The 71,900-nt window shown below is 49.3% G+C and overlaps 2 protein-coding genes across 2 annotated transcripts; one reads left to right on the forward strand and one right to left on the reverse strand.

The window, feature by feature from the left end:
- Positions 1–25,397: 25,397 nt before the first annotated feature.
- Positions 25,398–26,938, forward strand: LOC123190830 (DIBOA-glucoside dioxygenase BX6). The gene has a single exon (XM_044603564.1). The coding sequence runs from the start codon at positions 25,521–25,523 to the stop codon at positions 26,616–26,618; it is 1,098 nt and encodes a 365-aa protein (XP_044459499.1). The 5' UTR covers positions 25,398–25,520; the 3' UTR covers positions 26,619–26,938.
- Positions 26,939–27,345: 407 nt separating this feature from the next.
- On the reverse strand, positions 27,346–31,378 carry LOC123190821 (F-box/LRR-repeat protein At3g59190). Its single transcript, XM_044603554.1, has 3 exons — positions 30,159–31,378; positions 29,949–30,083; positions 27,346–27,986 (listed from the first exon to the last, which is right to left on the reverse strand). Exons 1-3 carry the CDS (start codon positions 31,236–31,238, stop codon positions 27,573–27,575), a joined length of 1,629 nt encoding a protein of 542 aa, XP_044459489.1. The 5' UTR covers positions 31,239–31,378; the 3' UTR covers positions 27,346–27,572.
- Positions 31,379–71,900: the final 40,522 nt, after the last annotated feature.

The following is a 71,900-nucleotide window of genomic DNA, read 5'->3' on the forward strand; positions in this document are numbered from 1 at the left end:
GGCCCCGTAGGCAGCTCAGTTCGGACCAACACTCAGAGGAGCACTGGCCCGGGGGGGGTTAAAATAAAGATGACCCTCGGGCTGGCCGACCCAAGGGAAAGAAAAGGCTAGGTGGCGAATGGTAAAACCAATGTTGGGCATTGCTGGAAGAGCTTTACTTAAGGCGAACTGTCAAGGGGTTCCCATTATAGCCCAACCGCGTAAGGGACGCAAAATCCGGGAACATAACACCGATATGACGGAAACTAGGGCGGCAAGAGTGGAACAAAACACCAGACATAAGGCCGAGCCTTCCACCCTTTACCAAGTATATAGATGCATTAATTAAGTAAGATATATTGTGATATCCCAACAAGTAAATAAATGTCCCGACAAGGAACGGCCTCCAATCTTCACCTGCAACTAACAACGCTATAAGAGGGGCTGAGCAAAGCGGGAACATAGCCAATCAACGGTTTGCTAGGACATGGTGGGTTAGAGGTTTGACATGGCATTTTGGGAGGCTGACAAGCAAATGTAGGCATCGTAGCATTGGCATGGCAAAAGAGCGAGCAAACTAGCATAGCAAAGATAGTAGTGATTTCGAGGGTATGATCATCTTGCCTAAAATCCCGCAAGGAAGAGGAACGAGTCCATGAAGAAGACAAACGGACGTAGACGAACGAATCCTCACAACACGACGTTATCGGAACCAACCCGAAGAAGCAACACCGGAAAAGAGCAAACAACATAGTAAACAACCACCACAAAATCATGGCATGATGCACAATCAAGTATGATGCATGTCCGGTTTAAGTATGCATGGCATGGCAAGGCACAAGCAATCCTACAAATTAAATGGAGCTCAATATGCAACTTCGTTGCATATTGACGAAACACCACATTCAAGTTATTTAGTTCGATCTCATTTATGTACCCAACAATATTAAATGTTGATTAACATGGCAAGAGGGTGAAGCAAAGTAAAACTAGCTACCTAGTCAAGGTTAAATGAGGCCGGAAGCAACGAACAACAATTCCGGAAACTCCCCATATGCATATTTTAGATTAGGTCCTGTTCTGCCCTAAACACAATTTTAGAGTTTTTTAATATGCAAATAAAGGTCACCATGATAAACTAGGCAAAATTCTACCCCATTTACATATAAAGTTTATTAAAATTGGAGTTACGGTTATTTAGTTATGAAATAAAGCATTTTAGCATGGCATATTAGCAAATTTAAATAAACAGCAAGTTAAACATTTTAAACATAGATGAAAGTTGGATATTATTAATCTACACAAAATTCTGAGCAAGTTTCATATATAAAACATTTTAATCCGATGCACGGTTAGTGAGTTATTAAATGCATGAACTAGGGGGACTAAACTGCAAAACTGTTGCTCTCTGGAATAATAGACAAATCGCCGATCTGAAAAAAAAAACGACGCGGGCCGAATCTGGGGCAAGCCCATCAGCAGGGAAGGAAAAAAAAACAGGGGGGCGCTGGGGGGGGGGCTCACCCATGGGCCGTGGCCCATCTGCAGAGGAGCCGGCTTGGGGCACCGGGGCCGGGGAAGCTGGGCCGGCCCACGAAGGAGGAGGAGGCAGGCCGAACGAGGCCGGCTGGAGCTGGGCCGAAGGCAGGGCCCGCGAAGGGTCAACGGAGCCAGGGAGGGAGTGGCTGGATCGGGCTCCTCCCGATCCGTGGCGGCGGCGGCGCTGGGGAACTCCGGCGAGAGGGCTGGATGGCGCGGGGACGCCGGGACGGCCGAGAACGGACGGATCCGGGCACGGGGACCCCGGATCTGGCCGCGGTGGTTGACGACCGCGCTCCTGGAGGTGGGTTCCGGCGTGGTGGAGCTCTCATGGCGGCGTATCTCGACGGGGCTCGGCAGGGAGCAAGGTGGTGCGGCGGGGAGGCCAGCGCGGTGCGGCGGTGCCTCTCCGGCGAAGTCCGGTAGGGGAGGCAGTGGCCGGCGGAACTCCGGCGAAAGGCGACGAGGCTGCGGCGCGGGCACGTGCCCGTGGGCGGCGGCGGCGGCAACCGGGCCCGTGCGGGCCCGCGATGGGCTCTGCGGGCCGACGCGGTGGGAGGCGGCGCGCTGGACAGGTGGCACGCCGTGGGTGGAGGAGAGCGGCGGCGGGGCGACGTGGCGGCTTCTGATTGGGTGGAGTGAGGTGGAGGCTGGACGCGTCCGGCGGGCGCGGACATGTCCGGCGGCGGAGTGGGAAGAAGCTAGGGTTAGATCTGCGCGAGGATTTCGGAGGGAGACACATATTTATAGGTAGAGGGAGCTAGGAGAGTCCAAATGAGGTGTGGTTATCAGCCACGCGATCGTGATCGAACGACCGAGATGATGGAGAGGGTTTAGGTGGGTTTTGGGCCAAATTGGAGGGGTGTTGGGCTGCAACACACACGAGGCCTTCTCGGTCCCTCGGTTAACCGTTGGAGTATCAAACGAAGTCCAAATGGTACGAAACTTGACAGGCGGTCTACCGGTAGTAAACCAAGGCCGCTTGACAAGTCTCGGCCCAATCCGGAAATGTTTAATCCCCACACAAGAAAGAAAGGTAGAAATGATCACCGGAGGAGAACGAAGCGCCGGAATGCAAAACGGACAACGGGGAAAATGCTCGGATGCATGAGACGAACACGTATGCAAATGAAATACACATGATGACATGATATGCAATGCATGACACGCAAGCAATGACAAGGCAACACCAGCGAATAACTGCACGACACCTGGCACATCGGTCTCGGGGCGTTACACAAGGCAAGGAAAGCAATTCATCACAAGATGTACCAATATTGTGAGTAGATGAATTACAAGGACTAGCACATGGCAACATAGCATTTTGACTAGAAGTAGTGCTAGTATCCACATGAGGCTCACTAGATGTTACCTTAGCAATCATGGCCTCATGAGCTATCTTTAGCACATTATGGGATACTAGAAGATCATCATGAGAGATTGAGAGCTTTTCATGACTTTCTTCCAATTTTCCATAATTACGAGATAGCAACTCAAGTTGAGCCCGTAGCTCAACATTGTCCTTCAAAATGGATGCTTCATAAGTAATAGAGTTAGTAGTACAAGCATCATCATTAACAACAAGAGGAGAGGACAACTTGGAAAGCTCTTTTAAATAAGAAGCTTCAAGTTGAGCATGAGACTCAGTGAGTTTGATGAGCTCACCCTTAATGACCCTTGAGCCATTTTCAAGGTGCTCAAAATCCTCAAGGAGTCTAGCATGAGCAACTTCAAGCTTAGCATTTTTAGTTTCAAAATCATTGGCCACCACAAGAGCTCTATCACGAGATTCCCTCACTCTAGATAATTCTAGAGCAAAAGTCTCCTCAAGAGATTCCTTGGTGGTTTGTTCAAGTTCAAGAGCTTGAGAAAGGTCCGCAATCTCATTAGCGTAATCACGCTCATGACCTTCCATTTTATCAATGGTGACCTCATGATCCTCAAGACGAGATTCCAACTCATTAATGTATTTCTTGCCCTCAGTAGTAATAGACATGATTTCCATGAAGTTGGAACGAGCAATTTTATTCTTAAGAAGAGATTTAAAAATCATTTCCCCCTTAATTTTTAAGGAGGCAACATCATCATTCTCTTCATCATAATCAACATCATCATCACTCTTGCCATCATCAATATCATCACAAGATATATTGGGATTCAAAGTGGGAGATACCTTTGAAGCCTTGGCCATAAGGCAAAATGCAATAGATGATGATTTAGGATCCCTTGAAGCACCATCCAAGACCACATCTTGTTCCATGGAGTGTTGGGTTTCCTCTACATTGTTAGCACAACAACTCGAGGAAATACATGCATTTTCATCATGGCAACAAGATATAGCAAGCATATCATCATGAGATTTAGTCAAGCAATTTCTACATGATATGCAAGGACTATCAACAAAAGCATGTGAAACATTTGGAGTGCTCGAAGTGCTAAAGTTCAAAGATGAAGCATTGCAATAAGAAAGTGATGAAGGATTATCAACAATGAGCCCACTATCATCATTGCAATGAACACCACTACTCACCATGTCATTACCTTGTGGCAAACCACACGTAGGTGAAGTAGAAGAAGTTGAGAACACAACATGGCCGGAGGTGGAGGGAGAACAATCATCCCCACAAAACTTGGACACGCCATATTTATCTTGAAGCTTTGTCCACAATTCATGAGCATCCCGGAACGGCATGAGTTGAAATATAACTACATTGCTCAAAGCATCGAAAAGCACATTAGAAGCTTGAGCATCCTCTAAAGATAATCTTAGGGGATCCTTTGGAGGAGAAAAACCCATATCTACAATTCGCAATAATTTTGGGTCCATAACCCTAAAGAGATTAATCTTAGAGGTAGCGGTACTACTGCTAAGGGTAGCGGTACTACTGCTTGCGAGCGGTACTAAAAAATACTTCCATACCTACCTTCGGAGGACTTGGGACGAGTTTTTTGGTCCGGAGCGGTACTACCGCTGTAGGAGCCGCGGTAGTACCGCTTTGGAGCGGTAGTAAAAAATTACATCCGCTCCAATTCGCGGTAGTACCACTGCAGCCTTTCCGGAACACCAAAATTGCCACAACTTTTGCAAACGGACTCCGAATTCGATGAAACCAAGTTTGTTGGAAAGCTAGCGACAAGGGCTAAAACAATCTTGATAGAAATACCAATAATAAGCAAATGAGAAAAGGCCCAAAAGAAAAAGGTGAGGACCCTTTCTTGGATAAGACCGGTAAAACCTCCAACACCGAAAACATCATAGAAGACGCATGCGAACTGCGTTTTCGATGAACTCAAGCTAGTCATCAAGATGACCATAAGCTCTAAGACTCACAAAGAGAACCAAACAAGAACAAAGAAACATGATGCAAGGATGCAATGGTTTGAGCTCTCTACCAACGATACGATCAAGCTACCAACTTGAGAGCTCCCCTTGATAGTACAGCAAACGATCCTATAACCCGGTCTCCCAACTACCACCACGAGACCGGTAAAATAGAAAACCTATCAAGGGCAAACCTTTGCCTTGCACATGGTCCACTTGAGCTAGATGATGATGATCTTGACTCCCTCAAGTTGGACCACCTTTCTTGATTAAGACTAGTGATTGCTCCCCCATACTCCACTATGGGTGAGTCACTCTTCCACACATCTTCACAAGTCCATTGTCACCACAAAGGACGGAAAGCTTCAAGCATTTGATCTCTTCGTGATGCTCCACTTGAACTTACACACCGCAACCTTTCTTGATTGTGTTGACTCGATGAAGACTAGTTGATTGCTCCCACATACTCCACTATGGGTGAGCCACTCTTCCGCACATCTTCACAAGTCCATTGTCACCACAAAGGACGGCAAGCTTCAAGCATTTGATCTCTTTGTGATGCTCCACTTGAACTTGCACACCGCAACCTAACCCCACAAAGAACCCTCACGAAGACCATGGGTTAGTACACAAAGCGTAATTGACAATGCTTACCATACCATGGGATCACTTGATCCCTCTCGGTACATCTTCTACGCTTTGTGGGTTGATCAACTTGATTCTCTCTTTGACTTAGTCTTGATCAACCTCTCACAAGACCAATCTTTAGGTAATTCCTTGAATAGCACCTTGGTCGACACAAACTCTCCTTGAAACCAACACATGTACTCCAAGAAAAGCCTATGGACAAAACCTTCAAATATAACTCAAGGAAACCATTAGTCCATAGAGATTGTCATCAATTACCAAAACCAAACATGGGGGCACCGCATGTTCTTTCAATGGTCTATGCCAACCCGACGTCTTGCTCATCCGGTGTGCCCTGAGAACGAGATACGTGCGACTCCTATCAGGATTTGTCGGCACATCGGGCGGCTTTGCTGGTCTTATTTTACCATTGTCGAAATGTCTTGTAACCGGGATTCCGAGTCTGATTGGGTCTTCTGGGAGAAGGAATATCCTTCATTGACCGTGAGAGCTTGTGATGGGCTAAGTTGGGACACCCCTGCAGGGTTTTGAACTTTCGAAAGCCGTGCCCACGGTTATGGGCAGATGGGAATTTGTTAATATCCGGTTGTAGAGAACTTGACACTTAACTTAATTAAAATGCATCAACCGCGTGTGTAGCCGTGATGGTCTCTTTCCGGCGGAGTCCGGGAAGTGAACACGGTTCCTGTGTTATGCTTGAACGTAAGTAGTTTCGGGATCACTTCTTGATCACTCCTAGTTCGCGACCGTGCTTTGCTCCTCTTCTCGCTCTCATTTGCGTAAGTTAGCCACCATATATGCTTGGTGCTTGCTGCAGCTCCACCTCACTACCCCTTTCCTACCCATAAGCTTAAATAGTCTTGATCTCGCGGGTGTGAGATTGCTGAGTCCCCGTGACTCACAGATACTTCCAAACAGTTGCAGGTGCCGATGATACCAGTGTAGATGACGCAGCTGAGCTCAAGTGGGAGCTCGATGAAGATCGTGTTCGTTGGGTTGTTTCGTTTCCTTTCGATCACTAGTGGAGCCCAGTCAGGGCGATCGGGGATCTATGCACTAGAGGTGGTCTTCTTTTATTTTGGTTCCGTAGTCTGACCTTGTTTGTATTCTGGATGTTGTAATGCTATATTTATGTATTGCGTGAAGTGGCGATTGTAAGCCAACTCTGTATCTCTATCTTATTCAGTACATGGGATGTGTAAAGATTACCCCTCTTGCAACATGCCTACTATGCGGTTATGCCTTTAAGTCGTGCTCCGACACGTGGGAGATATAGCCGCATCGTGGGTGTTACATAGGCATCCAAGAATAGTAAAAACTTTCATATAGAGTATTGAATACTAAGAGAAGTTTGATGCTTGATGATTGTTTTGATATATGGAGGTAATAATATCAAAGTCGTGCTAGTTGAGTAGTTGTGAATTTGAGAAATGCTTGTGTTGAAGTTTGCAAGTCTCGTAGCATGCACGTATGGTAAACGTTGTGTAACAAATTTGAAACATGAGGTGTTATTTGATTGTCTTCCTTATGAATGGCGGTCGGGGACGAGCGATGGTCTTTTCCTACCAATCTATCCCCCTAGGAGCATGCGCGTAGTGCCGAGGTTTTCGATGACTTGTAGATTTTTGCAATAAGTATGTGAGTTCTTTATGACTAATGTTGAGTCCATGGATTATACGCACTCTCACCCTTCCATCATTGCTAGCCTCTTCGGTACCGTGCATTGCCCTTTCTCACATTGATAGTTGGTGCAAACTTCGCCGGTGCATCCAAACCCCGTGATATGATACACTCTATCACACATAAACCTCCTTATATCTTCCTCAAAACAGCCACCATACCTACCTATTATGGCATTTTCATAGCCATTCCGAGATATATTGCCATGCAACTTTCCACCGTTCCGTTTATTATGACACGCATCATCATTGTCATATTGCTTTGCATGATCATGTAGTTGACATCGTATTTGTGGCAAAGCCACCGTTCATAATTTTTCATACATGTCGCTCTTGATTCATCGCAATCCCGGTACACCGCCGGAGGCATTCATATAGAGTCATCTTTTGTTCTAGTATCGAGTTGTAATCATTGAGTTGTAAATAAACAGAAGTGTGTTGATCGTCATTTTCTAGAGCATTGTCCCAAGTGAGGAATAAAAAAGAATAAGAAAAGGAGAGAAGCCCCCCCCCAAAAGGACATATAAAAAAGGAAGGCCCAAAAAATGAGAGAAAAAGAGAGAAGGGACAATGCTACTATCCTTTGCCACACTTGTGCTTCAAAGTAGCACCATAATCCTCATGATAGAGAGTCTCTTGTTTTGTCACTGTCATATACTAGTGGGAAATTTTCATTATAGAACTTGGCTTGTATATTCCAACAATGGGCCTCCTCAAGTGCCCTAGGTCTTGGTGAGCAAGCAAGTTGGATGCACACCCACTTAGTTTCTTTTGTTGAGCTTTCATACATTTATAGCTCTAGTGCATCCGTTGCATGGCAATCCCTACTCCTTGCATTAACATCAATTGGTGGGCATCTCCATAGCTCATTGATTAGCCTCGTTGATGTGAGACTTTCTCCTTTTTGTCTTCTCCACATAACCCCATCATCATATTCTATTCCACCCATAGTGCTATGTCCATGGCTCGCGCTCATATATTGCGTGAAAGTTTATAGGTTTGAGATTACTAAAGTATGAAACAATTGCTTGGCTTGTCATCGGGGTTGTGCATGATGAGAGCATTCTTGTGTGACGAAAATGGAGCATGACCAAACTATATGATTTTGTAGGGATGAACTTTCTTTGGCTATGTTATTTTGAGAAGACATAATTGCTTAGTTAGTATGCTTGAAGTATTATTGTTTCTATGCCAATATTAAACTTTTGTCTTGAATCTTATGGATCTGAATATTCATGCCACAATTAAGAAGAATTACATTGAAATTATGCCAAGTAGCACTCCGCATCAAAAATTCTGTTTTTATCATTTACCTACTCGAGGACGAGCAGGAATTAAGCTTGGGGATGCTGATACGTCTCCAACGTATCTATAATTTTTTATTGCTCCATGCTATATTATATACTCTTTTGAATGTTTATGGGCTTTATTATACACTTATATATTATTTTTGGGACTAACCTGTTAACCCAGAGCCCAGTGCCAGTTTCTGTTTTTACCTTGTTTTAGAATATCTCAGAAAAGGAAAACCAAACGGAGTCCAATTGACCTGAAACTTCACGGAACTTATTTTTGGATCAGAAGAAGCCCAAAAGACTTGGAGTGCACGTCAGGGGTTCTACGAGGAAGCCATGAGGCAGGGGACACACCCTCCACCCTCATGGGCCCCTCATGGCCCCCCTGACGTACTTCTTCCCCCTATATATATCCATATACCCTAAAAACATCAGGGAGCACAATAGATTGGGAGTTCCGATGCCAGAAGCCTCCGTAGCCATCGAAAACCAATCTAGACCCGTTCCGGCACCCTGCCGGAGGGGGAATCCTTCTCCGGTGGCCATCTTCATCATCCTGGTGCTCTCCATGACGAGGAGGGAGTATTTCTCCCTCGGGGCTGAGGGTATGTACCACTAGCTATGTGTTTGATCTCTCTCTCATGTGTTCTTGAGGTGATACGATCTTGATGTATCACGAGCTTTGCTACTATAGTTGGATCCTATGATGTTTTCTCCCCCCTCTACTCTCTTGTAATGGATTGAGTTTCCCCTTTGAAGTTATCTTATCGGATTGAGTCTTTAAAGATTTGAGGACACTTGATGCATGTCTTGCCGTGCGTATCTGTGGTGACAATGGGATATCATGTGATTCACTTGATGTATGTTTTGGTGATCAACTTGCAGGTTCCGCCCATGAACCTATGCATAGGAGTTGGCACACATTTTTGTCGTGATTCTCCGGTAGAAACTTTGGGGCACTCTTTGAGGTTCTATGTGTTGGTTGAATAGATGAATATGAGATTGTTTGATGCATATCGTATAATCATACCCACGGATACTTGAGGTGACATTGGAGTATCTAGGTGACATTAGGGTTTTGGTTGATTTGTATCTTAAGGTATTATTCTAGTACGAACTCTAGGGCTGTTTGTGACACCTATAGGAATAGCCCAATGGATTGATTGGAAAGAATAACTTTGAGGTGGTTTCGTACCCTACCATAATCTCTTCGTTTGTTCTCCGCTATTGGTGACTTTGGAGTGACTCTTTGTTGCATGTTGAGGGATAGTTCTGTGATCCAATTATGCTATTATTGTTGAGAGGACTTGCACTAGTGAAAGTATGAACCTTAGGCCTTGTTTCCTAGCATTGCAATACCGTTTGTGCTCACTTTTATCATTAGTTACCTTGCTGTTTTTATATTTTCAGATTACAAAAACCTTTGTCTACTATCCATATACCACTTGTATCACCATCTCTTCGCCAAACTAGTGCACCTATACAATTTACCATTGTATTGGGTGTGTTGGGGACACAAGAGACTCTTTGTTATTTGGTTGCAGGGTTGCTTGAGAGAGACCATCTTCATCCTACGCCTCCTACGGATTGATAAACCTTAGGTCGTCCACTTGAGGGAAATTTGCTACTGTCCTACAAACCTCTGCACTTGGAGGCCCAACAACATCTACAAGAAGAAGGTTGTGTAGTAGACATCAGCCACCAACCGGCACTAAAGGTGGTGGCCTTTAGTACGGGTTGGTGGCTCCAACCGGTACTAAAGACCCTCCTTTAGTACCGGTTGGAGCCACCAACCATTACTAAAGGTGGTGCGCTGCCACCCATAGTGCACAATGTTTAGTCCCACCTCGCTAGTTGAGAGGTGCTCGCACCGGTTTATAAGCCCTGTCGCAGCTACCGTGTCGAGCTCCTCTCTAAGAAGGCCTTTGTGGGCCTATTGCAAGTCTTCTGCCCTGTGGGGCCTACTGGGCCATACGGGCCTGCGTCCTGGCCCAATTAGAGGTTGGGTTTCTAGTCGTATGCAGGCTGTGCCGGCCTAGTAGGCGGACTATTTTTGCTTTATTTCAAAAAAATTAAAAAAAAATTCCTTCAGTTGGTGTTACCTACCGGGACTAAAGGTCCCCCAGACCACGATGCGCCTCATGCCACGTGGTGGGCCTTTGGTCCTGGTTCGTGCTGAACCGGGACTAAAGGGGGGGACCTTTAGTCCTCACCCTTTAGTGCCGGTTCCAGAACCGGTACTAAAGGTCCTTATGAACCGGTACTAAAAGTCGTTTTTCTACTAGTGCGTCCCCATCTCGCCACCCCTCTGCTTCCCCGTTGGCGGCAACCCTAGCCAGCAAGAATGGGTTTCTTCTCTGGCAAAGGCAAAGGCAAGGCCCTCGCCACCCCTCTCCCCCGCCTCCCCCCACCTCCGCCAGCGGGATGCGCGAACATCCCAGTGCACTAGGTGAAGTGGCACTGGGAGAACCATGTCCCTCTCCCCTACCCCGACGTCACCTTGCCACACGACCGGCACTTGGATCCAGAGAGGATCCCAGTGCCGGCAGTGCCACGGTCGGCGAGGGCGCACGCGGAGGAGGTGTGACGACGGTGGGCGTTGCTGACGCCGGAGCAGCGCTGTGACTCCACCTACGACATTGAGTCTGCCCGCTTGGGGCGTTGGTTCGCCTTCGAGCATGAGGAGGCCAGGCGGCGTGGCGTCCACGACGTCTCGCATGTCTCCCTGCTGCCGCCCCTCGTCGTTCGCGATGAGGACCGGACAGTGCAGGCCGCTTACCAGGCGGCCCTGGCGGCAGTCCTTCGGGAGAGCGAGGAGGAGGAGCGATGCAGGAAGGAGGAGGAGGCGGCTTATGAGGTGCACATGGTGGAGGCTTGACGCTGTCCGCGGCTGGCGACTGCATAGTGCCTTCGCTGGCCCCGCTGTCTCCAGCCAAGGCCGAGCAGGAGCTGACCCCATCATGCGCTACTCCTGAACGAGGGTGGTGCGCGAGTGGGACAGAGCATCATCGATATGGATGGGGGCGACGGAGGCGCAGGAGCGCGCCTACCTCGAGCAATGGCGCCAGCGAAGGCTGGCCGAGCGCGAGGCCGAGTACCTCGAGCAGCTAGAGCATGATACGTCTCCAACGTATCTGTAATTTTGATTGTTCCATGCTAATATATTATCTATCTTAGATGTTTTATATGCATTTATATGCTATTTTATATGAGTTTTGGGACTAACCTATTAACCTAGAGCCCAGTGCCAGTTTCTATTTTTCCTTGTTTTTGAGTTTCACAGAAAAGGAATATCCAACAGAATCCAAATGAGCTCAGAATTTACGGTGATTTTTTATGGACCAGAAGAAGTCCCGGAAGCAAAAGGGTTGGGCCAGAAGAGCCACGAGGCCTCCACAAGGGTGGAGGGCGCCCCTACCATCTGGGGGCGCCCTCCGGTCTTGTGGGCTCCTCGTGGACCCCCTAACTTGTTCTTGACGCCAAAAATTCCTATAAATATAGAAACCCCCAGAAATAAATCTAGATCGGGAGTTCTGCCACCGCAAGCCTCTGTAGCCACGAAAAACCAATCAGGAGCCCGTTCCGGCACCCTGCCGGAGGGGGAAACCATTACCGGTGGCCATCTTCATCATCCCGACACTCTGCATGACAAGGAGGGAGTAGTTCACCCTCGGGGCTGAGGGTATGTACCAGTAGCTATGTGTTTGATCTCTCTCTCTCTCTCTCTCTCTCTCTCTCTCTCTCGTGTTCTAGATTTGGCACAATCTTGCTGTATCACGAGCTTTGCTATTATAGTTGGATCTTATGATGTTTCTCCCTCTCTACCTTCTTGTAATGGATTGAGTTTTACCTTTGAGGTTTCACTATTATCAGGTTGAATACTATTATGAATTTGAGAACACTTGATGTATGTCTTGCGTGGGATACCTGGGTGACAATGGGGTATTCTATTGATTCACTTGATGTATGTTTTTGGCACTCAACTCGCGGATTTCCGAGGTGACATTGGGGTAATCTATGCATAGGGGTTGATGCACATTTTCGTCCTTATTTCTCTGGTAGAAATCTTGGGGCACTCTTTGAGGTTCTTTATGTTGGATTGGATATTATGAATCTGAAGTTGTTTAATGCATATCGTATAATTGACCCACGGATACTTGTGATGACATTGGAGTATCTAGGTGATATTAGGATTGATTGATGTGTGTCATATGGTGTTGTTTTACTACGAACTCTAGGGCTGTTTGTGACACTTATAGGAATAGCTCAATGGATTGATCGAAAAGAATAACTTTAAGGTGGTTTCATACCCTACAAGCTATTTCATCTTATGTTCTCCGTGATAGAAACTTTGGTGTGACTTTTGTCGCATGTTGAGGGATTGCCATATGATTTATTTATGTTATCATTGTTGAAAGAACTTGCACTAGTCAAAGTATGAACCCTAGGCCTTCTTTTCAAGCATTGCAATACCGTTTTCGCTCACTTTTACCACTTGCTATCTTGCTGTTTTTAAATTTTTTCAGATTACAAAAACCTATATCTATCATCCATATTGCACTTGTATCACCATCTCTTCGCCGAACTAGTGCATCTATACAATTTACCATTGTATTGGGTGTGTTGGGGACACAAGAGACTCTTTGTTATTTGGTTACAGGGTTGTTTGAGAAAGACCATCTTCATCCTACACCTCTCACGGATTGATAAATTTTAGGTCATCCACTTGAGGGAAATTTGCTACTGTACTACAAAACTCTGCGCTTGGAGGCCCAACACGAGTCTACAAGTAGAAGGTTGAGTAGTAGACATCAGAGTGCGACGCCGAGGAGGAGCACCGCTGAAAGATCGTGGATGTCGCCTAGAGGGGGTGAATAGGCATTTTAAAATATTTACGGTTGAGGATTGAACAAATGCGGAATAAACCTAGCGGTTAATTTGTCAAGCACAAAACCTACAACAACTAGGCTCACCTATGTGCACCAAAAACTTATGCTAAGCAAGATAAACTACTAAATGATAGCAAGATATATGATAAGAAACAGTATGTCTATCACAAAGTAAAGTGCATAAGTAAAGGGCTCGGGTAAGAGATAACCGAGGCACGCATAGACGCCGATGTATCCCAAAGTTCACACCCTTGCAGATGCTAATCTCCGTTTGGAGCAGTGTGGAGGCACAATGCTCCCCAAGAAGCCACTAGGGCCACCGTAATCTCCTCACGCCCTCGCACAATGCAAAATGCCATGATTCCACCAAGGGACCCTTGAGGGCGGTCACCGAACCCGCTGCCGACCACGATACTACCGCAGGGAGAAAACCAAAACTGCCATAACTTCTTCATAGGAGCTCCGAATTGAGCAAACTCAAGCTTGTTGGATACAAGACGACGAGTAGTATCAAAACAACAACTGGTTATAGTAAGAAGAGGCAGGGGAGGTATGCCTAACAAATAGAGGAGTGAAACCTTCAGCCGAGAAGAACCGGCAAAACCTCCAACATCGAAAACATCATAGAAGATGCATGTGAACTCCGTTTTCGATGAACTCGAGCTTGTCATTAAGATGACCAAAAGCTCCAAAACTCACAAAGAGAAGAACCAAACAAGAACCAATAAAGAAGATGCCAGGATGCAATGGTTTGAGCTCTCTATGAACGATACGATCAAGCTACTCATCGAGAGCCCCCTTGATAGTATGACAATCGATCCTATACCCCGGTCTCCCAACTACCACTATGAGACCGATATACTAGATAACCTATCAAGGGCAAACCTTTGTCTTGCACATAGTCCACTTGATCTAGATGGCGACGATCTTGACTTCCTCAAGTTGGACCACCTTTCTTGATTGCGTTGGCTTGGTGAAGACTAGTAGATTGCTCTCTCATACTCCACTATGGGTGAGCAACTCTTCCGCACATCTTCAGAAGTCCATTGTCACCACAATGGACGGCAAGTTTCAAGCACTTGATCTCTTCGTGATGCATCACTTGAATTTACACACAGCAACCTAACCCCACACAAAACTCTCAGGAAGACCATGGGTTTGTACACAAAGCGTAATTGACAATGATTATCATACCATGGGATCACTTGATCCCTCTCGGTACATCTTCTGCCGCTTTGTGAGTTGATCAACTTGATTCACTCTTGACTTAGTCTTGATCAACCTTGAACCTTTCCAATTCTCTTCATTTGGATGATGTCTTGAAGGTAGACATGAATGATCACACAATCTTCTTCTTCAAGACATGCTTGCAATAAGCTCAACACTCACATGACCGATCTTTAGATAATTCCTTAAATAGCACCTTGGTCGACACAAACTCTCCTTGAAACCAACACATGTACTCCAAAAAAAGCCTATGGAAAAAACCTTTAATATAACCCAAGGCAACCATTAGTCCATAGAAATTGTCATCAATTATCAAAACCAAACATGAAGGCACCGCATGTTCTTTGAGCCACGAGGCCGAGGAGGGGGCGCGTCATGCCCAGCCGGTGGCGATACAACCCGCGGTGAACGATGTCACCACGACCTGGAATACAGCATTATCCTGGGCCGGGCCGGCGCCAACGCTGATCGACCTCACTGGCCCTGACGACGATGAGGAGGACGCCTAGGGCAGCGCGCCTCATCATAGTTTGGGTTTATTTAATGTTTTATATAATGTAAATGTTGACGCGGTTTAATTAATGTTTTTCTATTTTCAAAATATTTTGTGTTTTTTTTTTGCACGACCTAAAAAATTGGTCGGGCCAGGGTTGGACGCATGTGCCGACCCAAATACGAAAATGGACATGGGTGTCCGTTGGGCCGACCCAAACAGATAAAATCGCCGTCTGTCTGGATCGGCGCATTGGAGTTTTTTTTTTTTTGAGACAACGTCGTGAAGCTTTATTAATTCGTCACAATATTTACAGGGACGGATGGTAAATTTCCGGGATGCCCTAACCAAACATGGCGGCCATCACCGAGAGAGAGCAGGCGCATTGGAGTTGGTCTAACCTGTTCTGCTTACTAGCGCCCACAGGCGATGTTACTGGGCCGGCCCATCAAAAATTCAATAGATCGCACCCGAAGTTCGCTCGCTCGTGGGTAGTGTGAAAAATCCCCCCAAAAATGGCTCTCCTCGTGGATCGAACACGCGTCGTGACATTTCAGATGGCTAACCACCTAACCTAAGTAGTACGTGCTAGTAACCAAGTCTAGGGCGAATTATTTAAGAACATTTATAGCCGCGCAATTTATTGCACATCTACCATTTACTGTAGCATTTGATTTTTCAACTAGTTGGAAACATTTCAGAAAAAGTTCATGAATTACAAAAAAAATGATTATGAAAAGAGTTCATGATTTTGAGAAAAGGTTCATCGAATTTGAAAAAGTTCGCCCATTTCAAAAAAGAGTTCACAAATATTGAGAATAAAGTTCATAGATTTAAAAAAAGTTCATCAAATTTTGAAAAAGCTTCACCGATTTGAAAAAAAGTTCATCAAATTTTGAAAAAGCTTCAACAATTTTGTAAAAGCTTCACTGATTTTGAAAAAAGTTATGATTTTTGAAAAAAAGTTCATCAAATTTGAAAACAAGTTCACTAAATCCAAAAAAAGTTCATCGATTTTGAAAAAGAATTATCATATTTAGAAAAAGTTTATCAAATTTAAAAAAAATTATCAATTTTAAAGGAAAATTCATCGCACGGCTGTGGCTCCACGCACGCCCTGCTCCAGAATTTCTATGAAAAAAATAAAATACACATCCTAATACATATTCCCTTCTGTAATATTCTCATCATTAAAACAGAACGCAAAACTGGAGGGAATAATCAAGTCTCACACCGTCCCACAAATAGATCCACAACATATACAAAAGTGCGCAAAAATGTAAATCTATTGCTCATAGGAGACAGGAGCGACCTACAGTCTTGAGGGCGCACAACAATCAATAGCGGCTTCTATTGAATTGAGCAGCAAAGTAATCCACGTCCTGATGGCATCTCCAAGTCTGGCATCCCCCATGGCTTCTCCGAGGAGTGGTCCGGGGAACAAGGAGGGTGACGATCAATCTCACACCCCAAAAGTAAGAAACCTGACTCAGTTCTTATTGGTGAATCTTTCCATTAACTGTGACACGATCCCGAGTGTTGGACACAAAAAGCAGCATGATGCACCCTTGTAGATATTCTACAGAAACTGTGATCATAATCTGCAGATGCCAAACAGCGATGGAAAGTTAGTTCTTTTCCATTTAGAAAAACAAAGCAGTACCATGTACAGTACCCCCATTTCAAATTTAATTGCATGTGCGGACGTTCTTGTAGGATCCTCTAATTTCAGTTCCTGGAAAGCATCTAGCATAGTTTTTTCTATTCCTTTTACAATGCATATAGTTCCTGGAATGTTATAACTAAATCAAATCCTAATTGATATAGGATCAGCAAGAAACTGAAGTAGATCACAACGTGAAAGGGTACCAAAGCTTGGCATGAAATTTTTATCTCAAAAGGAGGCCTATTTATTTTATAACAACTAGTTTTAGCATCAGAAGAAGCAGTGGGCATAAAGTGACAGACTCTTCTACAATTCAGCAACGGGCATTTACATGCTATCGTCAAGGTATGGATTATTCTTTATTTGTTTTGAGGCTGATCACTTCTTTATGCTCTAAGACAATTACTAAGATAATTATAGGCCATCACCGGGAAGATAAAAAGAGGAGATATTCAGTTACAGTAGGCCTAAATCATGATGTGGCTGTGATGCCCGTATGAAGATTAGCCTTAGAAATGGATTTTATTATGTGTATGAATTCGAGGCATCACAGAACCACACTCTTGCTCATGGAATCATGACCCAATACTTGAGATCCCAGAGAAAGGTGATAGAAGCACATATAGCAAATGCAGAGGTTGCAAAGTCTGTTGGCATTTCAAATAAAGCAACAATCGATTTGATGGCCAAAGAAGCAGGTGGAAGTGAAAACCTTGGCTTTACACCTCAATATATGAAAAATTGTTTGTACTCCAAGAGAACAATAAAAGCGAAGGTAGGTGACACAGGGGGGAGTATTAGAATACATGGAGAAAAAGGTCTCAGCAGATGTCAACTTTTATTATTCAATTCAAGTGGATGAGGATGAGTTGATAACTAATATTTTTTGGGCTGACTCCAAAATGGTTTCAACTATGCAAGTTTCGGCGATGTTATATGCTTTGACACCACATATAGAAAACTAGATGATGGACGTCCATTTGGTTTGATTGTAGGGATGAATAATCACCAGAAAACTATTGTCTTTGGTGCTGCACTTCTCTATGATGAAACCGCTACTAGTTTTGGTTGGCTTTTCAGAACTTTCCTAAAAGTTATGTTAGGAAAACATCCACGTAAAATTCTCACAGATGAAGATGCGGCAATGGCAAAGGCAATTCGTGAAGTCTCCCCTCAGTCTCACCATAGACTTGTGTGTGGCATATGAAAAAAAAATGCTTGCAAGCACCTTGCCGGAGTTGTTGATGAATATAAGAAGTTCAATGTTGATTTTCAGCACTGTATTTATGATATAAACACTAGTACGTGTCGGTGCTATACAAACTGTTTTTAACCCCTTTCTGCGACGGCATTTAGAACCGTCGCCAAGTGAGTGTGGGCGATAGGGGGGTCCTTCCCACACGACCCGGAAATCGTCGGGGATAGGCCCTACTGGGACACAGGCTGGGGCCGTGTGCGATCGGGCGAGGCATCGAAACCCAATCATTTCCATAGGTATGTACATCCCACACGGTGAATCCCAGAAAAACATTTCCGTAGGTATGTACATCCCACACGGTGAATCCCAGAAAAACATTTCCATACGTATGTATATTACACACAGTCAATCCAAGGAATATGTTTCCGTTCTTATGTACATCTCACACAGTTAATCCAGAGAAAACGTTTCGTTTGTATGTACACCCCATATAGTTTTATGTATACGCTTGTGTGTGAAAGGTGTAATGTAATGCCCAAGATGCGGCTATATCTCCCACGTGTCGAGGCACACAAAGGTTTGCTAAATATTTGTGTATTTATCAAACATATTCCTTTTTGCTTGAAGGAATAATAAAACAAGATGATCCATTAATGGAAGCAAAAAGACAAAGATAAATCGGAAGGCGGTTTATCGTCTTCATTAGTCCGGGCCTGACGGCGGCTCTCATGTTGTTGCTTTTTCAAAAGAAAATGAGGGTCCAGATAAGCCAAAGGGTGCGAAAACCTTACTTTCTGGGTTACCAGTCGAAGTTTCTGTCTTGGCAAAGGGGTTGAGTCGGAGGAAATAGTTACCTCTTCTTCCACAGCCTGGCTGGCCCTCGTGTCGTCCTGGCAATAGTCAGTGCAAATAAGGTAGTTAAAAAACTAGCCAAGTGAGTCAAGGGCTACCTCCGACTCAGAAGCATCATCTTGGCAATAGTCGAAGTTTCTGTCTTGGCAAAGGGGTTGAGTCGGAGGAAATAGTTACCTCTTCTTTCACGGCCTGGCTGGCCCCCGTGTCGTCCTAGCAATAGTCAGTGCAAATAAGGTAGTTAAAAAACTAGCCAAGGGAGTCAAGGGCTACCTCCGACTCAGAAGCATCATCTAGGTAGAATAAGTCAGATGCAGTCTTCTTCTTCTTGGGCTTTCGGGTCGTTCTCCTGGCGGCTATGGTAGCGGCTCTAGCCTTCTTGGCAGCTTCATGATCATACTTGGCCTTCCAGAAGTCAGATTTGGCCTGTAAACAAATAAATAGGTTAAAAAGTCATGCAAGTATTTAAACTACTGAGGAAAACACAAAAAGAGAAAGAGGTCAGGGGGTTTTTCACCTCTGGTGCCGGGTTAAGTTTGCAGAAGGGGTTTAATCCAACCTTACTGCAGTCCTCGTATTTGCCATTTACGAGGATGGTTGACATCGCAACAATGTCTTCTTCAGTTAGTCGTACAGAGCTGTGACGCAGAGAACCATCTGGGCCTCCGCCATATTCATACATCAATTTGGATCGGCGGCTTAGAGGGATGACCCGCCATGCGACCCAGCAACGGATCAGGTCAACTCCAGTTAAGTCGTTTCCCAATAAAGCTTGAATCTTTTTGATAGATGGGATAAGCTTCTTGCGTTCAACAGGAGTAAGCTTGTCGGGGAGCACAAACTTGGAATCAAGACGATCCGTGTGATAAGCCGGCAGTGGTTTTTCATCGACTGGTGATATGTCTTGGCAGTAGAACCATGTTTGATTCCAATCTTTGGGATGGCTTGGTAAGACCACTAAAGGAAAGACAACACCTTGTCGGCGTTGAATCGAGATTCGACCGAGTTCCAAGCTAGGGCCGTTGGTACACTCATTCTGGCAGTTCAAATAAAAGTACTCTCTGAAGAGTTCCACAGTCGGCTCCTCTTGAAGATACACCTCACAGAGAACTTGAAAATTGCAGATGTTGGATATGGAATTGGGTCCAAGATCTTGAGGGTGAAGTTTGAAAAAAATGAAGAACATATTTGAAGAACTTTGAGCCGGGTGGTGAAAAACCCCAATTCATGTGGTCAGTGAAGACAATAACTTCACCGTCTTTGGGATTAAGCGTTCCTCGTTTGGGTCAGGAGCACGATAAGACATAATGTTTTTCTCTGGCAAAAATCCAATGGTGACAAACTCTTTCAAGTTATCTTCAGTTACTGTGGAGGGGACCCAGTTGTAGACTGTTGGTGCTTTTGACGGCATGATGAAAAAAGGGAAGCTGAAAAGAAAGTAATTTGCCAGTTCAATTTATTGATGAAGTTACAGGTTCATGATCATGATACAGATGAATAATGGCAGCTTAAATAAGGGCTAATGACATATAAAGGAAAAATAAGCCGGAGTCATAAGCCGCCATGACTAAAAAGTATTCGAAGGTTGCCAGAATTAAAATTGGCTAAGTGTTGAGACAAACAGGTTTCCCGAGCTGTGGCTATTATTATGGATCAAAATGGTTCAGAAAAGAAAAATAAAGTTAGACCTAAAAAACGGGCACAGCGGAGTTCGTTAGTTCTAAAGAGGCATTTATACAAGAGAAGGGGATCTGCTAGCGTCTAAAATGGATGAGAGACAGCTACTGTGTAAGTTCTGCACTACTTTTAGATCGAAAGAGGGTGCGGTAAGAGAGGTTGCAACGAATCTACGACGAACAGCGAAGAACATAAGAAGAAAACCTCCTGAACCCTAATGCAGATCTATAGGGGTGAGAAGGTGATAGCTTACGGGTACGGAGTTGCTGCGGAGGGTCACCGCCGTTCTCTGGACAGAATCAGGGTGATGCAGCGGCCGGAGTTGAGGACGACGGTGCGCTGCGGCAGCGGCGGGGCTCGAGCGGCAGAGAAGGTGCGAGAGGAAGAAGAAGAAATAGGAAGGAATGGCCAAGCCTATTTATAAGGGGATACGTGAACATGCAGGCGCAAAAATCGAGGGAGACCAAAGTAATGATTATCCAGCTAAATGGACGCCTTGATTCTCGGAAGACATTTAAGGATAAGGATCCGTTGAAGATGACATCATGGCAGATTTTCATATTTTCTGAAGATGACATCATGGCGGGTTACAAGAGCTTTTACAAACAGAAGAGAATGGATTTCGTTTAAGGTGTTAGAGATTGACAAGAACAAGGTTCAAATCAACCTGGGGCCTAATGTTGGGGATATAACTACCAGGCATGACCCGCCCAGAAGGGGTCAGGTCAATCCTAATGGCGGGTTACTAAAAGTTCAGTGAATATACAAGGCGATGGTTTAGTATAAGACTTGTAGTAGGCCCAAGCCCAGAGGCGGCTTGAGGCCCATGATTGTAAACCGCCATGAGTAAGAAAGGCATGTAAAAAAAGTCATCGAGCCGGACACGTTTTATGAGCCGGCCGGGACTCTGTAGGCCGCCAGGCGTCAACCCGTGTATATAAGGGGACGATCCGGCGGCGGCTTAGGACAAGAGACAACAGATCGATAGCCAAGCTAGCAGATTCACTCCTTGGTGATCGAAACCTAGCAATACAACATCAACTGGACTAGGCCTTACCTTCACTGTAAGGGGCCGAACCAGTATAAACCTCTCATGTCCTTTGTCTCCATTAACCCCTTTAAGCTTCCTAGTTGCGATGGCCCTATGACTAAGTCCTTTCACTAGGACACCTGTCGTGACAATTCCACAACAGGTTCTATCACCTTCACCTTCTTGTTGGGCTTTGCTTGACCGCTAAAAAGAATTTGGACAAGTCAGCATAATGGTGAAGATATAAACATACAGAAGAAAGTTAATTATTCTGACCCAAGGGCAGTCTTGAAAGCCGGCAGCTGAGTCTGAGATGAATCGCTAGAGGAAGAACGGGAAATCTCCTACAAAATTGAATCAAAGGAATTGAGTGGTTAAAGAAAGAAACCCGCCAGTAAATAAAAGAGTTAAGGCTAAAAAGAACCTCATTTCGGCGTTTTCGAGGAGTGTTTGGTAAACCAGATAATAATTCTTCACCTCCACCGGTTCGGGTCTGGCGGCGGCTATCGTGTTGCTGTCGTTTCAAAAGAAAGTGAGGATCTAAATAAGCCAAGGGGTGTGAAAAACCTTACTTTTCGGGTTACTCGCCGAAGTTTCTGCCTTGGCAAAGGTTCTGAGTCGGAGGAAATAATAGTTACCTCTTCTTCAACTGCTTGGCTGGCTCCCGTGTCATCCTGGTAATAGTCAGTGTCAATAAGATGGTTGAAAAACAAACCAAGAGAGTCAACGGCTACCTCTGACTCAGAGGCGTCATCCAGCTTAAGCAGGTCAGAGGCGCTTGACTTCTTCCTAGGCTTCTTGCTGGTCTTTTTGGCGGCTTTCATGGCAGCCCTAGCCCTTTTGGCAGCCTCGTGGTCATATTTTGCCTTCCAGAAGTCAGGTTTAGCCTTCCAGAAGTCAAATTTAGCCTGCGGAAGAGTAACATACTTGAGTTCATGTAATGTTTGGGTGATGAAGTAAAATAAGGAAAATCGAGAGACTTACGTCTCGCGGCGGGTTAAGCTTGCAGAAAGAATTCATACCCACTTTGCTGCAGTCTTTGAATTTGCTATTTACAAGTGTTGTTGCCATTTCAATAATTCCCTCTTCAGTCAAACGCAGAGAGTTATGGCGTAATGGTTCGTCTGTTCCTCCGGTATAAGTACACATCAAGCCAGATTGGCGGCTTAAGGGTATGATCCACCATGCGACCCAACAGCGGATTAAATCAACTTCGGTTAAACCGTTTCCTAGCAGGGCTTGAACTTTTCTGATTGTAGGGGCGAGTTTCTTACGTTCGGCGGCGGTAAGTTTCTTGGGGAGTTGATGTTTTGAATCAAGACGTTCAGCACGGTAACCCGGCAATGGATTTTCATCAACCGGCGAGATATCTTTACAATAGAACCACGTCTGGTTCCAGTCCTTGGGGTGACTCGGTAGAGCTGCTTGAGGGAAGATGGCGTCTCTTCTGCGTTGAATTGAGATTCCACCAAGTTCTAAGCTGGGCCCGTTTCTGAATTCATTTTGGCTGTTCAGACAGAAGAATTCCCTGAAAAGCTCGACGTTAGGCTCTTCTTGAAGGTATACTTCACAAAAAACTTGAAAGTTACAGATGTTTGACACGGAGTTAGGTCCAATGTCTTGAGGATGGAGTTTGAAGAAGTGCGGAACATCTCTGAAGAACTTAGAGCCGGGTAACGAGAAGCCCCGGTTCATATGATTAGTGAATACAATGACTTCACCATCCTTTGGCTGAGGTCTCGCTTCGCCCGGGTCAGGAGCGTGGTAATGCATGACACTTTTCTCTGGCAAATATCCAACTGTGACAAAATATTTTAAAGTACCCTCAGTGACGATGGAGGGAACCCACTTACATGTAGTAACTGTCTTTGGCGGCATGATGAAAGGACAACCTAAAGGAAGGGAATAATTTGCCGGCTCAAGTTAGTTGGTGAAATCACAAGTTAACAGTTGCAGTGTATGTTCAGAATGGTGACTTAAGCGAGGGCTAATGATATATGAAGTAATGATAAGCCGTCAAAGTAAGCCGCCATGACTAAGATATTCAAGGTCTACCAAGAGCAAAATTTGCTAAGTGTTGGGACAAACATGTTCCACAGGTTAAAGCTATAAATCCGGATCTACGGCTTTTCAGAAAACGGAAATAAATTCCAAACCTACAGAGGCGGCAGCAGAAAAGTGGAGGTGCCCCAGAAGAGATCTAATGCAATGAGGATATATTCTAATGTCAAAAGCGGGTGCTAAAACTGCTACCGCACATGACCTATATTATTTTCAGATCAAAACTACGCGATCTAGCAAGAAGAAGGAGGAGGAGCGATGAGCATCGACGAACACTGAAACCCTAAAGAACATATCCATGAAAAGTAAAAGGGGAGACTTACTGATGCTAGCTGACAGCGAAGGAGTGTCGCGGTGTTTCTGGACCGTTCAGGGCGATGCAGCGGCCGTAGTTGATGAAGGGGACGGAGGTCGACGATGGCGGAGCTTGTGAGGGCTGGTGCGTCGCGAGGAAGAAGAATACGAGAAGGAGAAGAGAGGAGAATGAGAAAGGGGTGGTTTCACCCTATTTATAAGGAAAGGGGCAACATGCAGGCGCGAAAAATGAGGAGGCCAAATGATGATTATCCAACTAATTGGACGCCTCAATTTTCGAAAGGACAGTAAAGATAAAGATCTGTTAAAATGACGTCGTGGCGGGTTTTCAAAATTCTTGGAGATGACGTCATGGCGGGTTACAAGGTTTTCACACCATATGTAGAAGGATTTTTCTAAGTGTTGAAGATTGACATGAACAAGTTCAAATCAATCTGGGGCCTAATGTTGGGGATATGACTATCAGATATAACCTGCCCAGGAGGGGTCGGGTCAGCCACAATGGCGGTTCATCTATGTGAAGTCCAAGAATATACAAGATGGCGGTTCGCAGTTAGGCTTGTAAGAGGCCCAAGCCCAGAGGCGGCTTAAGGCCCGTAAGTATAAACCGTCATGTACGTATAGACTTGTAATGTAAGGTATGTAAGATACGTCACCGAGCCGGACACGTTATATGAGCCGGCCGGAACTCTGTAGGCGCAGGGCGTCAACCCGTGTATATAAGGGGACGACCCGGCAGCGGCTTAGGGCAAGAAACATCAAGTCGAGAGCAAGGCAAAGCAGATTTGCTCCATGGTAATCGAAACTCTAGCAATACCACCTCAACTGGAGTTGGCCTTTACCTTCACCGCAAGGGGCCGAACCAGTATAAATCCTCGTGTCCTTTGTCTCGTTTTAACCCCTTTAAGCTAACCTCGTCGCAATGGTTTCGCAACTAAGTCCTTCTACGAGGACATCCATCGTGACACTTCCACGACACAGATCATGGCGGAGCTGTAACGATCGTCGGGATCGCTACGACCATGTCTGGCGACGCCACGATGACCACCCGACATGCACCAGAGATGTTACGACGGGCACCATGGGATGTTGCAACCAGCAACACAGTTTGCTACGACCATGCTCGGCAACGCTACGACGGGCCACCCAGATTGCTAGGATGGCAGCGACATCGTATTGCACGCGCGCATTGCTGCGGCGGCAATAGCCTCACGACCGCGACAAACGACGACCTGCTGATGCACGTCGCCGTGACCAAGCGCTGCATCGTTGGGTGAGGCGAGGGAGAGCGAGAGTACTGTAGCGGTTGGTGCGAGGTGAGAGGATAGGAATGATTGGACGAGAAAGGAGAGAGTGACATGTTCGTGGGAAGAGGAATCAGACGGTCTTCATTACCTCAATCGGACGACTGAGTGGCAACCGGCCAGACTCTCGCGCCGGTCGGCCGGCGCATAGGATCGTCCAGACGTGATATTGCTGTGCTACTATAGATGACAGTCGACGTACACGCGCGTGGGAGGCGTGCTCTCATATCCGACAACACATCACCGATTGATCGAAGCACAGCAGCAATCAAAGCAACCTACGAACTCTCACGCGGGCCAATACTCCTGATTCCCCAATCCCCCACAGAGTACCGCTGCCGGCGCCATGTCCACCGCCACTAAAGGTACAGCTGGCTACGACCGCCGCCGGGAGCTTCAGGCGTTCGACGACACCAAGGCCGGCGTCAAGGGCCTTGTCGACGCCGGGGTCACCACCATCCTGCCCATCTTCCACCACCCTCCCGACTCCCTCGCCACTTCCTCCACCGCCACCATCCCGGTCATCGACCTCTCGGGCCGCCGATCCGAAGTGGTCGGCGAGGTGCGGGCGGCGACCGAGACGGTGGGCTTCTTCCAGGTGGTCAACCACGACGTGCCGGCTGACCTCCTTGCTGAGATGGTCGCGTCCGTGCGGCGGTTCCACGAGTCGCCGGCCGAGGCCAAGACGCCGCACTACACCCGGGACCTCGCCAAGAAGGTCCGGTTCAACTCCAACTTCGACCTGTTCCAGTCGCCGGCGGCCAACTGGCGCGACACCCTGTTCTGCCAGGCGTTCCCGGACCCGCCGGAGCCGGAGGAGCTCCCCGCCTCCATGCGGGGCGTCTTGCTCGAGTACGGCGACGCGGTGCGGCGGCTCGCCGTGCGGGTGCTGGAGCTGGTGTCGGAGGCCATGGGGCTGGCGCCGGATCGGCTGGAGAAGATGGGGTGCGTAGATGGCCTGAGCGTGGTGAGCAACTACTACCCGCCGTGCCCGCAGCCGCACCTCACCCTCGGCACCAGCCGGCACTCCGACCCGGCGTTCCTCACCGTGCTCCTCCAGGACGACATGTCCGGCCTCCAGGTGCTCGTCGACGGTGGCAGCGGCGGCGAGAAGCGGTCGGTGTGGGTGGACGTCCCTCCGGTGCCTGGCGCTCTGGTGATCAACGTCGGCGACCTGCTCCAGCTGGTGAGCAACGGGAGGCTGAAGAGCGTGGAGCACCGGGTGGTAGCCAACAGGAGCAGGGACAGGGCAAGGATCTCGGTGGCGGCGTTCTTCAATGCCGACCTGAGGACGACGACGGCGGTGTACGGCCCCATCGAGGAACAGGTGTCCTCGTCGGCGCCGCCGTTGTACAGGAGCATCACGGTGGGGGAGTTCCTCTCTCACTACGACGGCAAAGGCCTCGACGGACGCCCGGCGCTGGACCACTTCCTTCTTCCTTAATCAGTGGTCGGTTTGAAACAATGCTGGGAATTTCTAGCTGAACTTGTTTTCTGAAATCAGATGCTGTCAAATGTTTCTAAAACAGCGTAATGCAAAATGCTAGACTGGCTGCATAAGGAAATCAAGTTCACAGAGGATGTGTTTCCTACATTTTAGTATGCCAACTCATACAACACCAGATTTGCCTAAATATAATCTACATTTGCAACATCTTACTAGCATCACCTTGAATATGTACAAAGCAATGATTTCAGTATCTGGAGATGTCTGCATATTATTCACCATAAACTTTACTGAATAAGATGGAGGAAAATATTTCACATGGACCATGAATCTTGATTCTTGTCCTTATTACCTGTGGAAGTTGGGGAACCAAATATGCAGCCCTGCTTAAGAAAATTGCTATGTGTCTCAATGATTCCAGTATCTGGAGATGAGGACTTTGCATATTATTCGCCCTAAACCTCACTGAATGAAGAGAAAAAGAAATCACATGGACAATGAATATTGCCACTATTGTTATCTGTTAAATGTGTGGAACTAAATATGCATCTCTGCAACCACTTTATTCTCGCTTTAAGCACATCGAACTGAAAGGGAACCAAAAAGTCAGTAGCAAGTCGAACTTTTGCTTGTGTGAAAAAGAGCTACTGAGAGGTTTCATGAGTTTCTGATTTCGAGTGGTGCAACATCTGACCACCAAGAATGCATTGCTGACAGAAACGGAGAAACCTGAGTAGTCCTTTCTCAGACAAAAGACATGTTAAGAGAGGAGTTTGATCCTGAGTTTACTAGCTCACAGTTACAACTTTTGAGAGTGAACTAGTTCCATGACATACCATCCTGGGAATTACAAAGGAACATCAAACTACAAACAGAGAACAAGCATTGAACTGAAGCAACATAATATTCAGGCATCGGCACCATAAAAACGAGCAAAAGACAACACGGTCTTCAGGTGCTATCCTCGTCAGAACTGGAAGAACATGATATCACTGGAAGGGCATCATCTTCAGCTAGAAAAGAGTTGTTGAAGGGATCGGCAATTGACAAGTCATGGGTATCTGAATGGCGAAAATAGTATGAACAATGTTTAAACTCAAGGTCTGGAGAAGCTTCACTTTCCACTCCTAGCAGCCTGTGTTGATCAGCCACCCATTTCTCGTTGAACTTCTCACTCACGCCAAATTTGATCTCATTTAGCACTTTCCCATTCAGAACAAAGAACTTGGCAAAGCTAACATCTTGCTTGTCGCCTTTGTAATTCTTCAAGACTAGTGTTTTGAGATGGGTCTCAAGGCATTTGATTGGATCTTGTGGGTCATAATGACGCACATTGTTCATCTCTGTGTTTAAGTATTTGTTCCACTGGAAAGGAAATAAGACTTATAAGATACATATTTTAAAACTTTAAAGTAATTGCCAACTAGACTAGATTATACATGTCAATCAATTGTTTTTGGAGTACCAAATACACATTAAGCCAAGTAGGCTAAGCCGAGTGTAACACTTGGCTTACACGTCGCCGAGGTTAAAACGGTGTTCGCCGAGTATGTTTCATACTCGGCTTCATTTATTTTTCCTATAGTGTCTGTCTCTAAGTATTCATTCCACTGTAAAAGGAAAGAAGACTTAAAAGATGATGTTAAAGTAATTGCGGAAAATTCGTTTCTGAGCCCGGGCTCAGATGATCCCGTAATCTACACCAACGATTCTCATGCGGATTCATGCCATCCAGTGTATTCTGCAGTCATATATTTCCTTTTCGCAATGAACGGTAGGACGCATTCATTGCAACGGCGCGTCACGGCTGCGATGCGGAACAAGCAGAAGCCCGATGGCTCGGCAACATATCTGAGCCATGCTGACCCAGTCCAGCAGACGGACTGCAAACGGCAACTAGGAAGGCTGGCTTTAAATGCACCTACCCACCGCCCACCGGACTCGTCTTCCACATCCAGCCGCACCCAACCAAAAAAATCCCCATTTCATCTCGTCCTCTACATCGAGTGCCCACTCCGGCCGCCATGTCTGACACGTCTTCTTCATTTCTTCCTGTGCCGCCAGAGGCCAGACCATCTTCTTCCTCTCATCCCATGTCCTTTTTGCGGGGCGGAGATTAACACCAAGGTCGCAGGGACGGGAAAATGGGCCGGGCATCGCTTCTACAAGTGCTTCCGCTATGACGTAAGTAAATCTGTCCCATGCAATCATTATACTTTCTGATCTCATCTGCCCCTCTTAGATGTCGAGCTGACCTTGTCGATCTGATTTTTCGGGCACGCGAGTGTCGGTTCTTCGAATTCCAGCACAAGTACGTCAGAAGAACGACCACGCTCAAGATTGCTCATGTCCAGCTAAAGCCGCCTGGTACCCAAACGCCCAGCTGTGTGTCCCCATGGCGGGACATGGACACCAGAGCAACCCTGTGGTGCACATAGCTCATCCTCATAACCAGAACCAGCAAGCCACGCGGGCGCAACCCGTCACGGTGAATCAAGTCCTCAGGCCGGTCTCCGCCATCACAGCTGTTTCTGTATCCCAGGGGCTTGCAGCCATCAACATCATGCTTACCGTTCTACTTCTGTATGTCGTCGCTATGTTCTTTCGCAGTGCCAATTAGTCCCTTCCGGTGTTCTTTAGGGCCGACATGAAGGAAGGGTGAGGGACTCTTAAGCGTGTTTCCCAACTACAGTATTAGATATGTTGTACTAGGATTAATGTAATGTCTAGTTGGATGTGGAACAAAGCTCTTTGGCGGCCAAACTGAATTAATGTTAATGTTTTGTGTGTTTCAGTTTATGTTTTGTTCCGACTGTGATTTTTCCAAAAATAGGCAAAAACGCTCTTTTTGCTGTAATACAGCTCTAAGGAGGGTCGGTCGGCACCGGTCGAAGACACGTGCCCGCAAGGGTTTCCAGACTGACCCACATCATGCTTGTTTGGAACGGCGCTGTTGTGCGACGGCTCAGCTTTCCCATGCTTATTTGATCCATGTGTTGGGAAAACCACCGACGTCCTGGTCCACAGACCAGACGGCACGCACGTTTCCGTCAGCCCACCCACGTCCCTCGGCCCCACGTACGCAGCACTGTTCCGTCCATATTCGTCGGCTATCCACATTTTCTAAACTCCAACGGCAGACGTGTCAGGGCTATTTTCCCGGATCCCGAGTCCAGAATGTAATGCAATGATATCGGGATCAGCTGGGCTCGGGCACCAATTCCCCTCGTCCCTAACTAGATTATAAATTACGTGTCAATCAGTTCTTTTTCAAGTATCAGTTTTCATTTTGACATTTAAAGCAAGCAAATAAGTATAAAAACTCACCATAACATAAAGCTTTTCCAAGCAGGGGAAGAACCTGAGGACGTCAAGAACCGCATTCAAATCAGCGCAAGAAAACTCGAGAGCCAGAACCTTCACTGTGCATATCAAATTGTTGAAGCTGGTTGGAACCAACCCCTGTAAAACAAGAATGAGCATAAAACTAATATATGAAGGAATGCCAAGTGCAAGAGTTGAGTAGGATACTTCTACCTGAAAGACTAGGTTTGCAATCTGAATATTGGAGATGCAAGGTGACAAAGGGCCCAATATGTCCAGTTTAGGTGCCCTGCTTACCCGGATAGCCTCGCCGTCCAACCATGGACAAAGCAGCCTTTCAAGGTGAGGGGTGTCCTCAATAACCAATTCGCTTTTACCCATATGACAATTACTGAAGCAGATGCTCCTAAGAGTTCGCGAGCTAATGTGGAGGGAGCCATTATAAGAATTTCCATCCAGAGATAGGGTCTCCAACACATGGCAGGCGGAAAGAACACCATGGAATGAACCCACGGAGATGTTAACGTAACGCAGAGTGAGATGCTTGAGGATGGGGAAATTCAATGAAGGAGCGATCTCATCTGAGACATCGCAGTAGCCAACAGTGGCCACGACAAGAGTTGATGTGAAGCGGAGCACAGATGAGAGCAGGGGGTTCGGACCTACTAGTCGCAAGATTGGGAAGTGGATATGGAGCTCCTCAAGGTTGTCGAGGCTCCGAGACTGGAACCAGCTCGCGATCTGAGCAACACTCTTGGCGTACTCTCTTTTTGTTGGGGAGATGCAGGGTAATCGGATGTCGAAGCGACGGGCAGGGCCAGGATGGTCGGCGAGGATCCTGGAGATGATGGATTCCGTCGACGGTCGACGCCCTTGGCGGCGGCGCGGCTGCTTGAAATCATTGGTGCTGAGGTTCTTGGCGTCGAGGTTGAGAGGCGCGGAGCGCCAGAGGGGGCGCCATCGGCGGGCGATGGCCTGCGTGCGAGCGCCGTCCTTGGTGGGGAGGAGGGAGATGATGGTGCAGAGGACGGCGTCCGGAAGGTTGCTGATGAGATCGCCGTCGCCGTTGTCATCCCGTGCCCGTTTCCGTGGCCTGCACCCGGCCGTTCCACCGGATGCGCGCTTCTTGGCCGCCGCCGCCGCCTTCTTCTTGGCCGCGGGTACGGCCGCTGCCGCTTTCTTCTTGGCCGCCAGGGGCTTCTTCTTAGCAGCCGCGGGCACCGCTGCCGCCGATTTCGTCTTGGCAGCCGCGGGTACAGGCGCCGGCGCCGCCGCCGCCTTCTTCTTCCTCATATGTGGAGATTGGTTAGGCGGAGAGTGCTGGGCATCTGGGATGGGGAATTTCGAATGCAGCAAATGGGGATGGAACTGATGGGGATGGAACTGGGAGTCTGGGACCGAAGAGTGGGGAGCCGGAACGGGCAGCGTCGAAGGCTAGTCAGGTTGCTGGGCCACGCCGGGCTGGGATGTAGAGGCTGGGTCCCGGGTGTTTCCCCAAAATTGACATTTGGATTTCACTCAAGTCCGACCAGTTTTGAATAAAATGTGGATTGCCCTAAAAAGGAACAAAATGTGAGTGATGCTCAAATTTTGCATGTGACCCAAAGGCAGTACTAAAGAAGGACGGATGGAGAAACCCACCTAATGGCTTTGTTAAGCTGAACGTAGATGCTGCCTTCGACTATGACGCGCTACATGGAGCTATGGAAGAAGTCATACGAGATGACAGAGGTCACTTTATTGTTTCTGGGAACAAACTAATAAAGTCATGTTATGATCCTCTTTCCGCAGAGGCATTGCCTCTTAAATTTGGTTTACAACTCTCTTCTTCGGCAGGGTGTAACAGGCTTGTTGTTAATTTCGACAGCTCAGAACTAATAGAGATTATGACCAAAGACGATCAGTATGCGGGCAATGCAGCAGCCATCATTACTGATTGTTACCACTTGGCATGTGAGTTTAGTTCAATTCGGTTTGAATTCTGTCCTAGAGAAGCAAACGTTGTTGCTCATGAATTAGCTAGTGTAGTTAGATCTAAATTCTGCAGTGAGTGGATTGAAATGGCTCCTAATGAGCTTCTTCTTTTTTTACTTAAAGATGTAAGTGTTATCACCAATGAATAAAGAAGGAACTTTAGTTGTCAAAAATGAATTCAGACAACACCGGCTTTTGTATAAAATAAAAATATTTTTCTACCAACTTAGATGACGAAAATACTCAACTTGCAAGAACGATAGTGCTTGTCCTGCTCCCTATGCCGCTGCATGTCCATAGGAAAATATCAGGAGAGAGCTCCTCGACCGCTGAATCATGAATCTGATGGTGAGCATTGAAGCCCTAGACACGGGCAAAATTTCAGGACTCTTTCAAGGAGTTTTATGCACAAAATTTAAAGCCCAAAGCTCCACCTACCACGGGTGCATGGGAGGGCCGAGAGCATTCGCTATTTCCTCCAATGTTCAATAGGTGAGCTTTCGTGTCTCTCTATGTTGGATGTGCCGGTTGAGCAAGTAATCGCATGGTGTATCGCTATTTGTTGATGGTACATATTGATTCGCTCCTCCAGGTGCGGCATGCCTCTCCATGATTTATTCGCTCCTACAAAAGTCAAGATCATGTGGATTCTTCCACAGGGTAAGACTAGGCGGGAACGTATCTGGTGCATCAAAGTAATTGGTGCTACCGATGCACTGGACCCCGTTGCACATTCAAAAAATTCTGGAAAAAAAATTAGTGTATCGACACAACATCAATGTATGTTGTCATGATAATTCAAATCAAAATTCAAAACAATGCTCAAGATAAAAAAATGACAAATTTGACATCAGTGTGCTAATGGGCCAAAACTGAAGCCCAACTCATGTTATGTACTATTCAGTCTCAAATTTATTATTTTTGTATCTCGACCAATGTTTCAGATATTGATTTAAATTTTTGTGACAACATGCGTTGATATTGTGTCAATGCACTAGATTTTTTTCCAGGATTTTTTTGAATATTTTTGAATGTGCAATGGGCGACCGGTGCACCGGTAGCACAAATTGCCCCGGTGCACCAGATACATCCCCAAGACTAGGCTTGTGCCTTCTGTAACAACATCACCTTCCTCGACTTCGCCAACTGCCATTTATTCACTATCACCAGCTAACACAGTTTGACAACTTCTTTTTTTGTCCTCCTCCTTTGAGTTGTTTGGTTTCTAGTCCTCGGCAATCAACATTTTGTGTTGCAATGCCCGTCGAAGACATTTGGCTTGCACTCTCCTCCTATCACCAAATATGGAACATAGCGTGGCTTGCGATCTCCTCCTATCACCAAATATGGAGCATTGTGCTCCGTAGCACAATCATGTTCATGACACTTCAACGCACATGGAGAAATTGGCACGTGGCCTTCACCCGCATGCACTCTACAAAATGCTAACCTGTAGCAGATGATGAACAACAAACTTCGGTTGTGGATGGTTAGATCTCCTCGTGATATTAACCTCTCACATCTTGTCCTCTATTGTGAATCCCTAATATGTACATGCTCAAATTTTGAGCCCCCGTCGCTGTAAAAGATTGTAACCACGAATTTTGAGTATATTAAGTTTAGGTAGGCAATTGGTGTTTTCCTATTTGGCACTTGGTGCACTGGTTAACGCAGTAACCATACCCAACACCTACACATCATGAACATTTTAAAAATTCATGCACCTTTTCAAATTCACAATTTTGGAAACCTTCTAGATGGTTCCACAATCTAGAAGATTTTCAAATGTACATGAATTTGACAAAGGAATTCCTGCACTTTTTTCAAATTCATTTATCACCGATTTTGGAAACCTTCTAGATGGTTGCACTCGTTTTTACCTATGGCGGGTTTTCTCTAGTTTTTCCATGATTGAGTTTATTTGGTTTTTCTTTTTTGTCCAATACACAAAAAATCCCAAATTCATGAACTTTTCTCAGATTCATGAGTGAAGTGCACTGTAGGTCCTTGAACTATTCCAGGGATGTCACGTAGGTCCTCGAACTATGAAAATCGTCATCTAGGTCCTCAAAATGCAGTAAGTGTGTCATTCAGGTCCAAAATCTCCCTGACAGGCTCTAACTGGCCAGCTGGCACATAAACAGTAACCGTAACAGTACGCGGCAAATCGTCCTGAATTCCTATGCGTGATGAACAGTACACGACAAAGAATAAATATAAAAAAGTATCAAAAAACTGAGATCCTCTGTCATCGAAGAGACACGGCGCGTGAACAGTAAAAATGTCATTAATTCAAAAAAAGTTCGCGAACGATGAATTTGGAAAAATATTTGTGACTTTAATAAAATGTTCGCAAACGATGACTTTGGAAAAAAATATTCGCGACTTCAAAAAAATATTCGTGAATTTAAAAAAAGTTCGCGAACGATGAATTTGGAAAAAATATTCACGACTTTAAAAAAATGTTCGCGAACGATGAATTTGGGAAAAATATTTGCGAGTTTAAAAAAAGTTTGCGAACGATGAATTTGGAAAAAATATTCATGACTTTAAAAAATGTTCACGAACGATGAATTTGGAAAAAATATTCGTGACTTTAATAAAATGTTCGCGAACGATGAATTCAGAAAAAATATTTGCGACTTTAATAAAAAGTTCACTAACATTTTTTAAAGTCAGGAATTTTTGTGGTTCACGAACATTTTTTTCCATACCCACGAACAATATTTGTGGTTCGCGAACATATTTTCAAATTTATTGTTTGTGAACTTTTTTAAAGTCGCGAATATTTTTCCCATATTCGCGAACATTTTTTTGAATTAATGAACATTTTTACTATTCACGCACCAGGGGTATCTTTGATGCCAAAGATTTTCAGATTTTTTGTTCATATTTTTTATTTTTTGCACTGTTCACCATGCCAGCTGGCCATTTAGAGGGGTTAGTGAGATTTTGGACCTGGATGACACACTTACTGTACTTCGAGGACCTAAATGACGATTTTCATAGTTCGAGGACCTATGTGACACCCATGAAATAGTTTAAGGACCTACAATGCACTTCACTCCAGATTCATGGACCGTTTTTCAAATTCATGAAATTTTTCTAAATTCTTGCACTTTTTCAAATTTAGGAACAATTTTTAGATTCATAAACTTTTCTCCAATTTGTTATTTTTTTCAAATCCATAGACTTTTTTCTAATTCAAACTTTTTAAAATCATGAACATTTTTCAAATTGGTGAGCCTTTTCAAATTCACAAACATTTTTTTAAATCTACGAGCATGTTTCCAAATCCATGAATTTTTTTTAAATTCGACTTTTTTTTCAAATTTGTGATATCTTTTTTATTTTCCTGACCTTTTTTCAAACTCATGAATTTTTTCCAAATTAGTGATTTTTAAAATTCTGAATATTTATATATTCCTAAATATTTTCAAATTGTGTACTCCTTTCCAAATTCATGATTTTTTCAAATTCATGATTTTTTCAAATTCATGATTTTTTCAGATTCATGAACATTTTTCAAATTAATGAACCTTTTTTCAAATCCATGATATTTTTTCAAAAGTCAACGGTCGACCAGTCAGCTATCAACCAAGTGAGCGATGGGGTGATGACCGAGCATGCGAGCAGCTCGCGTTTTTGGGCTGGCCCACGTGAGATGGGAGCGTGAGCTTTACGTCACTATGTGGCGCAAAGAGCACTAAGGAGGAGGTATCAGGCAATTACCCCTTCGTTGCAGCGGAGTTGAAGAATCCTAAGTCCAATTTCGTTTTTGGATAAAGTAGTCCATTATCAGGGTGTGTTTTTCTTGACTAGCTAATAGTTATCTTGATGTTGTGACGACTGAATGCTACATCTAGTGGTCCATTTGAAAAGTAGGGAATAACTAGTATAGAATGACCAAAAGTGTTAGCTCAACTCCAACGCGGATCACCAAACATCCCGCCAATGTTTGGACCGGGCCGTATGAATACTTTTAGCCATCTAAGGATACTTGTTGAAATTGTCCAGACCGGTCCGCACGTCTGAAACCCTGCAGATCGGCACCAAATCAGTTTGTGGGAGTCCAAATGTCCGCAATGTTGGACTCCAACATCATGGACCCACCCAAAACCGAATCGGAGCCTGCACATTGTCACAATCCTGCCCGTCCTCCCAAGCGACAACCCACCCCTCTTGATGCCTCTGCCACAAGTGCTGTCGCCCTCCCCTGTTTTGTCATCTGCCACCGCTATGGAGACGTTAGAGGAGTCGAAGATGATGTTCATCATCCCGCAGGACCCGGACCAAATGGAGGTCACGACTGCGCTACGCCAAGGCTAACACATCAAGGCAAGAGAAGAAGGCAGACAAAACGGTGGAAGAGGGTCAGGCTGTAGCTCATCCTTGAAAGCGGAAGAAGGTGGTGGAGAAGCCAATGCCGCCTAGTCAATCGCAGCTCTGAGCCGCCCAGTTGAAGCCACCCAACACCTCGGTACGTCCTACATCCATAAATCACTGCAGCAGTCCATGACCTCTTTTACCTCTGGCCATTGAGCGTCGTTTTCTGTCGATCTAAAAAATGACTACTTCATGGAGCAATCAGCCACGGAAATCAATTATGGATCTCTCATCTATCAGTCTTCGCTCACTGTTTGGCAGAATGACTCAACCAAGTGCAGCAGCGGCAAATGATGAGGGATGATGAACATTATCCATGACAGAAGTGGCTATGATGACAAGTGGATAACTCCCAGCCGAAACAATAGACGTAGTCGAACACCCAGTAGGTGTGCACCAAGCAACTCTACTTTGAACCGAACGACTACTAGCCGCTGGGCGCAGACCCAAAGAAGAAGAGCATGGATCCACATACTCCTACAAGGAGGATGAGTTGATATGTGACGTGTGGTTTACCACTAGTGTGGACCTGTTCCTGACATATATAGGGCGAAAGCGCATGACATTTTGGCGAAGTGTGCTTGATTGGTTTCATGAGAAGAAAAATATATAATCCAATTCAAACGTAACTGATACATGATTGCAATCTGAAGTTGCTAGGCCATCAATGGCACATTATTCAAGAGGTTGTCAACAAGTTTTGCGAATTCTTCAAATGAGTGATAACCGGCATCTTAGTGGGGTGGCACATCAAGACTCATAATTTATGTGGCTTGTTGCTCTATGTGGTGGTCATTTGACTAATTTTCTCATTTTTGTAAGTTATTGACCATGCTATCGTATTCCTTGGATAACCCGGTGTGTGCATGTTGAACCACAAGAACGGAGAACAAGCACTTCATATTTATGCATTGTTGGATGAATAAATGCAAACTCGATCAAGACCACCACGGGCGCGCAAGACAAATGAGAAAATCAAGTGGCTTGCATTTATTGCTATTCCGTCAAGACCACCATGGCAAATTAAGATGAAGATGATGATCCAAAAAATAAGCGGTTGCTCTAGTCAAAAGGCCTAGGAACCAGGGAGGAAGTGGGGGTGGAGAAAGAGAAGCGAGAAGGGGCGATGACCAAGATAATGGAGAAGTTTGATGAAGTCATGGTCAAGAAGGAGGAGGCATATGTCAAACTCTATGAGGTCAAGGAGGAGTAGAAGATGGAGAGGTTTGGCTTCTTCATGGACATGCAAAACAAGAAGTTCAAACTTGAGGAGAATAAGCCTATGATGAAAGCCACATTTGTGTCCAAACTTGGATCCAGATGCGGCGAAGTTTGCACAAGACTACCATGCTACCATGTTGAAGTGCCATGCAAAAATGGTGGGTGAAAATGAGGTCGAAAATTGGGACCTTTGGCATGGGCAACCGGACCAGAGCTTTAGGGAACGATGGATGTAAATACTTGTTGAACATCCAATGCTTTTGGTTGTGATTGCATAGGTTTGCAACTATTTAAATGTATGGTTTGTTCACTATTGAGCTAGATATCCATGTCAAAGGAAGGAGGCCAAACAAGGGACAAACATTTTTCCCTCCGGTTGGATAGCTTTCACCTCGCCCACTATTCGTTTTTATTTTATGCCCTTCATTTGATGATCCACACTGGAGCTGCCCTGAGGTTTCTCTCTGTGATCAAGTTAGCGAGTGGTATTTAGAAAGAAATCATTTTATTATTTGCCTTTGTTGAACTCTTCTTCTTTTGCACATGTGCCTTTGTTGAACTCTAGTGAAGCATATATTATATATGCTTGATTCCTTACCCATTAATTAACTTCTCATGATTATGCATCCGGGCTGGAAGCATCATCCACAGAGTACTGCATGCGCTTCACGTCTTGCATAATTTATGAAGTATTCATGATTATGCATCCGAGCTGGAAGCATTATCTCCAACGTATCTATAATTTATGAAGTATTCATGCTATTATATTATCATTCTTGCATGTTTTACAGTCATTTTATAGCAACTTTATATCATTTTTGGGACTAACCTATTGACATAGTGCCCAGTACCAGTTGCTGTTTTTTGCTTATTTTTTACATCGCAGAAAATCAATACCAAACGGAGTCCAAACGCAGCGAAACTTTTTGGGGATTTTTTATGGACCAGAAGACACAACTTGGTCCAAAGAAGTACCAGAGGGGTTTCCCAAGGGGGCACAACCCACCTGGGTGCGCCTGGGGGCCCAGCCGCACCCTGGTGGGTTGTGCCCACCTCGGTGGCCTCCCGCACCGCCTCTTCGCCCTATAAGTTTCCAAATATTCCAAAAACCCTAGGAAAGTCGGGAGATCAGAAGTTTTGCCGCCACAAGCCTCTGTAGCCACAAAAAACCAATCTAGACCCCATTCCGACACCCTGTCGGAGGGGGAAATAATCACCGGTGGCCATCTTCATCATCTCGACGGCCACCATGATGAGGAGGTAGTAGTCTACCCTCGGGGCTGAGGGTTTGTACCAGTAGCTATGTGTTTAATCTCTCTCTCTCTCTCTCTCGTGTTCTTGAGATGTCACGATCTTGATGTATCACGGGCTTTGTTAATATAGTTGGATCATATGGTGTTTTCCCCTCTCTATCTTGCTGTGAATTAAGTTTTCCCTTTGAGATTTCATTTTATCAGATTGAATAATTTTATGGATTTGAGAGCACTTGATGTATGTCTTGCTATGAATACCCGTGGTGACAATGGGGTATCATATTTATTCACCTTATATGTGTTTTGGCACTCAACTTGTGGATTCCCGAGGTGACATTGGGGTAATCTATGCATAGGGGTTGATGCATATTCTCGTCTTTTGTTTCTCCGGTAGAAATCTTGGGGCACTCTTTGAGGTTCTTTGTGTTGGATTGAGTATTGTGAATCTGAATTTGCTTTGGTGTTATTTTAGTACGAACTCTTGATAGATTGATCAGAAAGAATAATTTGGTGTTATTTTAGTATGAACTTTTTGATAGATCGATCAGAAAGAATAGCTACAAACAATTTCTTCTTATGTTCTCCACTAGATAGGAAATTTGGAGGGATTCTTCATCGCACGTTGAGGGATGGTTATATGATCCAATTATATTAGAATTATTGAGAGATTGCATTAGTGAAAGTACGGACCCTAGGCCTCATTTTCAAGCATTGCAATACCATTTGTGCTCCTTTTATCAATTGCTACCTTGCTGTTTTTTATTGTTCCTATTACAAAAATCAATATCTATTACCATCACTACGCTTGTATCACCATCTCTTCGTTTAACTAGTACACATATAAAAATTATCATTGTATTTGGTGTGTTGGGGACACAAGAGACTTTTTATTATTTGGTTCCAGGGTTGTTTGAGAGAGACCATCTTCATCTTACGCCTCCCATGGGTTGATAAACCTTAGGTCATCCAGTTGAGGGAAAAATGCTACCGTCCTACAAGGTGTGTTGGGGACACAAGAGACTTTTTATTATTTGGTTCCAGGGTTGTTTGAGAGAGACCATCTTCATCTTACGCCTCCCATGGGTTGATAAACCTTAGGTCATCCAGTTGAGGGAAAAATGCTACCGTCCTACAAAACTCTGCGCTTGGAGGCCCATCATGAGTCTACAAGAATAAAGTTCTGTAGTAGACATCACACTACTGGAATCAGCTTCTTTGCCGTCTTCCATGGCGGACGGCAAAGGCATGCTGATGTCTACTACACAACTTTCTTCTTGTAGACGTTGTTGGGCCTCCAAGTGCAGAGGTTTGTAGGACAGTAGAAAATTTCCCTCAAGTGGATGACCTAATGTTTATCAATCCATGGGAGGCGTAGGATGAAGATGGTCTCTCAAGCAACCCTGCAACCAAATAACAAAAAGTCTCTTGTGTCCCCAACACACCCAATACAATGGTAAATTGTATAGGTGCACTAGTTCGGCGAAGAGATGGTGATACAAGTGCAATATGGATGGTAGATATAGGTTTTTGTAATCTGAAAATATAAAAACAGCAAGGTAACTAATGATAAAAGTAAGAGAAAACGGTATTGCAATCCGTTGAAACAAGGCCTAGGGTTCATACTTTCACTAGTGCAAGTTCTCTCAACAATAATAACATAATTGGATCATATAACAGTCCCTCAACATGCAACAAAGAGTCACTCCAAAGTCACTAATAGCGGAGAACAAACGAAGAGATTATTGTAGGGTATGAAACCACCTCAAAGTTATACTTTATGATCAATCTATTCAAGAGTCCGTAGTAAAATAACACGAAGCTATTCTTTCCGTTCAATCTATCCTAGAGTTCGTACTAGAATAACACCTTAAGAAACAAATCAACCAAAACCCTAATGTCACCTAGATACTCCAATGACACCTCAAGTATCCGTGGGTATGATTATATGATATGCATCACACAATCTCAGATTCATCTATTCAACCAACACAAAGAACTTCAAAGAGTTCCCCAAAGTTTCTACCGGAGAGTCAAGACAAAAACGTGTGCCAAACCCTATGCATAAGTTCACGAGGTCACGAAACTCGCAAGTTGATCACCAAAACATACATCAAGTGGATCACGTAATATCCCATTGTCACCATAGATTAGCACATGCAAGACATACATCAAGTGTTCTCAAATCCTTAAAGACTCAATCCGATAAGATAACTTCAAAGGGAAAACTCAATTCATCACAAGGAGATAGAGGGGGAGAAACATCATAAGATCCAACTATGATAGCAAAGCTCGCGATACATCAAGATCGTGTGAATCAAGAATACGGGAGAGAGAGAGAGATCAAACACATAGCTACTGGTACATACCCTCGGCCCTGAGGATAAACTACTCCCTCCTCGTCATGGAGAGTGTCGAGATGATGAAGATGGCCACCGAAGAGGGATTCCCCCTCCGACAGGGTGCCGGAACGGGTCTAGATTGGTTTTCGGTGGCTACAGAGGCTTTCGACGGCGGAACTCCCGATCTAGGTTATGTTCTGGAAGTTTGGGTATATATAAGAGGTTTTGGCGTCGGGAACAAGTCAGGGGGGTCTCCGAGGCGGCCACGAGGTAGGGGGCGCGCCCTGTGGGGTAGGGCGCGCCCCCACCCTCATGGGGTGCCTCGGGACTCTTCTGGCCCATCTCTGATACTCCGTGGGCTTCTTCTGGTCCAAAAATAATCTCCGTGAAATTTCAGGTCAATTGGACTCCGTTTGGTTTTCCTTTTCTGCGATACTCAAAAACAAGGAAAAACAGAAACTCACACTGGGCTCTAGGTTAATAGGTTAGTCCCAAAAATCATATAAAATAGCATATAAATGCATATAAAACATCCTAGATGGATAATATAGTAGCATGGAACAATCAAAAGTTATAGATACGTTGGAGACGTATCAAGCATCCCCAAGCTTAATTCCTGCTCGTCCTCGAGTAGGTAAATGATAAAAACATAATTTTTGATGTGGAATGCTACCTAACATATTTATCAATGTAATCTTCTTTATTGCGGCAAGAATATTCAGATCCATAAGATTCAAGACAAAAGTTTAATATTGACATAAAAACAATAATACTTCAATCATACTAACCAAGTAATTATGTCTTCTCAAAATAACATAGCCAAAGAAAGCTCATCCCTACAAAATCATATAGTTTGGCTATGCTTCATCTTCGTCACACAAAAATGCTCTCATCATGCACAACCCCGATGAGAAGCCAAGCAATTGTTTCATACTTTAGTAATCTCAAACTTTTTTCAACTTTCACGCAATACATGAGCGTGAGCCATGGACATAGCATTATGGGTGGAATAGAATATAATGATGGGGGTTGTGTGGAGAAGACAAAAAAGGAGAAAGTCTCACATTGATGCGGCTAATCAACGGGCTATGGAGATGCCCATCAATTGATGTCAATGCGAGGAGTAGGGATTGCCATGCAACGGATGCACTAGAGCTATAAATGTATGAAAGCTCATCAAAAGAAACTAAGTGGGTGTGCAACCAACTTGCTTGCACACAAAGACCTAGGGCATTTGAGGAAGCCCAGGTAACACCCCAGTGTAATGATGCTACAGTAATCCCTGAGATCAAGCTAATCATCTTGCTATGACAGTGCTTAGTCACTTTGATCAATATTCCATGAAAAAAATCCAGTTGAATTCAATTTCAAATTATGTGTGAAATTCAAAAATGCTCAAACATGAAAACTAAAATGTTCATCATGTGGAAAGTATTCTTCTGGTAATATTGGTGGTGAACCAACATTTTTGCAAAGTGTCTAAATGGCCTAAAATAGCTAAAATAGAAAGTTGTTAAAAAGAAAAAGCAAAACTTAAAAAAAAGAAAAAGAAAAGGGAGAGGAAAGAGGAACCCCCTCCCTGGACCGAACCCACCTGGGCCAGCCCACCTAACCCACCCGAGCCGGCCCACTCCCCCCTGTCGTCTTCCCCCTCCCCACAACGCGAGCGACCGCGCGCGCGCGTCTTCACCGGACCCCTTGCCAGCTCCGACGAGGGGATAGGGCAGCCAACGCCCCCTTGATCCCCTCTCCCACTCACCTCACCACTTGCCCCGCTCCGCCTCTCCCTCTCCCCATCAGATTCCCCCTCGCCCCTCTCTGCTTTGATTTGGGCGAATGCCCGAGCGCCACCATCGTCGCCATTAGTTGTAGCCGCGGCCACCGTCACCCATACGCCGCTCCGTCAAGTCCAGGAGCTCCGGCGTGGTCCTCCTCTTCTTCCTCGACAACGGATCGGGACCGGGAGGGACCTCCGCCGTCGCAGTCCTCCTCTTCCTCCTCTACAACCACCGCACGACCTCGCCGTCAATCTGCAACACCGATCCTCCCCGAGCTCACTACCTAGTCCCCACGCTCCCGCGGTGAGCTCCTGCACCGAACGTGCCCTTCCCAACCCCCCTCTAGTCGTCCGTAGTCGCCGCTCCGCTAGCACCTGCACGCACCGCCGCCGACGTGCTCGCCGTCTTGGCCTTCGCCACTGTAACACGTGGCTGAGCCTCGCATCGAGCTCCGGGAGCTCGTGCGAGTCCAACGCCACCACTAGCATGCCTCCCCGTTCCTCCTAGCCCCGTTTCCACTAGAGCCCAAACTCCTGCGCCGCCTTAGCTCGTCGCCGGCGCAGTTCCGGTCACCCCTGAGTCTAATCGACCACACCGCGCGATGCGGCATCGAGCCCGCGTTCGAACGCGACCAACCGTGGTCGTTTTGGAGCCCCGTAGTGCGATCCCTGTCCACGCCCGAACTGCCGTCCGCTGCGCTCGTCGCCGGTGATGTTCCGGCCATTCCCAGGCCCAAACGTTGGTAGCATTCGACGCGCGAGATCGTCAGCTTCCGAACGCGCCCGACCATGGCTCAAATGATGCGCCGGCGATTCCGGCCGTCTCCAGCGTTCGGCCGCCGCAGATGGTCTCGCCGGCGTTGCTCCGATGCCAGCGGGGCCCACCTTTGGGTCGCTGCCCATGGGCCCCCTGGACCCAGTTGACCATGTTGACTGTGGTCAACTATGCTGACTGGGCACTCAGTGCCACTGACACACGGGCCCCACCGCTTAATCCTCTAACTAAAACATTTTTATAAATAAAAATAATTAGTTAACCTAACCAGTCACTGAAATGTGGGGCCCTACTGCTAATTAACTCTGTCTAATTAAAATAAACCCCTGTTAGCCCCACTCTCTATGACAGGTGGGACCCACAAGTCAGGTTTGACCTGGTCAGCGAGTCTGTTGGCTGCTGACATCATCAACATGTCATGCTGACGTCATATTTCTTTTCTGTTAATTTAATTAATTCCAGTAAATGTTTAAAACTTTGAAAATTCATAGAAAATAAACCGTAACTCCGATGAAAATGTTCTCTACATGAAAGTTGCTCAGAAAAATCCAACGAATCTGAGTGCGCGGTCCATTCACCTGTCACATGCCCCTAGCATGCTTAACATGGAACCGTCCTCTCTCTTCCACCTGTTCGGAATTCGTCTAACGCCGGTAATTCATCCTCGGATGTTTATCCCCTCCGTCTGCAACATGTAGTACTACATTAGGACAACCCTAGCTCTGCCTATTGTCATGTAATGTTTAGTGATGCATCTTCTTGCTCTGTATTTACTGTTTCTTCCCCCTCTTCTCTCCGGTAGACCCCGAGGCCGATGCCGCCCCTGTGATCGACTACGTCTCCGACGAGCCTTCTTCCTTTTTAACATAGCTTCCAGGCAAGCAAACCCCCTTGAGCATTTCGATATCGCCCATTTCTTTCCCTCTTATGCTTGCATTAGAACTGCTACTGCTATCTGTATGATCCTACTCTGATGCATAGCCTGTTTTTGTTACCTGCTTATTGTTACCTTACCTGCTTATTCCAAACTTCTTAGTATAGGTTGGTTAGTGATCCATCAGTGACCCCCACCTTGTCCCAGTTGCCCCACTTTATGTTCGATGACTCGATCAACGTGATCGACGTCCAGGCCCCGACACCGCACATCACCCCCCTAGTTGAACGAATTTGCAGAGTTACCATCGAGTGCCGAGGGTGGAACCTCTTACATCACTCCTGATGAGACCTCTGTAGTGTAGCTATTCGGTGGTGGTCATTGTCGGTTTCAAAACCGGCGGATCTCGGGTAGGGGGTCCCGAACTGTGCGTCTAAGGCTGATGGTAACCGGACTCGGGGGACACAATGTTTACCCAGGTTAGGGCCCTCTCGATGGAGGTAATACCCTACTTCATGCTTGATTGATCTTGATGATATGAGTATTACAAGAGTTGATCTACCACGAGATCGTAGAGGCTAAACCCTAGAAGCTAGCCTATGATTATGATTGTTGTTCTGTCCTACAGACTAAACCCTTCGGTTTATATAGACACCGGAGGGGGCTAGGGTTACATAGATTCGATTACAAGGGAGGAGATCTACATATCCGAATTGCCAAGCTTGCCTTCCACGCAAAGGATTGTCCCACCCGGACACGGGACGAAGTCTTCAATCTTGTATCTTCATAGTCCAACAGTCCGGCCAAAGTATATAGTACGGCTGTCCGAGGACCCCCTAATCGAGGACTCCCTCAGTAGCCCCTGAACCAAGCTTCAATGACGATGAGTCCGGCGCGCAGATTTTCTTCGGCATTGCAAGGCGGGTTCCTTCTCCGAATACTCCATAGAAGATTTTGAACACAAGGATCGTGTCCGGCTCTGCAAAATAAATTCCACATACCACCGTAGAGAGTATATTATTCCACAAATCTAATCTGCTGACAACTTTTTATAACATGACGTCCTGCCATGTCCCGGTCATTACGAACCGTTTCTCCCTGCCTGCCACTGCACATGTTGCGAGGCGGTTTTATTGGCACGTCTTGTCGAAGCAGAGATCGTGTTCCCCTTATCACGGGATTCTCATCAATACGGATATGGGTAACCCAACCGTGCCATCAATCACGGCGCTTGGGGAATAAGCGATTTTATGGGGCAAGTAGGGAGGCGCACAGTTTCTACCGCCTTTATAAAGGGACAAGGATTCCTCTTTTTCACCCACGCCTTCTTCTTCCCCTGCCCATCCATTCTCGCACACTCGGGCTCTAGCGCCCAAGTTCTCATTTTCTCCGCAAAGCCATTCCAAACATGTCCGGAGTGCGAGGCAAGTGGATGGTCTCCTTCGTTACGGAGGAGAACATTACGAAGCTCCGGGAAGCCGGATACTTGGCCACAGACATCGCGCACCGGCTCCCAGATGTGGGGCAGATCGTCCCTACTCCAGAACCCCATGAGAGGGTTGTATTCCTCACCCACTTCGTCCGCGGACTGGGATTTCCCCTCCACCCATTTGTCCGCGGGCTCATGTTCTACTACGGGCTGGACTTCCATGATCTGGCCACCAATTTCATCCTCAACATCTTGGTGTTTATCATCGTGTGTGAGGCCTTCCTCCACATCAAGCCCCACTTCGGCCTATGGCTGAAGACCTTCAACGTGAAACCGAAGGTGGTGGTAGGCCAGCAAGCAGAGTGTAGAGGCGCCATGGTGGGCAAAATTCCCAACGTCACCTGGCTCGAAGGCTCCTAGGTGGAGACCGTGAAAGGGTGGCAATCGGGGTGGTTCTACATCACCGAGCCGCGCGACACCAACTGGGTGGCGGCCCCCAAATTCCGATCCGGCATCCCCACGCGGCTCACCTCCTGGAAAGAGAAGGGCCTATCATGGGGTTCATTGGTAGAGCTGATCGGACTCCAAAACTGTGTTAAAAACATGATAAGCAAGAAAATCAAGCTTGTCAATGTGGTCCAGGTCATGCTCTTCCACCGGATCCTTCCATGTCAAATACGGGCATTCAATATGTGGGAGTTCGACCCAGCCAAGCACCAGACGCTGCAAGAGCTTTCCGACACGATGCAGAAAGACGTCTGGAAGGTGCTGTTCAAGGCCGCCGAGGTACCTCCTTCCCTTACCGAGGACCCCAGACTCAGCGCAAAGCGCCCTGCCAATCCGGTAAGCTCTTTATATCTCATAAGATATTCCTTTCCCTAGTATAATCATGTGAGGGATCTGAGACTCCATGCCATTTTAACAGGACTGGGTAGCGACAGCGGAGCGGATCGATTGTCCGACCCCATTGCCCGAAGATCCAGCAAGGGCTCTCTTAACGGAGATGTTGGTTCCAGCGCCCTATGAGGCGCCAGAGAAGAAGGCCAAGAAGAAGGCCGCGGGGACCAGGAAAGGTCTCCGGCGCAAGGTTGTATTGGACTCCGTCCGAAAACACTGAGGCACACCCCTCCCACGAAAACGAGGAGGAAGAGGAAAGTTCTCTCCCCCCAACCGGGGAGGACAAGAAAAGGAAGGCCGCCCCATCTGGGGAGGCGGAAGGGTCCAAGAAGGGAAGGACCCTCCTTCCAGACCACTCCACAACAGCCGCTTACAACGACGAGGAGTGGTAGCCCAGGGACAAGCCCCTGGCGAAGTCGTAAGTATCCGGATACTATAATAGTTCTGGTATGTTTTGTTTTATTGCTTCTTAGTGTCAAACATGATCATGCAGTCCATCCAAAGCCCGTATCAACGTGTCTTCTTCGGATGAGTCTTTGGGCCAGTCGGCGATGAACAACGATTCACTCCCAACAGCCACCTCCCCCTGGCTCACGGACAACATCGAGGTGTTGTCTCAAAGGGCATCAGACCGAGGCGACATCCCAGATGCCGGGCGCGTGGGGGGTAAGACTCCCATGGGTTCTAATGACGGGGGCCGCAACAAGTTTGGCCCCCAGCCGGATACTGCACTGGACCCTCCAGTGGTTCCGGATTCTATCAGGCGACCCCTCGCTAAGGGGGGTGAGCCGTCTGTGCCGATGGCCTTTGTACATCCAGAGGCATCAGAAAACTTGCTGGAAGCGCTTCCTGACGCTTCCATTGACGAAGAGCACCGCACTATCATGAGTGCGGTGGTTGAGAAGGTTCGGTCTGCCAAAAGCGGATTGACCGAAGCCTGTGCCAGCTTCCTAATAGGCTTTGAGGTAAGTAATGAATTATGAGAAAATATCACATCATAGATAGTAGCCCCTGATGCTCTGTTTGGTGTTCGCAAAGAAAGGCCGAAGAGAGGATCAAATAACAATCACATGAGTCTAATCAGAATATGTCTATGTGAATAAGCAGGCTTCGCTGCTGGCCGCTGCCACTCGTACTACGGAGGTCTCCGGACTGAAGCGGGACCTTGAGCGGTCCGAGGAAGAGCTCGGCCTTACCAAGAGGTAGCTCGAAGAGAACAGAGGTAAGTGATACCCCGTCTGTATATTGATAAAGAAAAAAGTGGTTATTAGATCATAGGATCATCATAAATTTTGCTAGGGGCCACGGCCGAAGTGGTGGCCCTGAAGAAGGCGCTGTCCGAGGCCGAAGATAGAGCGGCCCAGGAGCGCATCGAGCACGAGAAGCAAGAGGCCCGAGTCGGCGAGGTTCAGCAAGAGCTTCAGGATTTCGTCAAAAAATACAAGTCCTTGGAGTGTGACTCTAAGACGCAGGGGTCCGAGCTTGCGAATGCCCTCGAGAACGCACAAAATGCCAAGGCCGAAGCTCAAAAGGCCCTCCAGGAGATTCAGGCGGTCAAGAAGATAGCGGCGGGTAAGGCACTCATTATGCAAAGCAAGCATGTGAAGGAAACTTTCCTTTTACTTACCCAAATTCGGAGCTCTCCAGGAGTGTTCGCAGATCTACCCAGCAGCGTATCGGATGTCGCGGAGTTCTATCGGGACGAGGAAGGGAGCTCGACGGAAAAGTTGTTCTGGTCTCAATATACTGGGACCGAACATCCGGTGCCCTTGAGCGACCAGCTGAAGCAATTGGTCGAGCTTCACAAGGCGTCCGAACTAGCCATGAAGGGTCTCATACTCTAGATGTGGCCTGGCGAGCCCCTGCCTGGCAGCTACTTCGGCCTGGTAAAGCGGCTTGTGAATGCCTACCCATGGTTTGAAGTCATAAAGCGGTCCGTCTGTATTGAAGGTGCGGGCAGGGCCTTTGCCCGTGCGAAAGTGCACTGGGCGAAGATGGACGCCGAAAAGCTGCTGAAGGAGGGGCCACCGGAGGGCAAGGAGCATCACCACCCTGAAAAGTATTATGACAGTGTCCTGAAGGGTGCCTGCCTTGTGGTGGAGGAATGTGCTAAGGATGTAATATTTGAATGAATGTACTGATGTGATCCTGTAATATGAAAACGAGTTCATGTGCGCTATATAACGCTTGTCCATTTAAAATATTACCTTCTGTGCGGCCGTTTATAAAATCTGAGAGTTGGCCAGTCGTCGGCTTCTGCCCCCATGTAACTAGTACTGACGTGTTCGGGATAAATCTTAAACACTCTTTATCCAAAAAAATTGGTCCTTTAAGGAGGTTTTTAGCGCATCGAACAAGGCAATCGGACTATACAACTTTATCACTCTCACTTAGCCATAGAAGTCTAAAATTTTAAATTTTGGCGAAGCCCCTAGTATTCGGAAGGCTGAACTTGGGGCGCTATATACGCCTAAATCGTACAAGGCCGATTCCTCACCCAAAGCGGAAGAAATCTTTAAGGATTTGAGACCTCTCGAATAGCTACCAGCTCTCGCCGCATCATGACAGTCAGTTTTTGGCTTTCTCTACTGAGGTGCTCGTCCGGAAGAACTGGGACACAATCGCAGTAGTTCTCCTAGTGCTACCTTAGCCGATATAGAGGAATGTAAGGTACCAAAACATGGGAGCCGGGCAAACCCAACTATTGACCCAAGACATGATTCGGAGCTGATGCATATAATGCTATAAGTTCGGGCTGCCGCACTGTCAAAAGTGTTCGGACTTTTCTTGCCGTGTTATGGGGTACACTGAAGCCCCTGGCGCACTGGACGTACCAGAATGTACGGTTGCAGTTTGTCGTAAATGAGCAGACAGGGAAAAGGACGAAGGAAGGCAATAATAAGCTAATGCTGTGCATTGTTATTTAAATGATACGTCAAAGCGTATGTATACAAGTAGTGCAATAAGCAAAAATAGGACTATTTGACATGTCCTATCCAAGGGTAGGCTGCGTGTGGGTATGTAAAATAGGTATAGCGATCGTTATCAGAGACCACCTGGGGATTCCCTTGTACATCAAAGCTTCTTGCTTCCTTGGTGTTTCCTTCCCGTGATGGGTCCGATAATCAGGGTATCGGAGAGGGCCTTCAGAGAATAGGGTCCTGAAAGGAAGAAAATGGTAAAGATATATGGGTCCTGAGGCGGTTGAGCCACATTGTGGGCCGTGCCATACCCGTGCCTCCGCCTGTGCCCATGGTATCTTGAGTGTGTAATTATGGACGCACGACGCAAATTTCGCCGCTTGACTGGGACTAGGACGGAGGCCGGATTGCTAGGCGAGCTCAGAACGTGCCCGGCGATCCTGTTGCAGGGTACTCCAGACTCGCTTGAAGGTGTCCAGGGGCTTTATCACCGAATTGGCGGTTTGCCTCAGAAGGCTGCTTTGTACTTCTGCTGCGAGGGCCGCAGTGTGCTCCTCCGTACGGAGCGAGCATTCTGTGTTTCCATTAACTGTTATAACCCCACGAGGTCCTGGCATTTTGAGCTTGAGGTATGCATAATGCGGTACCGCATTGAATCTGGCGAATGCAGTTCGTCCGAGCAGTGCGTGATAGCCACTGCGGAAGGGGACGATATCGAAGATCAACTCCTCGCTTCGGAAGTTGTCCGCGGATCCGAAGACCACTTCCAGTGTGATTGAGCCCGTGCAACAGGCCTCTACACCTGGTATGACACCTTTAAAGGTGGTTTTTGTGGGTTTGATCCTCAAGGGGTCAATACCCATTTTGCACACTGTATCCTGATAGAGCAGGTTCAGGCTGCTGCCACCGTCCATAAGGACTCGAGTGAGGTGAAATCCGTCGATGATGGGGTCAAGGAACAATGCGGCAGAACCGCCATGACGGATACTGGTAGGGTGGTCCCTGCGATCGTAAGTGATCGAACAAGAAGACCATGGGTTGAACTTTGGGCCGACTGGCTCCATCACGTAGACGTCCCTTAGTGCATGCTTCCGTTCCTGCTTGGGAATATGGGTTGCGTATATCATGTTCACTGTTTTCACTTGGGGAGGAAATTTCTTCTGTCCTCCTGTGTTCGGCGGCCGGGGCTCCTCCTTGTCGTCGCTATGCAACCCCTTTTCCTTGTTTTCAGCATTCAACTTGCCGGCCTGTCGGGGGTTGGGTGCAACATATGCCAAAGGATGGCTTATCATGGTGGGGGCGAGTAGAACGTTGCCGGTGCCTAGAAACGGGATAAGGCGAAGGCATGCACGCTGGCGAATCTTACCCAGCTTCGGGGCTCTCCGGGGAGATAATACCCCTACTGCTGCTCTGCGGGGTCTCCGCATGATCACTATGGCGAAGTGTTTACACGGTTGCTCCTCGAGCTGTTTCCTGGAGGTAGGAGAAGGCAAGGCTAGCTCTCTCCTTCCTATATGACCTGGTCTAGTGCTAATGGATTCCAACCCTTTGCATGGATGCCCTGGGGGGTTTATATAGGCCTACCCCCAGGGGTACAATGGTAATATGGCTGGGCGCGGGCCCAGCTGTCAGTCTCTCTGGCCGCCGTGTTATCCGCCGACTCCTGGGGCCCGCTGAGTGGTGGGCCCTGCCGACTGGCTCGGTACGGAGCCGACAGGCCGCGTCCGCCGCGGGCGGGTCTTGTCAGCTGTAGATTACTGTAGCCGTGTCTCTAATGACGCAGACTCGGTCATGAGGTTGTGGCGACAGCTCCGCCATCTAGCGGGCGATCACTGTGGCCACTACCTGTCGCGTCTGATTAATGGCGCGTGGGGCCCGTGGGAGGGGCTGGCCGACTCCTAGTGGTTGACTCCCATCCGGGCCGACTGGTGGCGCTCTCGCCGTCTTTCGTACGTCCGCCGACTGGTGGGACCCATCATCCCTGGGTCGTACCGGCAGGCCGTCGTGGGCATAGGACTCCGCCCTCTAGGGCTGACATCAGGGCCGACATGGTAATAGTGTCGCGCCGCACGGAGATCTCTGCGGGTATGGCGTACTATAGCCACGCCTGCCCTTGGAAAAGGGGTGGGAGTGGACCTTACTATGGCCACTCCCCGTCCCGTCCCTCTTTATGAGGGCATGGGGGTTGTTGGCGTCACGGGCCGACTCCCCAAGGCCGGCTTCTCTGGAAGTCGCCAGTCAGGAGTCGGCTTATCCTGAAGTCGTCCCTGGGACTCGGCCACGAGTGGGCAGTCGGCCGCCTCACCGCCGACTCTCAGAGGGCGGCTCTTCGTCCTGGGGTCTCGAGGGGTGCAGTCTGCCTCAATGTCTCGAAAGGTTCTGGGCCTGGGTTAGCCTACCCGTGGCCCATTACTCCGACAGTAGTCCCCGAAGCTGGTGAGGCTCCGAGGGCGACATGTCGAGGAGCCTCAACAGTTTCTTCTCTCCGGCGGTTGGATCTGGGCCTCACTAGCCGTCTTCTGTCAAGCCGACTAGTTGGAGTCGGACTTGCTCAAGGCTGACTTGCCCCTAAAAAAGTTTGAACGTCGTGGCGGAGTTCAGGCGGCGTGCCTGATAAGCTTCCGGGTTGCCTCCCATGGTGGACCCGTCGCGAGGCGCCACATGGCTGAGCTAGTCTGCTCACCCACGCGCGCGACGGGACAGGCCTATAGGCAGGGCCCGCCACTACCGCGCCTCGGCATGCGAACGGATCCGTTGTGGCCATGCAGACGGTTGGGGTTCCTGCGCGGTTATTGCACGTGGTAACTTTGTGTGGTAAATCGTGGGGGTCGTGGGGTCCCTGGCGCAGTTAATCCCACGACCGCCCCCTCGGCTTCTCAGCCCACGAGCCTACAAGTAGGCGGGGGGAGGGGGGCGGCGAAGCACGCGCGCCCATTCTCCCCACTCCCTTTCGCTCCTTCTTGCTTCTTCTTCCTCTCACTGCTGCTTCTCCGAACCACACCGTGCCTGCAGCGATGAGCTCTTCCTCCGCCGCCGCGCCTCCTGCTGTATGCTCCAGAGTGTGGGATGGCTCTGAGGTTGATGACGACGACATCGAGATCCTCCGCCAGACACGGCGGCTGCCCGACAGGGACTTAGTGCGGGTCCGCCTCGCGCCGGAGGGGGAAATATCGCCGGCGCCGGAGGTGGGCGAGCGGGTCATATTCCGCTCGCACCTTATGCGCGGCCTGGGGCTGCCGGCGAGCGGCTTCTTCCGCTCCTTCTTGGAGTTCCACGGGCTCTAGCCGCACCACCTTACTCCGAACACGGTGGTGCTGCTGGCTGCCTTCGCCACCCTGTGCGAAGGCTTCCTCGGTGTTCGCCCCACCATCGAGCTCTAGGGTGAGTTCTTCCAGTCCAAGCTCGGCACACACGTTGCCGGCGTGCCGGTGCAGTGCAGTGCATTTATCGCGATGCGGAGATCAGTGGCCGACAATCCGTTTCCCACCATCGCACTGATTAAGTCGATGAAGATGTGGCAGCGGTCCTATTTTTATGTGAAGAACGTCGCCCCAGAAGGTGGCTGGGTTAACCTGCCGGCTTACGAAGCCGGCGCGCCGGCTGGAAGGCTCCCTAGCTGGTCGCACCGAGCCAAGACGTTGTCTCCCACTGGTGCCGCCGCCGTCGCGCGACTCCGAGTGCTGATGCAGTTGGAGGGCTTGACCGGGGCCGACTTGCTGGCCGCCTTCGTGGCGCGCCGAGTCCTCCCACTCCAAGGCCGACCTCACCTGATCTGCCAGATGAGCGGTTATCGGGACCCGAGTCGGATGTGCTCCAAGGACATGCCTCACGCGGAGGTGGCGAACACGGTGAACTACATCGCGAACTGCGGTCTCTCGGTGGACTGGCGGTTCGGCAAGGAGCCGTATTCGCGTGCCAACACCCCACCTATTGTAAGTCGTCTTCCTTCTTCTTCTGTTTCTTTTGTTGCCGAGTCCAACTTGTCAAGTCTGACCATTTTTGTTTTGAATCAGAACCCTCTCATCCCTCCTTCGGCCGGCACCGCGGGGCCGGCTCGTCAATTTGTCCCCGATCGGGCAGAGAGCGATGTCGATGATCCTGACTTGGGGGCGGCGGCCATGGAGGCCGACGCTGAGGGAGGAGGAGGAGAAGCAGGCGGCTCCAGGCCTTCGGCCACTTTCGCCGACTGGCCTGACGATGAGGCCGAGGGAGAAGTCGCCCCGCGCCACCAGCCAAAGGCTGGCCAGCCAAGCGCGAGTTCCTCCGCCGGCTTGGACGCTCAAGGCGGCGCGAAGAATCGCCGGGCCGGGCCAAGTATGCTTGGTGGCCGGTCGAAGAAGTTCAAGGGAGCGGCCGCCGCGAAGCGGTAAGAGGCAGCCGCGAAAGCCAACCGCTTCCGCAAGGAAGTGAAGAAGCCGCCGCTGGTCTTTGCGTAAGCGCCTCCGTCCCTTATCTTTATTTTCTCTTTGTTGATCTTGTCTGAGTTTTTCATATGCTTTTCTCGCCTCAGGGCTCCCCTCACTCTTGAGAGGGTTGCCGCCGCCTCCGTTATGGGGTCGGTGGAGACGTCTGCCACCACTCGGTGGATTGACCCCGCCGCCGACCTTCGGGAGGCGACAGAGAGGAACGCGCAGGAGAAGCGCGAGGAGGACGAGGCCGCCCGCCGGGAGAAAGCAGAGGCCGAGAAGGAGGAGGCCTCCGCCCTGAAGAAGCTGGAGGCGGCCGAGGCCGCCGCTGCGGCAAAGCGGCCGGCTAAGGAAGTTGCGCCCCAGCGGTCGGTGGTGTTCGTCACCCCTCTAAACTCTGCGTTGCCGCCCCCGGAGTTCACGGGGCAGTCAGAGGAAGCCGACGGTGAGTTCCCGATCGTGGAGAGAGGCGGCGGCGACGCCCCCATGCTGGACGCGGTCGCGCCGCCCCTGCCGCCGTCTAGGAGCGTGGAAGGCAAACAGCCGGCGGATCCGCCCTTGCCACTGACTGAAGACGAGGCCGTGGCGAGGCTACTCCTTCAAGTCGGCTCGCCATCGCGTTGCCGTCTTGAGAAGGCGACTTCGGCGCCATGCCCCTTGGAGACCGGCACCGCCAGCTCGACGATTCCAGACGCCGAAGCGACGAGCGCCGCGCCCATTGGGTGGGTGCGAGGAGGCGGCACGGGCCCGCTGAACCAGGCACTTCTGGATGTCCAGACGAAGCTGCGAGCTGAGAACGACGCCATCCAAAACTGCACGAAGGCGCACCTGGCGTCGCGGGCAGCCATCCTGGTATGCTTTCTCCTTTGTCCCTGTTTTTTTGTTCCTCTCTGTGGGGGCGCGCCAGCGCATCCACTGGGTGTAGTCCCCGAGTTTTGGGCCGGCTGCTGAGCAGGCAGCCGGGAACTCCAATTGGTGAGTTTCGAGTACTAACCTTTGTCTGAAATACTTGTTGCAGAACTATCACAACCTCCGTGTCACCGCCTTCAACCGCAACGTTGAAGAGTTGGGCAAGCGGACCGCCGACTTATCGGAGAGCCGGAGTGAGTCCTTTTTCTTCTTTGCGGGGCGCGCTAGCGCACCCGCGGGCTGTAGTCCCCGAGATTTGGGCCGACTACTGAGTAGTCGGGCCAGATCTCCCCGACGACCTTCTTTGTTGATGACTTAATGCCTTCTTTCTTCTTTCTCTTCAGAGGCCAACGCCACTCTTCAACAGCAGCTGAGTGAAGCCAACTCCGCGTTGCGCGCCAAGGGGGAGGAGTGCAGCAAGCTCGCCGCAGAGCGCGATCTGCTGGCCGCACAGTTGGCAGAGCAGAAGGAGCTGCTTAAGAAGACACAGAAGGAGGCGGAAGAGGCAGAGGCCGCCCTCCTGGCCGAGTTCGCGAGCGAGCGCTCCTCCTGGACTGACAAGGAGGCAATGCTGGCCTCCGGCTTCCACGAGATCGAGGACCTCGTCGACGGTGAGCTTCTTTGCTTTCCTTCTTCGAGCCGCCGACTATAGGTCGAGCCGACTCCTGGTTTTTTGACTTGTTCTTCATTCTTTCCGTCTTGGCAGACTTCTTCCCTGGCCACTCGCATGCAGCCATTCAAGCTATCGAGGCCGACCGCGAGGAGCGGAAGGCGGATGGCGCGGAGATCGCCGCTGATGCCCCTCGGACCCTTGAAGAGCATATTCTGAGCATTGGGCTCGCCTGCGGCCGGCCCACCAGATGCTGCGCCGGCTTCAACGTGTCGGCGCCCAAGCGATCGCCGCTCTGTGGACAGACGTGCAGGCTCCACGGACCCCCAGTCGGACTGCCGACTGGCTGGAGGTCGCGGCTGGCCGTCTTGAGGCCTGGAAGGGTTCCTCGGCCCGGGCCGGAGTGTGCCGAGCCTTGGAATTCGTCAAGGCATGGTATCCGGGGCTGGACCTAGACCGGCTGGCCACACTCCGATCAGAGGCCCAGCCGGAGCTGGCAGCCGTGGAAGACGCCCTTGTCAAGCGTGCGGCGGCGATCGCCGAGTACACCGACACCAGCATCTTTGTCCCCGAGCAGGCTGAAGACGGCGGGGAGGTACCGCTGGAGTGGTTTGGGCTAAACTCCGACTATGGCGAGGACTTGACAGAGGTGATAGGCTCCAGCGTCAACGAGGAAGACGAGGCGGAGGACAGAAGCAAGACGGAGGCACCGGAAGACGGAGCGGACGGCTAGCCTCAGCTCGACTGCGCCTCCAGCAACAAGCCGTGCCCGCCCGAGCCGACTGCCGCCGGAGGTGATCAAGCCGAGACCGCCCAGCCGGCCGCCCCAACATCCAACACCGCCGTCTCCTCCGATCCTCCAAACCCGTCTGCCGCCCCCTAGGCTGCCACCTTGTCTTTGTTTTATCTGTTCTAATTGTCTTTGAAGAACTTGTTAATTCACATAATTCCACCCATGGGGTGTATTTTGAAATTCTGCTCAAAGATTCGGCCAAGGGCCTTTGTTATGTAAATATTCATCCGACTTCTATCTTTTCTTGCTCATTGCTCTTTTGGCCTTTTCCTTTGCCGTCTTCCCTCAATTGCCGTCTTTGTCAGTCGGACAGCCGCTCTGCGGACTGCTGCTGGATCAAATTCTTGGTCACTTTGGGAAGGCAAGTACTTAGCCGTTTTTAGAGTTGTTTAACAAGTCGGATAGAAGGCGGCAAGACGACTATTCAAGAGTCGGTTTGCGAAAAAAGGCTGGAAGCCGGCCTTAAGCTATGTTTATGCTTTGAGCCCTTAGCCATTTTTCATGTGGACGCCCATTCTTCCTTACTCCTGCCCACCAGACGGTCGCTCTACGAGCTGCGGCTTCTGGCAGGAGACGGCTTAGACGCCACACACTACTTGTTCGGCTGCAGGAAGCATTTCATAGCGCAGGACGGCAAGTCCCCGGGCTGACTAGTCGAACCCGGTGCCAAGTGGCATAACAAAGAGTAATATACTCAAAGGCATATTTCTTATCATATAGATAAAAGAGGGTAGTCCCCGAGCTCTTCTCAAGGGCCCCGAAGTCTTGGTACTTTTAATACAAAAGGTAGCGTGATATATACTGCGCTTAACTGTAATATTTTCGGAGGAGATTTGCATTCCATGGCCGCTCTATCTCTTTGCAGGAGTCGTCCCTCTTGCGTGCTCGGGGCTTCTGAGCGTCGATCAAGTAGTAGGACTCGTTGCCCAGCACTTTGCTGATGATGAAGGGGCCTTCCCAAGGCACCGACAGCTTGTGCTGGCCAGCTGTTCGCTGGATTAGTCGGAGCACGAGGTCGCCCTCCTGGAAAGACCTTGGCCTGACCTTCCTGTTGTAGTATCTGCATAGGCTTTGCTGGTAGATGCTGGACCGGCTGAGTGCCAATAGCCGGCCCTCTTCCAGCAGGTCGACACCGTCTTGTCGTGCTTCTTCTGCTTCTTCCTCGGTGTACATGGTAACTCGCAGGGAATCGAACTCTATGTCCGTTGGGATGACGGCTTCAGCACCATAGACGAGGAAGAAAGGCGTGAAGCCAGTTGACTCGTTTGGAGTCGTGCGCAGAATCCAGAGGACGGCTGGCAACTCATCAAGCCAGCAGCCAGCCAGGCGCTCCAGAGGCTCGACCAGTCGGGGCTTGATGCTGGACAGGATGAGGCCATTTTCTCGCTCCACCTGGCCGTTTGACTGTGGATGGGCGACGGACGCTAGGTCCAGCCGGATGCGCTGTGTCGCACAGAAACGGGCCAAGGTGCCTTTGGCAAAATTCGTGCCGTTGTCGGTGATGATGCTGTGTGGTATGCCATATCTAATTGTGATGTCGGTGATGATGCTGTGTGGTATGCCATATCTAATTGTGATGTCGGAGATGAAAGTCACGGTAGTTGGACCATTCAGTTTCTTGATTGGCTTCTCTTCTATCCACTTGGTGAACTTGTCCACCGCGACAAGTAAGTGAGTTAAGCCACCTCGTGCCGTCTTGAATGGTCCCACCATGTCTAGGCCCCAAACTGCGAAAGGCCAGGCAATGGGGATGGTGTTGAGTACAGAAACCGGCTGATGCGGCTTGGAGCGGAACTTTTGGCACCCTTTGCATTTTTGGACCAATTCCTTGGCCTCTTCTAAGGCCGTTGGCCAAAAGAAACCGTGTCGAAAAGCTTTGGCGACGAGTGCTCTTGAAGCCGCATGGTGGTTGCACTCGCCTCGATCGATGTCTTTGAGAATTGCTTGGCCTTGCTCTGGCTCTACGCAGCGCTGGTAGACACCAGTGACGTTGCGCCTGACCAGCTCTCTGTTGACTATGGTGTAGGCTGCCGCTCGGCGTTGTACTTGCCGAGCTAAGGTCTCATCAGTCGGCAGCTCTTTGCTCACCAGAAATTTGAGGATGGGTTGGGCCCATGAGGGTGCTGCTATTTCTTCGACTGTCAGAACTGCGACTTGGACGAGGGCGGCTGGGCTGGGAGGCGGCGGGCTGGAGTCAGCAACCGCTTGCTGGATTAATGAAGTCCCCGGGCCAACTGGTGCAACCCTTGGGCCGAATTCTGGAGTCTTTGGGCCGGCCGCCGCATTCCCCAGGCCGGGTTCTGCAGTCCCTGGGCCGGCCTCGACTGTGGCGGCTTTGGAGCCATCTGCCAAAATCCCCGTACCGTCTGCCGGGGCTCTGGAGTCGGATCCGACTTCTTCGGGAGGAGCCGGCACAAATATGGAGTCTGATTCTGGTGAAGGCTTGACAGACGACTTGAGGAGGCGTTGAAGGGCGATGCCGGATGGTATTGCTTGGCGGGTAGAGCCGATTCGTGCCAAGGCGTCTGCTTGGTCGTTGTTGTTTCTTGGCACATGGAGGAACTCGCACCCCTCGAAATATCCACTTAGTTGCTGCACGAGGAAACGGCAACTCGCCATGTTTGCATCTTTGGCGTCCCAGTCGCTAGACGACTGCTGGACCAGTAAGTCCGAGTCGCCATAACACAGGATCCAGCGAATGCCAAGTTCTTTGGCAAGCCGGAGCCCGTGAATGAGCGCCTCGTACTCGGCGACGTTGTTGGAGGCGGCAAAGTGGATTAGCAGTGCGTATTTGAGCTTGTCGCCTTTAGGAGAAGTGAGGACAATGTCGGCTCCCAAGCCGGTGCGCATCTTGGAGCCGTCGAAATGCATCCGCCAATGGGTGGAGTCGGGCGCTGGAGGTAGGTACTGGGTCTCGGCCCAGTCGACGAGGAAGTCGGCCAGTGCTTGTGACTTGATGGCGGTGTAGGGCTGGTAGTGGATGGTGTAGGGAGCCAGCTCTATGGCCCATTTGGCCACTCGGCCAGAAGCATCTCGGCTTCCAATGATCTCGGCAAGTGGGGCCGTGCAGACCATAGTGATTGGATGCTCTTGAAAGTAAGGCTTCAATTTCTTGGCGGCAAAGTGCACGCCATAGCACATCTTCTAGTAGTGGGGGTAGTTCTGCTTGGAGGTCGACAACACTTCGCTCAGGTAATATACCGGTCTCTGGACAAGTAGTGCCTTGCCTTCCTCCTTGCGTTCCACTACAATGACTGTGCTGACTACCCGGCTGGTGGCGGCGATATACAGGAGCATAGGCTCCTTAGGAGTCGGAGCTGCCAGAACAGGTGGAGTAGTCAACATCTTCTTCAACTGGAGAAAAGCTTCATCCGCCTTGTGGTTCCACTCGAAAAAAGTGGTCTTCTTCATGAGCTGGTATAAGGGGAGAGCTTTCTCGCCCAGCCGACTGATGAATCGGCTGATGGACGCCAAGCAGCCGGTGAACTTTTGCACGTCCAGCAGTCGGCTGGGTACCTCCATCCTCTCAATGGCCTTGATCTTTACAGGGTTGCACTCTATGCCGCATTCAAAGACCAGGAAGCCAAGGAGTTGGCCGGCTGGTACTCCAAAGACGCACTTCTCAAGGTTGAGCTTGATCTGGAATTGGCGCAGGTTCTCAAAGGTCTCCTTGAGGTCTTCCAGCAGTGTTCCACGCTTCTCCGTTTTCACCACCACATCGTCCATGTAGACGTGGGCGTTTCTGCCGAGTTGCTTGAGGAGGCACTTCTACATGCAACGCTGAAAGGTGGCGCCGGCATTCCTCAAGCCGAACGTCATGGTGAGGTAGCAGAAGGCTCCAAACGGTGTGATGAAGGAGGTCTTCAGTCTGTCAGCCGGGTTCAGCTTGATCTGGTGATATCCTGAATATGCATCCAAAAAGCTCAACAGCTCGCATCCGGCTGTGGAGTCTATCACCTGATCAATTCTTGGCAAAGCAAATGGGTCCTTGGGGCAAGCCTTGTTGAGGCTTTGTAGTCAATACACATTCGCCACTGCTTGTTCTTCTTCAGTACTAGGACCAGGTTGGCTAGCCACTCTAGAAAGAATACTTCCATAATGAAGCCGGCTGCTAGGAGTCGGGCTATCTCTTCTCCGACAACTCTTCTCTTTTCTTCTGATAGGCGGCACAAGGGCTGCCTGACCGGCTTTGCATCAGATCGGACATGTAACTTGTGCTTGGTGAATTCCGTCGGTACACCTGGCATATCTTTGGGGGACCATGCGAAGATGTCCCGATTCTCATGGAGGAAATCGACGAGCTCGCCTTCCTATTTGCTGTCGAGGTTTGCGCCTACGACAGCGTACCTCTCTGGGTGCTCCGGATCCAAGGGTGTCTTCTTTGTCTCTTTGGCCGGCCTGAACGAACCCTCAGCCTCCGACTCCTTGGGCTTAGGCGACACCTCTAGCTGCTTGCCGGCCATCGCCACAACCCGGTCAAGGAGCCGCTTCTCGGCCGTGATCACCAGGGACTCGGCCAGCCGACTACCCTCAGTCGCACAGGCAGACGACTTCCGGTAGTCGTCGGCTACGGTCAGAATCCCCTTGGAACTGGGCATCTTCATTTTGAGGTAGGCGTAGTGGGGGACCGCCATGAACTTGGCCAGGGCGGGTCGGCCAAGTAATGCATGGTATGGGCTCTCGAGATCCACCACCTCAAACCAAACTGACCCTCGGCGGAAGTGATCTTTGTCTCCAAAGAGGACGTCCATCAGGATCTTGCCGATTGGTGAGCAGGAAAGACCAGGAACAATGCCGTGGAACACAGTCCGGCTGTTCTGAAGCTGTCTTTGCTTGATTCCTAACTTCTCCATGGTGTCCTTGTACAGGATGTTGATGCTGCTGCCTCCGTCTATCAGAACTCGCGAGAAACGAGTAGCTCGTCTATCCGTGGCAAAGGTGGCATCCAAGACCAAGGCATAAGAGCCCGGACTCGGTATCACCTCTAGGTGATCAGATCTGCTCCAGCTGATAGGCTTCTCGGACCAGTGCATGAACTCTGGTGTCTCTGATGCTACTGCATTCACCTCTTGTTGCTACAGCCGCCTGCTGCATCGATCATCAGCCACGCTGGTAAATATCACATAGGCTCCGTGCTCTTCGGGGTACTAGTCTTGTACTGCGCCGACTGGCCTGACAGCCGGCTGCTGGGGCGGAGGCGGAGGCTGCTGCCCAGCAGGCGGGGGAGGTAGGAGGCCATCTCCTTTGGCGATCCTGATGAGCCAGTGGCACTTCCGGGTGGTGTGATTCGACGGCTTCGCGCCGCTATGGAACTTGCAAGGACCATCCAGAGTCTGCTCGTATGAGAAAGCCGGCAACCAGTTGGGCTTGCCACCTTTCTGTCGCTTGGGTGGAGGCTGCCCATCCGGCTGCTGGTCTTCAACTGTCGCCACCTGCCGGCTGCTGGAAGCCGACTGCGGGGCCTTGCGCTTGTGGTCGTTCTACTGTTGCCGCCAACTGGCGTCTCCGGCCGGAGTTCTAGGAGCCTGAGGGGCCACTTTGCCAGTCGCGCTAACTTGAATCTCCGCCTTCATGGAGGAGTCGGCCGTGGCATACTTGTCTGCTATGATCAGCAGCTTGTCGAGGGTTTCTGGCTCGTCGCAGAGGAGCTTGTGCTTGAGGAGGGTGCCTTCTCTGCACCCGGCGGTGAAGTACTCGATAGCCTGCACCTCATGCATGCCCTCGCAGGAGTTCCGAAGCTCGGCCCAACGCGTGAGGTAGTCGCAAGTCGACTCGTTGGGGCCTTGCATGCACAAGGAAAGCTGATGAGGCTTGGGAGGACGCTTGTACGTGCTTGTGAAGTTGCGGACGAATGCATCGATGAACTCGACCCAGCTGTTGATGCTGCGGGACTTCAGGCTGTTCAGGCATGTCCGGGCCGTGCCCTGGAGCATGCGCGGAACGTATTTTACGGCGACACGCTTGTTGCCGTTCGCTATGTTGACAGCCGTGGAGTAGTCAACCAGCCAGTCCTCCGGCTTCACGGAGCCGGTGTACTTGGGCGTGTCTCTTGGGAGCGTGAACCCTTTGGGAAAGGGCTCGTCTCGAATGCGGGGCCCGAAACAAGGCGGACCCAACTCGTCTTCTTCTTCCAGTGCTAGGGATCGGTGAAGTCGGTCGATCCGGTGGTGGGCGTCGTTTTCTCCGACTCCCTCTCGGCGGCCAAGGCGGTCGCCGAGAGTCGGATGGTCAACAGGCGGCGGGGAGACTCGCCTTTCCTTGCGAGGAGGAGGAGGCGGACAGTCGTCCCGTCGTTCCACTGCTCTCGGGCGACCGTCTTGGTCGCGCTCTATGGTAATGTGAGTCCGACTATGGCTGACAGCCGGATCCTTGTCTTTCCTTCCTCGGGCGCCACCAGTCGGCGTCCGAGACGTCGCACCTTGATCTCGGCGTGGAGGCGGGTCGTCGTTTTGTCGCTGCGGAGCGTCCGTGCGGCAGCCGGCCTCGTTCTGCACGGCAGCCGCGTCGAGGAGCCGCTAGACTCGCTACGTCATCAGGCAGCGCTCTTCGCCCTCGAAGTTGTCCAGCTCGTCCGCTGCCACCTGGGCGGCTCGAATGTTCTCCGCAGGTGTGGCGTATACAGGGCGATTTGCCCCGAACAGGTTGGCGATGGCCACGCCGCGCTGCTGGACCGCGCCAAGGCGGCTGGGCCCAGCTGGGGCTGGCGAGCCACCCACAGCGCGATCCATCCCACACTGGTAGGCTTGTGACAAGCGTCTCATGCTAGCCAGCTTCTTCGCGCCTTCGACGAGCTGAAGGCGGCGCGCCTCCAACGTCTCCGCGTCAGCGTCTTCCGGAATGGGCGTAGTCAGGTCTTGCAGTGCCGCGCCAAGTGGGTCATGCGCTCCTCCGCCGGGAGGCTCATCATGACCGATGACGAGCACCTCGGTGACGGTGCTTCCGTCGCTCTCCGCGCGAGGGAGCAACTCATCATAGACCACCACGTTGGTGGGGAACGTGTCGAGCGACGCGGTGTCGGAGTGAACCAGCATCGGGTCGATGGAGCCTACAGACTCCAAGTCCACGGCAGGCTCGACGGCAACGTGGAGTTGGTCGAGGAGGCCCGCGAGGAGGCTCTTGGGGCCGCCCGTGCCTGCGTTGGATGCAGGTTAGTCGGAGAGGCGAACCTCGCCGACAAGATCGGCGAGGCAGCTAGCTGCGCAGGCGATCTCAGCGCCGTGCAGCGCGTCAGCGCAAACTCCGTCTGGCGTGCCGGGCTGGCTGTGCTCTCCTGGGAGGAAAAGGGTTCCCGTCCAGAGAAGGTCTCCGAACGATGGTGCACCATGCCCCACGGTGGGCTCCAAATGTCGAGGGTTGGGTGCGACATATGCCAAGGGATGGCTTATCATGGTGGGGGCGAGTAGAACGTCGCCGGTGCCTGGAAACGGGATAAGGCGAAGGCATGCACGCCGGTGAATTTTACCCAGCTTCGGGGCTCTCCGGGAAGATAATACCCCTACTGCTGCTCTGCGGGGTCTCCGCATGATCACTATGGCAAAGTGTTTACACGGTTGCTCCTCGAGCTGTTTCCTGGAGGTAGGAGAAGGCAAGGCTAGCTCTCTCCTTCCTATATGACCTGGTCTAGTGCTAATGGATTCCAACCCTTTGCATGGATGCCCTGGGGGGTTTATATAGGCCTACCCCCCAGGGGTACAATGGTAATCCGGCTGGGCACGGGCCCAGCCATTAGTCTCTCTAGCCGCCGTCTTATCCGCCGACTCCTGGGGCCTGCCGACTGGTGGGCCCCACCGACTGGCTCGGTACGGAGCCGACAGGCCGCGTCCGCCGCGGGCGGGTCTTGCTGGCTGTAGATTACTGTAGCCGTGCCTCCAATGACGCAGGCTCGGTCATGAGGTCGTGGCGACAGCTCCGCCGTCTGGCGGGCGATCACTATGGCCACTACCTGTCGCGTCTGATTAATGGCGCATGGGGCCCGTGGGAGGGGCCGGCGGACTCCTGGTGGCCGACTCCCATTCGTGCTGACTGGTGGCGCTCTCGCCGTCTTTCGTACGCCCGTCGACTGGTGGGACCCATCATCCCTGGGTCGTACCGGCAGGTCGTCGTGGGCAAGGACTCCGCCTTCTGGGGCTGACGTTAGGGCCGGAATGGCAATAGTGTCGCGCCGCATGGAGATCTCTGCGGGTACAGTGTACTGTAGCCACGCCTGCCCTTGGAAAAGGGGTGGGAGTGGACCTTACTATGGCCACTCCCCGTCCCATCCCTCTTTATGAGGGCATGGGGGTTGTTGGTGTCGCGGGCCGACTCCTCAAGGCCGGCTTCTCTGGAAGTCGCCAGTCAGGAGTCGGCTTATCCTGAAGTCGTCCCTGGGACGCGGCCGCGAGTGGGCAGTCGGCCGCCTCGCCGCCGACTCTCAGAGGGAGGCTCTTCGTCCTGGGGTCTCGAGGGGCGCAGTCTGCCTCAATGTCTTGAAAGGTTCTGGGCCTGGGTTAGCCTACCCGTGGCCCATTACTCTAACACGGCCTGTTTGAACACCTAGCATTCTCTGTTGGTGTGGTTGGCTGGTTTATCGGGGGTGCCATGAATTTGGCACGAGCGATCGAGTATGCGGTCCAAACTGGACGGGCCTAGATTGCTTCTTTTGAACGGCTTTTTCCGCTGACCGGATTTAGAGCCACTGAATCCGGCATTGACTGTCGTGTCTTCGGCGTTCTCACCGTTGTTGCGGCGCTTGTGTCTGTTGTGACATGGCTTGCCGTTGCTACCTCTGGCATTTGAATTGCCAGGATTTCTTGATGTGTTGTTGCTGCGAGCCAGCCAGCTGTCCTCGCCCGCACAAAAGCGGGTCATGAGTGTCGTGAGGGCTGCCATGGACTTCGACTTCTCTTGGCCGAGGTGTCGGGCAAGCCACTCGTCACGGATGTTATGCTTAAATGCCGCTAAGGCCTCGGCATCTGGACAATCGACAATTTGGTTCTTTTTAGTTAGGAACCGAGTCTAGAATTTCCTGGCTGACTCCCCGGGCTGTTGGGTTATGTGACTCAAGTCATCCGCATCCAGTAGTCGCACATAAGTGCCCTAGAAATTGTGAAGGAATGTGTCTTCCAAGTTCTCCCAACTGCCAATGGAGTTTGCCGGCAGGCTATTCAGCCAATGCCGAGCCTGTCCTTTGAGTTTTAGTGGGAGGTACTTGATGGCATGTAGATCATCACCGCGGGCCATGTGGATGTGGAGAAGGAAATCTTCAATCCATACCGCGGGGTCTGTTGTGCCATCATATGATTCAATGTTTACGGGTTTAAACCCTTCTGGGAATTTGTGATCCATTACTTCGTCAGTGAAGCATAGGGGGTGTGCGGTGCCTCTGTGCCGGGCTATATCGCGACGCAGTTCATACGAGTCTTGTCTGCTGTATTCGGCCTGGCCGGTTTTCTTTTAGTATATCCGGCGTGATGGTCATCGTCACGCGTTGGGGCGCACCCCCGTGATCTGTAGATCGATCTTGTATGTCCTGCTTTGTTTTGTTTTCCAATACGTCTCGCAGGTCCTGCGTGTAGCCCCAGGCCTTGGTGTTTTTGTTTGACTGGCGACGGGGTGCGGGCTGGACTTTGGGCTGATATGGCGCTTTGTCTCGGCCACGAGGTGGCCGGTCATCCGCATCATACGCTGGTAGTGTAGGCTTTAATGCTTCCTCCTCGAGTTGGGATAGCAACCTGCGCTTTGGGTAACTTTTGGTTGGGCGCTCGGGTTCATATTCCTCGGCTGCCAGGACCTCGGTCCATCTATCTGCTAGCAGATCTTGATCAGCTTGAAGCTACTGCTGCTTTTTCTCCAGGTTTTTTGCTGTGGCTATAAGCCGGCGCTTGAAGCGCTCCTGCTCGACGGGATCCTCAGGCACGATGAATTCTTCATCGCTGAGGCTCACCTCGCCTCCAGAGAGGGGCATGTAGTTGTCATCCCTTGATTCTCCGTCTGTCGCCTGTTCCTTAGGGCTCGCTTTACCATCCTCCCGCTCGAAGCCTGGCTGGAGGGGATTGTCTTCGTCTTTGGCACTGTCCGTAGCGTTATTGTCTCTTGTGCAGGTATCGCTGCTTTTGCTATGGCGGGGCTTAGAGCGGCGTCGATGACGCTGGTGCTTAGATTGCTTCTCGAGGGGATTATCCTCCGTTGCCTTATTGCCATTGCTTTCTTTGGGGGTGTCCACCATGTATATATCATATGATGAGGTGGCTTTCCAGCGCCCCGTGGGCGGTGGTTCCTGTTCTTCTCCTGCATCGTCGTCCATACCGTCGATGTTTTCAGAGCCGAAATCAAGCATGTCGGTTAAGTCGTCGACAGTGGCTATTAAGTGGGTGGTTGGTGGGGAACGAATTCCTTCGTCGTCCGCTTCCCACTCGAGCCGGACATAGTTCGGTCGAGGGTCTCCTGACAAGGAGAGAGTCCTCAATGAATCTAGCACATCGCCCAAGGGCGATTGCTGAAAAATATCCGCGCATGTAAAATCCATGATCGGTGCCCAATCATATTGGATAGGCACGGATGTAGGCGGTTCGGAGCCTGTGGCTGGGGACGAATCCAAGGGTCCATAACATAGGTCTCATAGGAGGTGAAGTCAGTATTCGGCTCTATCGCCGCTGAGTGTGCAGCCTCCGTGGCGGGGTCCATCCACCCGTCCTCGGATGGCACGATCTGCTCCGGATTGAGGGCCGGAGTAACCGCAGGTGCGATATCCCAAACACCGTCCGATGGCAGAGCTAAGTCATGCTCGTCGTGACTGTGCGGCGCGCCTGACACAAGCTCGAATCCGTCGAAGATCAAGTCTCCGCGGATATCGGCAGTGTAGTTCAAGCTTCCAAGTCTGACCTGATGGCCAGGGGCGTAGCTATCGATCTGCTCTAGATGGCTAAGCGAGTTGGCTCACAGTACGAAGCCGCCGAATACGAAGATCTGTCCGGGGAGAAAAACCTCACCCTGGATTGCATAGTTGCCGATGATCGAAGGAGCCATCAAGTCTTTACGTGAAGGCACATTGGAACTCTCAATGAAAGCACCAATCTCGGTGTCAAAATCGGCAGATCTCAGGTAGGGGGTCCCAAACGGTGCGTCTAAGACTGATGGTAGTGGGAGGCGGGGGACACAATGTTTACCCAGGTTCGGGCCCTCTCGATGGAGGTAATACCCTACTTCCTGCTTGATTGATATTGATGATATGAGTATTACAAGAGTTGATCTACCACGAGATCGTAGAGGCTAAACCCTAGAAGCTAGCCTATGATTATGATTATTGTTCTGTCCTACGGACTAAAACCTCCAGTTTATATAGACACCGGAGGGGGCTAAGGTTACACAGAGTCGGTTACAAGGGAGGAGATCTACATATCTGAATTGCCAAGCTTGCCTTCCACGCAAAGGAGAGTCCCACCCGGACACGGGACGAAGTCTTCAATCTTGTATCTTCATAGTCCAATAGTCCGTCCAAAGTATATAGTCCGGGTGTCTGAGGACCCCCTAATCCAGGACTCCCTCAGTCATCGAGGATGATTTCCTCCTTAACCACTTTCAATACGGCTTTGTCGTGGAACCCCTCAAGTGTGAACCTCGAGGGTGGATCCTCTTACGTTCACCTTGATGATTACATCGAGTGGAATTCACCGGGGGTGATTCCTCGGGTTTTCCCCTTGATGTTTGGACACACGGATACTTGGACTTTACAGCTGTTACTTGGAAAGGCGGGTCAACCCCGAGGGGTACCCGTGAGTGATGTGGAGACGGGTTGACCTATAGGGTACCCGAGAGTTGAACACGAGGCATGGTCGGGCATTCTTAGCCCTTGTCGCAAGTACTCGAGATGGGGCAACCGGGTCACATCTTTCGTGAGTCTTTTGCTCGTGACCGCACTACAAACGCACTAACGGTTTGGATATTTGATCCGAGGGGCCTCTGGCCTAATAGCACTAACCATCACGTGGGCATTGTATGGGCGTTCTGTGTAGTATGCATCAACCGAAGCTTAATCGATGTCAGTGACTGAGCGGCGCACGCCGGGCTGGACTGCGTAAGCTCCTACATTGTTTAAGGAGGTAGCTAGGTCCGCTCACCGGCCGTGTATGCAACGTGCAGGAGTTCCTGGGAGATGGCCCATGAACCCTGGGGGCATAGGCTTAGTCCGGCGTGCTGACCTCTCTATTAAGCCTAGGTCGGGTTGCGGCGTATTGTTTGGCCGAGGCCGGGCATGACCCAGTAAAGTGTGTCCGGCCGGAGTTAATCGAGCGTGGTGGGTAAGTTGGTGCACCCCTGCAAGGAAGAAAACATCTATCGATAGCCTGTCCTACGGTAACGGACACTTGGAGTTGTATACCGTTCGATACAATTAGAACTAGATACTTGAGGTGATAACTAGATATTATGGCCTTGGGATTGCTTTCTCCCAGGGAGTCAAGAAAGGATCTCTAGCCGAGGTTGATAACACTACTACTATTTTACATTATGTTGTTCTGTACTCTTATATATGCTGCAAGATGCTTAAAGATGCTAGTCTTTGATAGGCTAGGCTTTCCCCTTCTCTTCTGGCATTCTGCAGTTTAGTCCACAGATACAACCCATTTCCTTTGATACAGATGCATACTTAATTTAGATATGATGTAAGTCTTGAGAGTACTTTGGATGAGTACTCACGTCTGCTTTGCTACCTCTTTTCCCCCATACCGGATTGTTGCGACCAGATGACGGGTCCCAGGAGCCAGATGACACCAGTGATGACTACTACTACCCCGAGGGTGCCTACTACTACGTGACGGTCGCTGACGACCTGGAGTAGTTAGGAGGCTCCCAGGCAGGAGGCCTTGCCTTTTCGATCGTAGATGCTTTTGTGCTAGCCTTCTTAAGGCAAACTTGTTTAACCTATGTCTATACTCAGATATTGTTGCTTACGCTAAATCTTGTGTATTCGAGCTTATGTATTTGAGCCCTCGAGGCCCCTGGCTTGTGATAAAAAGCTTGTATTATTTTAATTTGTGTCTAGAGTTGTGTCATGATAACTTCCCGTGAGTCCTTGATCTTGATCGTACACAATTGCATGTATGATTAGTGTACAGTCAAATCGGGGGCGTCACAAGTTGGTATCAGAGCCGACTGCCTGTAGGTAGCCCCCTTTCCAACTCCTTGGCCGAAGTTGAGTCTAGTCACAAAAAAACTTTTACTAACATGGCTGTGTGTCTTACGGGCCCACGTTGCTGTTGGGTGGTATTAGGATCTTTTACTCCTCGATCTTTACTCTTGGATTCTGATCTCTCTTCCATTCGGGTTAAACGAATTTACTAACTCTCACATTAGGATCCCGTGACCATGTTCACCCCAAAGTTGGATAAGCCATAGTTCTTAGAATAGTATTCTGAATAGTACACACATTGTCGTGTTGACTACGAAGTGGTATCCATCGTACCTCTTTCATTATGCATGTTTCATCCTGAATGATCCTTGTCTTTGCAAATGCTCAATGCTGAACTACCCCTTGTTACATGTTAGCAGGATGGTTAGACCCGCTAGTCGTGGCCGTGGTGCCAGCGATCCACCACCGCCCGAATTCTTTGCCGGAATGATACAACAATTTGAGCTGAATCGCTAGTTCATGGAAGGAATGATGGCTCAGTTTCCTCGTCCGAATATGAATCAACAGCCAGCCCCAGTAACTCTGCAGGACTTCTTGCGTCTCAACCCAACCATCTACCGCAGCTCAACTCAGCCCCTTGATGCTGATGACTGGCTCCGTGACATCACGTATGAAATGGAGTCTGCTAGTGTGGCCCCTGCTAGCTAAGTCGCCTTTGCATCATTCTTTCTGAAGTGTCCCGCTGCTCAATGGTGGGACTGCCACAGACGTACCCTACCCGCGGGAACGTTCATCACTTGGCCGGATTTCCAAGATGCTTTTCGTGCCCGCTTCATTCCTTAGGGAATCATGGAGAGGAAGAAGCGAGAGTTCCGCAACCTCACCCAAGGCAACAATACTGTAGATGCTTATCAGCGGGAATTTCTGGATATGTCTCGTTATGCTAAAGAAGACATTGCAACTGATGCTCATAGGCAAGAAAAGTTCCATGATGGACTTCACCCTGATATCAAGCTAGCACTTCTCGTTCATGACTTTGCCGACTTCGCCACCTTAGTGAACAAGGCTATTCATGTTGAGACTGGTCTTTAGGAACACCAGGGATCCCTCAGGTGCAACCGTGACAGTGGCTCATCTTCAGGTCCATCAGCGCAGAAGCGTCGGATATGGATCCCCCACAACATGTACCGCCCAACTGCACCGGCACCAAGACAGTCCTATGTTGCACCTCGTCTGCCTCCTCCACCGCAGAGGTAGCCTCTTCAAGCTGTACCACCCCAAGCTCCTGATCCCAACCCCAATGATGGTATATGCTTCAAGTGTGGCCTTCCAGGTCACCGCTCCAGGAACTGTCCTCAGAATCAGAACTAACTGTCTCTTCCTGCTACGGGTCATGGTAACAATCAACCCCGCAACAATAATGCCCGACCTTATGGTCATGGCAGGCTAACAACATTGATCTGAATGAAGCTCAAGACCAGCCTGCCAATGTGATGGGTACTCTTCTCGTTAATTCAATACCGGCTTTTGTTTTATTCGATTCAGGAGCATCACATTCATTTATGTCAAAAAAGTTTGCATACACACACGACATTCGATGCGAGCCCATGAACACCCCGATAGTGGTACGCACCCCTGCGGGCCGATGTCAAACTACCATGATTGGTCGTGACATTCCCATTGAGATTGAAGGGCTGGAATTCCTTGTTTCTCCCATTATTCTAGAGTCTTCCAGTATTGACCTCATTCTGGGAATGGAATGGTTGAAAGTGCATACTACTTCTATCGTTTGCGCCACCAAGGTCGTTCACCTCCTACATCCTTCCAATGAGATAGTAAGCTACCATGCTCAACTTGTTCAAAACGCTGAAGCACGACTTTATGTCTTGAATGCGTTGAACGCAACACCTCTTGAGGGAATTGAAAAGATTCCATTTGTTCGCGACTTCCTAGACGTCTTTCTAGAAGAACTTCCAGGAATACCTCCTGCTCGGGCTGTCGAGTTCGTCATCGACTTGAAACCAGGCACTGTTCCTATTGCCAAACGACCCTCCAAGATGCCGCCTCATGAGCTCCTTGAACTTAAGGAGGAAATCGATAAATCTCTTCGCAGTGGATTTATTCGTCCAAGTTCCTCAGCTTGGGGAGCACCTTCTCTCTTTGTAAAGAAGAAGGATGGAACGAATCGTTTGGTCCAAGACTATCGTCCTATCAACCAAGCTACAATTCAGAACAAATATCCCCTTCCTAGGATCAATGATCTGTATGATCAACAGGCTGGTTCAT

Source organism: Triticum aestivum, chromosome 1A (genome assembly GCF_018294505.1).
Source record: "Triticum aestivum cultivar Chinese Spring chromosome 1A, IWGSC CS RefSeq v2.1, whole genome shotgun sequence".
In the NCBI taxonomy this organism is placed as follows: Eukaryota; Viridiplantae; Streptophyta; class Magnoliopsida; order Poales; family Poaceae; genus Triticum; species Triticum aestivum.

Bases quoted from the DNA above. Each gene is read 5' to 3' on its own strand.
- LOC123190830 (XM_044603564.1), top strand. From the start codon at position 25,521: ATGTCCACCGCCACTAAAGGTACAGCTGGCTACGACCGCCGCCGGGAG.
- LOC123190821 (XM_044603554.1), bottom strand. From the start codon at position 31,238: ATGAGGAAGAAGAAGGCGGCGGCGGCGCCGGCGCCTGTACCCGCGGCT. The intron at 30,084-30,158 runs GTAGAAGTATCC...CTTGTTTTACAG, and splicing joins TTGCAAACCTAGTCTTTCAG to GGGTTGGTTCCAACCAGCTT. The intron at 27,987-29,948 runs GTGAGTTTTTAT...TTTCCTTTCCAG, and splicing joins TGGAAAAGCTTTATGTTATG to TGGAACAAATACTTAAACAC.